The sequence below is a fragment of the Dermacentor andersoni genome, chromosome 6 (genome assembly GCF_023375885.2).
Source record: "Dermacentor andersoni chromosome 6, qqDerAnde1_hic_scaffold, whole genome shotgun sequence".
NCBI classification, from domain to species: domain Eukaryota; kingdom Metazoa; phylum Arthropoda; class Arachnida; order Ixodida; family Ixodidae; genus Dermacentor; species Dermacentor andersoni.
Genome location: NC_092819.1, coordinates 69847438 through 69908385, shown reverse-complemented (window position 1 = coordinate 69908385; position 60948 = coordinate 69847438). Strand labels below are relative to the sequence as shown.

General features: G+C 45.5%; 2 protein-coding genes across 2 annotated transcripts; both read left to right on the top strand.

The window, feature by feature from the left end:
• Positions 1-518: 518 nt before the first annotated feature.
• On the top strand, positions 519-12657 carry mRpL21 (mitochondrial ribosomal protein L21). The gene is made up of 2 exons (XM_050171109.3): positions 519-986; positions 10501-12657. Exons 1-2 carry the CDS (start codon positions 603-605, stop codon positions 10765-10767), a joined length of 651 nt encoding a protein of 216 aa, XP_050027066.2. The 5' UTR covers positions 519-602; the 3' UTR covers positions 10768-12657.
• Positions 12658-19222: 6565 nt separating this feature from the next.
• Positions 19223-49296, top strand: LOC126522948 (derlin-1-like). Its single transcript, XM_072288937.1, has 6 exons — positions 19223-19589; positions 23166-23265; positions 29571-29713; positions 37296-37391; positions 42549-42601; positions 48839-49296. The coding sequence occupies exons 1-6, from the start codon at positions 19428-19430 to the stop codon at positions 48897-48899; spliced, it is 615 nt and encodes a 204-aa protein (XP_072145038.1). The 5' UTR covers positions 19223-19427; the 3' UTR covers positions 48900-49296.
• Positions 49297-60948: the final 11652 nt, after the last annotated feature.

The following is a 60948-nucleotide window of genomic DNA, read 5'->3' as shown; positions in this document are numbered from 1 at the left end:
ACACGTACCCGGCGCTTATGATTTGTATCTGGCTCCCAGATAGAAAACGTTTTATTGTGCAAAATAGTCTTCAGGCTGATCGAGGCCCCTATTCTAGGGCTCCCCTGGCGTGAACTCTTCTGCGCGCCTTGCAGTACGGCAGCTGCCTCCTACGGGCGGGAGAGCAAGGCCTCCCATCCTTCTCGCGTTGTAGTATAAGGAATGTTTTCTTGAGGCGCCTCGGCCAATTCCCACAGTCGTTTCCATAACATGCAAACAGCAAAAACATAACGTTTGATTCGCATATTTAATTCACAGGGCGTGACTACTAGAGCATGAGATTGAACACAACTCATGCATAAAACTGTATAAAACCATACGCTTCAAGCACTTCAAGATGTTTTCGGCTCTGCAATATTGCAGACACAGTCGCCAAACTTATGTTTAATATTTTTTTGCTTTCTCCATATCATAGTCAAGGCCTTCGAGGTAATCTCGGAGGCTATGTTTTGATGTAAATGAAGGTCCGGTGGTGCGCTCTACCATTTTAACACAAGGACATGTATCCGCGCAATGTGGGCTCATCGCTCTTCACCTGCCAAGCAACACGAATATGATTCAAAATGGCGCTGTCCTGTGGCAGGAGTGTTTGCATGTCTCTGCTGCGGACTCTTCGCATGTTCGGCGGCGTCACTTCGTGGTCAGCGACTCGCGGTTTGCGTTCAGATGCGATGCGCCTGAAACCTGTGGCTAGCGTCGCCGCAACGTCGCCCGAGCCCGCGCACCGTTTGCCCGTCGTCGAAGGTAGCGTGGTCTCGTCGGACGATATTGAAGAGACGCGGCGCGTGCTGGAGAGCGTCAACGCGCAGATCGCCGGCAACACGACGGGCCGCCTGTTTGCCATCGTCTTCATCCACGGCAAGCAGTTCAAGGTGACTGCGGAAGACCTGGTGCTCGTTCACGCAGACATGCCGGTCGACATCGGGGACTCGCTGCGCCTCGAGAAGGTATACATCCCCGAGCAACAAAATGCATATTCATACAAAGGAGGTCAAATAGGGCAGCGTGAAATGAGATTGAACGAAAAACGGACCGTAAATAGCAGAAGGGCCCAAAGGCAGAAAGCTTTAATTTTTCCGGAGAAAAAGGGGTGGGGGGGGGGGAGCTTTATATAGACACACACACTCATTATATATATATCTGTGTGTGTGTGTGTGTGTGTGTGTGGTGTTTGTATGTTTCTAAGAAGCCAACAGACAAGGACAACATAGGGGAAATCGTACTTAATCATTGAATTAAATAAATGATAAATGAAATGAAAGTGGATGAAAGAGCATCTGGCTGCAGGTGGGATACAAACCCACGTCTTCGCATTAGACATGCAATATATTGTTACGTCCAAGCGCGTAAAAGGGACGCGGGGATCTAGAAGAGAGGAGAAGAAAAAAAAACGAGGACTGTGCAGCGGCCATTCCTGTTGTTCGTAGCCTGCCGTTCCAGCTCTCGCACACCTAAATAAACCCCTTTTCCCCGTGCTTGTAACAAATTGGTGGACGGTGCGGGGTACACCTCGTAACCACGGAGCCTACGCTGCTACAACTTCGCCGAAGCCGTCGACATGCCGGACTTCCGCCACCATCACCTGACATGACTGAATACGCCTGCCAGATTCCCGAAGGTTCTGACGCGGCTTCAAGGCCGGCACCTGGCGTTCCGTGGCAATACTACCGGGTGCCACTCACTTTCGGAGGAAAAGCCGGAGAGGATGTCGACGAGTGGCTCACAAACTACCGAAGGGTGAGCCGATCTAACGGTTGGAACTCGACCGCACAGTTGTCAAATGTGGTGTTTTCCCTTACCGACACAGCGCTCGTCTGGTATGAGAATCACGAAGACACGCTCACTTCATGGGAGCTTTTCGTAGAGGAGCTCAGAGCGTGTTTTGGAGACTCTAGCGCAAAAAAAGAAACGCGCTGAACAGACGCTTTCGCAAACAGCTCAGATTCCCGGCGAGACCTGTACGACTTATATCGAAGAAGTGTTGAAACTGTGTAAAATAGTGAACTCTCAAATGTCTGAAGAGGACAAAGTTGGACATTTGTTGAAAGGGATAGCCGAAGACGTCTACAATTTTTTGATCGGCAAAGAAAGCTTGGATTCTGTGTCTGACGTCATTCGCCACTGCAGGACCTTTGAGACGCTGAAGATGCGATGGATAATACCGAAGTTTGGTCGCCTGGCTAATGTCACAACGGTGGCGAGTGTAGACCCGAGTTCGTGTGTTGACCTTCCATCAACAATACGGCAGATTGTTCGTGAAGAGTTGCTCCATCGGGAAGAGATGTACCGTTGCACACCTGGCATCGATGGTGCGTACTTACCACACGAGATGCGAAACACGGCCGTTTCGACCGCATGGCAACCCACGGTTCACACAGCAACCGTCGATTATAGGTCTACCCCACAAAGGAGAGGGACCATAAGCTATCAAGATCATGACTACGACCAACGCCCTCACCGCACGCACGACTCCCGGCGGCCGATGCCTAGCCATGATGAATGGGACCCACCTGCTGGCTATGCAGTCGACAGCAACATGCGTGACTACGTGCAAGAACATCAAAATTTGCGGCCTCTGCGGGTGTGTTTCCAATGCGGTGTCACGGGCCACATAGCGAGATTTTGCAATCGTCGCCCAACAACGTGGAATCGTCGATCGGGGTCTTCAACGAGAACCACACCTCCTACGAGGACAACTCAACAGCCATACGCCACCTCTTGGTCAGCTGGCGTCCCTCCTGGCAACGATTACTGGCAGAGAAGCTTCCGGAGCCGCTCGCCGGCATCTGACAGGAGTTTGACGCCACCGCCAACTTCTCGTGCACCGCGTTTACGTCAATCTCCATCGCCAGTGCGCCGCTCCGCCTCGCCTTCACAACCGGAAAACTAGCTAGCGCGGCCGATGGGGGTGAGGTCGCTCGACACGTGCTATCGACAGAAATGCCCCCTGCAGTTGCTATGATTAAGAACAAAGTGCATGTACTTGTTGATGGTGTTCCTACAATGGCTTTAGTGGATACCGGGGCAACTGTATCCGTAATGAGTCTCGGCTTTAAAGGTCGGTTGGGGCGCAAAGTTGTATTTCCGTGGGACCAGGCTGCAACGTATTGTGGAGTGAGCGGCGAGTCGTTGCGCCCTGTTTGTGTGTGCACTGCTGAAGTATCCTTGGCTGGTGGAGTTTTCGCGACGGAGTTTGTAGTTATTTCCCGATCGACGCACGAAGTGATTTTGGGCATCGACTTTTTGCGGCAGTGTGGTGCGACCGTTGATTGTCGCACGGGGGAAGTTTGCGTCGATGGCCAAGTTTCGTCCGGGCTCTTAGAGGAGACTTGCAGTCAAGGTGAACTTTGTGTGTCTGCAGATACTGTTGTGTCTGCGTCCACCTCTGTGTGCGTGCCGGTTGTATGTCGCGGTGAAGTGCCAGATAGTTTCGATGCTTCCGTAGAGCCAATGCATCTAAATTGTGCGAAGAAGAACGTTGTTGTCCCTCATTGTGTGGTATCCATCGGCAACGGGCGTACTGGCTTGTGGACGGCCAACTGCTCGGCAGAACCCGTCCTGCTTCCAGACGGCTTGAAACTCGCCTACTTTACAGAATACACGTCTTCGTCCGTAGCCGTACTAACAGACCCGCCGTGTGAACCTGCTGACCTTCACCACGTCTCAGACAAAAAGCTTCTGTCTATGATAAACAAGTCGCTCAGCACAAGGGAGCGCCATACCTTGATGGATACGCTTTCTAAGCATCTGTCAGTGTTTGACTTTGCGCAGCCGGACAAAGCGTTCTCGATTCCCGAGTCACGAACGCGCCATACTATCGATACGGGATCTGCGCGCCCGATCAGGCAAAAGCCTTATCGCGTGTCGCCTAACGAGCGCAAGATAATCGGGGAACAAGTGAGTGACATGATGAAAAATGGGATAATACAAGAGTCCTCGAGTCCTTGGGCAGCTCCGGTCATACTCGTCAGAAAGAATAACTGGAGATTTTGCGTCGATTATCGAAGATTAAACGTCGTGACTAAGAAGGATGTCTACCTGCTGCCCCGGATTGATGATGCAATTGATTGCCTTCATTCGGCCTCTTATTTTTCTTCAGTGGACCTGCGCTCAGGATATTGGAAAATCCCGGTACACCCGACAGACAAGGAGAAAACAGCCTTCATAACCCCGGATGGATTATTCGAATTCAATGTGATGCCATTTGGTTTGTGCAACGCTCCAGCAACCTTTGAAAGGTTCATGGACACCATTCTGCGTGGGTTAAAATGGAACATCTGTATGTGCTATCTTGACGACGTTGTTATATTCGGGCGCACATTCAATGAGCACAATACGCGCCTGGATATTGTCCTCGACTGCATCAAAAACGCCGGCCTGGTTCTGAACTCCAAGAAATGTAAATTTGGTGACCGTCAAACCCTTGTGCTGGGTCATCTTGTTGACAAAGACGGTATCCAGCCTGACCCCCTCAAGACGGCAGCTGTTGAGGCATTCAGCGCACCGCAGTCAGTGAAGCAACTTTGTAGTTTTCTGGGTCTTTGCTCTTACTTTCGCAGATTTATTCCTGGTTTTGCTGACGTCGCTTATCCTATGACAAATCTGCTACATAAAGACGCACGGTTTGAGTGGACACCCGAGTGCGAGTCTGCATTTCGTCAGTTGAAGTTCCTGCTGACCTCCCGACCTATCCTTCGCCACTTCAATCCTACTGCGCCGACAGAAATCCACACAGATGCTAGTGGCGTCGGTCTGGGTGCCGTCTTAGTCCAGCGTTATGACGACCGTCAGCACGTGATTGCTTATGCAAGCCGCTCATTAAGCAAACCTGAACGAAATTACACGGTGACAGAGCAAGAATGCCTCGCTGTAATCTTTGCAGTTCAGCGATTTTGCTCGTACTTGTACGGACGCCCATTCCTAGTCGTCACAGACCACCATTCCCTGTGCTGGCTCGTGAATCTTCGCGACCCTTGTGGTCGTCTTGCGCGCTGGGCTTTGAGGTTGCAGGAATATAACTTCACTGTTGCCTACAAGAGTGGTCGAAAACATGCTGACGCAGACTGCCTTTCCCGTATGCCACTTACCACGACGGACTGCGACGCAGACGATTTTGATCATCTCGTCGCTTCTGTGACATCTGCTTTTCCAGATATCGATGTGTTCAAAGCAGAACAACGGACAGACACTAAATTGGAGCCACTTTTCACTTCTGCCCATTCAAGTGCAACAAGCAGCTACTGTCTACGTGACGGGCTCCTGTACAAAAGGAACTACTCAAGCACGGGTGCACGCTTCCTTCTAGTGGTGCCGGAGCGTCTCCGGCCAGCAATCCTTCAGGCTATGCACGATGACCCTACCTCCGGTCACTTAGGCACTGTGCGCACCCTTTATCGCATTCAAGAACGCTTTTACTGGCCCCGGATGCGACATTCGGTTGAGTTGTATGTGGCCAGCTGCATACAGTGCCAACGTCGGAAACGCCCAACCACAGCCCCATCTGGTCTCCTTCAACCTGTGCCGCCTCCCAGCTCACCCTTTCGGCAAGTTGGAATTGATCTGTTGGGCCCTTTTCCAAAGTCATCTAAGGGGAACCGCTGGATAATTGTCTGCGCCGACTATTTCACGCGCTATTGCGAGACGGCGGCTATACCATCAGCCATCGCCACCGAAGTATCGCTCTTCTTACTTCACGCTGTTGTTCTGCAACATGGACCGCCTGGTGTTATTATAAGCGACCGGGGACGTCAATTCACGGCGGATATCGTGGAAGAACTTGTGCGTTTATGTAACTTGCACCTCAGGCACTCGACGCCGTATCATCCGCAAACGAACGGCCTCACTGAGCGCACTAATCAGACAATCACAAATATGCTTTCCATGTATGTTGCGTCCGATCACAAGAATTGGGATGGAGTTCTACCATTTATTACTTACGCCTACAACACCGCCAAGCACGAGACGACCGGCTACAGCCCCTTCTTCCTTCTATATGCTCGGCCGCCCCGGTATACGCTCGACACTGTCCTCCCTTTTTACCACCACAACAATCCTACGGTCGCCGATACGCTATGCCTCGCTGAAGAGGCTCCGAGACTTGCGCGTCTGCGGACTTTGGCGTCACAAGAAAACTCCAAAGCCCGCTACGACGCACGACATCGGCCTGTTGCATATCACCCTGGTGATCTCGTTTGGCTTTGGACTCCTACAAGGAAGCGCGGTTTGTGCCAAAAGCTGCTAGCAAACTACGATGGACCGTATATTGTCATCGACAAAGTCAGCGAAGTGAACTATACTCTCGCGCGCCTCACGAAAAATGGTAGACGTTCTGCTAGGACACAAGTCGCGCATGTAGCACGGTTGAAATCATGCACGCCACGACAAGCTAGTTGACTCGCCCAGTGGGCTTTGTCTGCGAGGGGAGGTATGTTACGTCCAAGCGCGTAAGAGGGACGCGGGGATCTAGAAGAGAGGAGAAGAGAAAAAACGAGGACTGTGCAGCGGCCATTCCTGTTGTTCGTAGCCTGCCGTTCCAGCTCTCGCACACCTAAATAAACCCCTTTCCCCCGTGCTTGTGACAATATATATCTGTACATATCTTTAATAGCAGTTATACTTGAAGGAACTTCGAGTGGCCTCGCAGAATTTTTCACTGAAGTGGTGGCCTTATATGAGTATTTACAAGATCTCGTTTCATAGCCTGAGACCCCTCGCACCACCAGGAAACTGGCGGTGGGAGGAAGCGCAAACAGGTAGCTGCCGTAACTATGGTTTATTCAGGCCGGCCAGCCGTGGTGCCGTGGGATCTCGGGAGCGGCAGTGGCCGCTCAGGTTGAGTGCGCTAGTGTGTTCATTTCTTGCACTACCCATACGTGAGTAGTCTTATTCATCGGCTGTGGAGGTGATAGTCATGCTGCTACAGGGCCCCCCTCGTAGTGCGAAGCGCGATTCCGCTTAACAGATTGGTGTATGTTAAGGAGTCGAGGTAAAATGTGCAGACGGTGCTGTAGGAAAACCAAACGTGGACACAGGGCACATTGTCTTGTGTATTGAGGACGTCGTTGGTAGTGCCGGGTTCACACGATCCAAGAGAGATGTATCGGGCAGCACCGGCAGTGTAGGTTGTGAGGGAGGTGCAGCCACAGCGTTGCTGTAGTGCAAAGTCACGACCTGCCACAGATTCTCGTAGATGCCGAGGCCTGGTAGAAGTAAGAGCTCCGAAAGAAGACCGTCTGGCAGTTTGCGACTTGCGTGGTGATAGCACAAGCATTGGTCACTCGCATTGTTGATGTAGAAGTGATGGCGAGCTGAAGAAACCAGATGGCAGGGCTTCTCCTGCAAAACTTCGGTAGGCCATGCATTCGCGGGAGGTGCGACCACAGAACATCGGAAGGCTCGCCTCCTGCTGCTTGCGGCAAAATCTCGAATGCTGATAGCATCAGGGTTGCGGTGGTCGCTGAAGACATCGCGAAGGTTGTGCTTTTGGCGTCGCCGGGCCTGCGAGAGTAAAATTTACACCTATTGGAGCCGGTGGGAGAGCCTCTGAATAGGTCATGAGCGAGGTGCCCCTGAACGGAAAGCGGGCAGCTTGTGGAAATGTCCAAGCAAGGAGAGCGGCAGGTCGCAGAATAGCCAAAAGCACTTATGACTCTTTCCAAGTGAATTCCTTGGAAAGAGTCATCACACAGCTGCTTTTGAGCTGGGGAGGAGGCTCACAGACTGAGTAAAGGTTTGATGCTGGGGCCGGCACATGCTGACGGGTGGACGCAGGCAATGTGGGATGACAAGACACGGAATAATGCGATGGCTCAGATGGCGAGAGCTGTTGTGACGGAGTGTCCGCTGGAGGAGGCTGAGGGCTTGAGGTGGCATAGTGAGCAAGGATGGTTGCCCACAAGCACTTGTAGTAGAAGTCAGGGGCAAGAGGTAGCAACCGGTACCTGGAACATAGCCAGAGCCTGAAACCTTGTTGATACAGAAGTGGCTGTCCAGCTGGATGAATCAGATGTCCGGCATGTTGATGTAAACTTCTTGTGCACCCTACAACTGTGGTACATCTGCTGGTCTGTGTGATGCCGTGTCACTCACACCTTGATTGAGTCGGTGCATTGACACTGGCATGGCTGGGCTCTGTCGTTCGGGAACACCAATTTATCGGAGGCAGTGCAAAAAGGTATCTGCCATAACCACGCTTCATTTAGGCCAACCAGCCATGCTGCCGCACGATCTCGGGAGTGGTAGCTACCGTGGCTGCTCAGGGCGAGCACACTAGCGTGTTCTTTTCTTGTACTACCTGCACTTGGGCAGTGTTCTTCACCAGCTCTGGAAGCGATAGTCTCGCCGCTACATGGTGTGGCTTGATGACTCGTGTGACAAACAGATTCAGTTAAGCTTGTTAGGAGATATATGTGTTTTGCACATTTTAAGTTGCACAAATATACAAGAATCAGCAAAGCCATGTAACGCCTTGTGAAACTTTTAATACTGAAAGTTATACTCAAAAAATGCTTTCCTGATGAAAGGTCAGTTGGGAAGATAAGACATAACATATATAAAAATGACAAAATATATAACAATTTATGAATCCAATCTATGACTACAATTATCAGCATAAAGCAATGCGATTCCAAAAGCAATAGTTTACTTACTTATCGAAGCATTCCTTATGCCATTGGTTTCATTCTTATTTCCCAGTGGAGGAATAAAGGATTATAGAGTAATAAATTATCAGGCTCACCAATAAACAATACCTGTGTACCACTTTGGTAGACGGGCAAACTGTTGGTAGATAAGTCGGCTTTTTGTGAGTTCCAGGCTGCGGCACTATTTGATAACTGCATCCACCATCACCATGTTGTTCAAGGCGGGCAAGTTGAGCGCGGCATCAGCAATACCTTTGAGAATGTAGGAAACCTTGTCTGGCTGAGTCATGTGTGTGCCAACTTTGCACTATAGAGCCAAGACGTCTCGAATGTACAGGACATAGGGCTCTGTTGACGTCTGCATGTGGCTTGCCTTTTTCGCAGCAAGTTGGTGACCTTAGGGGTCTCCGAACAAGTCTCGCAGCTTTTTGAAGTGTATCCCAATCGGTGAGCTCATCTTCGTGTGTCTGAAACCAGACTCAAGGTGTGCCACCGAGGTAAAAGACTACGTTGGCAAGCACAGTATGGTCCCACCGGTGCTGATGGTGGGACCCATTGGTGCTGATGCGTTTGTACAGGCTGATCCATTCCATGACATCTTTTCCAGAGAATATGCTAGGATCACAGGGAGCGGAGACTGCGATGTAGGTCATTGGAGTAGCAGCAGGTGTCCGACCTGGTTGGGTCGAACTATCATCTCCGGGAGCCATGATTGAAGGCTCGACGTACCATTCACTACGAAGCTCCATGACGAGGACATGGAACGTCTACCTCCATCAAATATGTTACTTGGGAAGACGCAGACAATAGGCTATATACAAGTACATTTACAAAATTAGTACGCTGCACTTGGCCAAAAAGCAACAGCCCGCACCAGCTTCCAATTGCCATTGCCGTCTTGAGTGCTCACCTCTTGGTCAACATAAGTACTGGTCTGTAGTAGTATTAACAAATAAATGAATAAACAAGAGACAGCGATACCTCAAAAGTTCAAAGGGACAAAAGAGCAATTAGGAATAGCATGGATTGCATTATTGAGCAGCGAATACAGCCTATGATGAATAAAAATTTATAAGGAAAATGCGCAACATAGATGTGCAGTCTTACAAATAGTGCAACCAGGTGTTTTTACATACCCAAACAGTAAGAATCTTCCTTCGTGTAACTGAATTATACTTCACTATCACTAATACTGATTCGCCTGTTAGGCAAAACTTGAGCCTCTTCTTTCTTTTTTCTTTTTTTGTTTTATTTTTTGTGAGTCCAAGTATAAGTGCTGCTGTGCATGTCTACTATAGATTTTGATTTCAAGTGAATTCGTCTTGGCCTCATTTTAGTTATTGAGTGAATTACGTATATTTATGACCTTTACTTGCAAGTGGTGATCTTTCCATTCCTTATAAATGTTGTAAATTATTAGGGGAGTTCTTTTTTTTTTTTCATGAGTCCTTAGCATTGTCTAATGGAAAGAGAACCAATACTGGGACATATCATTCACATGCATTTCATACGCTGTTGATAAAAGACCCTTAAGTCCGCAGGTTGTTATCAGGGTCAGAAAGACATGCAAAGGAATTAGAAGCGAGGTGAACATACAGCAACATATTCATTCTCTAGGCGTAGGTTATTCATACCATTAGAAGTAATTGTTAGTTGGCTACCTCCTCCTCTTTAAAAACATAATTAACTTAGTCCTGTGTAATTTAAATATGCTGTCTGTGCATGGTGTTCACAGTTGAAATAGGGGCCATATTCGGCACCCATGGAAGTCCCAATTCTTATTACACCTGTTCACAACTACAATTTGGTAACTTTCTAGGTGCTGATGGTCGGTGCCCGCGACTTCACACTACTGGGCCGGCCTCTACTTGACCGTGGCCTGGTCCGTGTCGACGCCACTGTCGTAGAGAAGACGCTGTCCCAAACCAAGCGAAACTTCATCTGCATAAGGCGGAGCCGTTACGAAAGGCACTACTTCTACCGGTTCTCGTACACCATACTGCGCATCAACTCTATTGAGCTGCTGCGGGATGTCAATGCGCCAGCAAAGGGCCAGGACAGCTCCCGATCGCGCCTAGCATACTGAACAGGGCATATCCTTAGACTGACACCCGCGCGCTGAACGCATTGAAGCACCATGTGAGAAAAGGCATTAGCGAATAAAAAAAGTTAGTCAGGTCCCTTCCCCGCAAATGCCTTGGTGCTAAAAAAAATATGAGCAAAATATTACAGAAGAATTTGTCACTTGTTTGACTTCTTTATTTCAATAAACTCTTCAAGCCCAGTGTCACGATTTCATTAGATGCAAATTCTGGGCATCTAAACGAGAAGGCACTGTTTAAGCGAGAGAAAGTCAGATTCTCGTAGTGTCACCATCTCTTGTTGAGGAAATAAAGCTTCATGGAAGGAGTTTTACAAGGTATCCATGCAGGATTGTGAACTGTAATATTCACTTCACCTTCATGTGACCCACAGAAAAGAATTGTTAGATTTTACGGGAAATGTTAGAACATGTTATAAAGGTAGGGTGCCTGCTGCTGAGCATCAGATATAGGGTTCGAGTCCCTGTTTCATTTTCTGAATTTCGATGGGAGCAGCATGAAAAAAATTCTATTCTACTGTGCTTTGCGTGTATGTAACAAAAAACCCAGTTAGTCAAAATTAATCTAGAGTTCTCCACTCCAGTATTTCTTAGTTCATTGAGAATCTTCAGAACATTAAACCACACACTTATTTTTTAAAGTAGTGTGTGGGTGAATGCGCAAGGATAAAAATTCAGGCAAATTCATTGCACAAGTATGGAATGCATGATGCGAAGCTTCTACAATTTTTATACGGCATTGCATGAGTGTTGACAGGGGCTAGGGATCATGTCTGGCTGATATGCTGTCTTTAGTCCCAAAGTCCTGGACAGTGGCTTTCCTAAATAAATCAAAATTATGAAAAAGAACTACTGCAGCAAAAAAAGGAAGGATAAGAATTAGCAGATAAGGGCTTGCGCTGATTTAATTTCACTCCTTGCTTGACCTCACATGACGAATGCAATTGCACAACTATTGTGCAGGTCGGTGTGCATCTAAAAGGACGTCTGATACTTTGCATCAATTTTTTTTCCTAGTGCATCCTGCCCCTTTCAATCTCTTCACTTACATTGGCATACAGCGGTCCTTGAAAAGCTTTTGAATATCAACATGGCATTTTCAAGGCCTTCAAAGCTCTTAAACGTTAGCGTAGTGTTTGAAATTTTTCATTTTTACTAAGCTTACGAGATTTTCTTTCGATGTACTGAAACAAAAAGTATGTGCAACCTGATATTGAGACCAACCAATGCTGGTTAACATCCTTGCAGTGGCATTTTGTGGCTTTTTTGAGTATACCCGTCCAATCTGTGTACAATAAAAAGACTTCTCATTGACTAATAGCCCATGTATTGATTCGAAACTTAAGTATCCATGAACATTCTTTGTCACAGCTTGGAAGCTCTTAAATATCCTTGTATTTTCTCCATAAACTGCTGCAAACCCTTGTCAGCTGTTGCTTGTTCAGTGTCCTCTTGTCACAGCTTCTGTAAAAAAGAGCAAGTGGCTTATCTGTTAATTTCATCCACAGTAAGCCTTGAGATAAGTTGCGAAAGGTATTTGCAGAGATTCTTGCTACATACCACTGCCCAATCTTCCCTCTTCTTAGTTGCATGTTAAAGTTGAATTGGCTGCTGCAATCAAAAAATAAAGAAAACCATTCTCATAGTTGAAAAAAAAATGTCAACCTGTGCATCTTCGTATTGCTGAAATGTGTGTGCATTGTGTCATTCAAGAATTGCAAGCAAAGCACAGAATGTGTTGCGCACATTACAGGATGTTTCGAAAGTGTCAGGAATCACTGATGTTCACTACCAAGCAAGTGTGCATGTTTTTGTGTGTTGTACTTGTAGATGATGTAAGTATTGGTGTTTGATTAAACTATAAACCTAACCTGCTTCTGTTTGTTGGTTTCATTTTCATCCTTGTGTGGTATTTCTGTTGTCAGCATCACCTGTTGGCGTCACCACACTGCTGTCATTCTGTTGTCAGACCTTCATAGTTGTCAGACCTGCCATCGCTATTGACATTATCGTCATGCCATTGTGGGTGAGGAAAAACCAGACAGACTATGCTGCGTGGTGTCCGCGAATTATATTTTAATAGGGCCCGCTCAATCAGGTGGGAGCTGGACCAAGCACCGCTGCCCTTCGATCTTGCAACTGCCGATTCCGCTGCTCGCGCACCATCAGCGTGTTGGGCGTGTCGTCTTTTTGGCCGGATTACTGTGGCACGTAGTAGCGCGCTACACTAGCCGCCCTAGTTACGCCATCGTAGTAACCATCGACTCGTCGCTTTCGTCATGGCTCATTTCCGCCGTCATTGTGCTGCCATCGAGGCTGATGGGACTGCTGTTTCAACATTGACTGTTCATACATTTCATTAATTTCTACAGCCAAGCTGTTAAGGGCTAGTTCCTCCAGGATCGTTCCGTGTGTTAACACAAAACTATCATCATCACGATTGGCTCCATTGTCGTCTTCCACACCTGTCTCGTTGGCGCCCCTTGGCGCGAACGCGCTCGTGCCACTGCTCCCGCGTTCGTCGTCGTAAATAATTAAGAAACACAAAGGCGTAACCAATTTTACAGCGAAGCTGTTAAGGGCTAGTTCTCCCAGGATCGTGTCCGTATGTAGACGCAATACCCATACGTAGGGTGATACCGAAGATAGTGCAATACCGGGCTGACCCGCGGCGAAGGTGAAGCAGGCGCTAAGCACTCTCCATACGTGGGTCGATCCTGAAGACAGTGAAATACCGGGCCGGCTCGCGGTGGAGAAGCAGGCGCTAAGCACTCTCCATACCTGGGCCGATAGCGAAGGTAGTGCAATACCGTGCTGGCCCGCGGCGGAGGCGATGCAGGCGTTAAGCATATTCTATACATGGGCCAATAGCCAAATGCTGGGTAGACCGGCGGCGTAGGTGAAGCAGGCATGAAGCACTCCCCATAAGTTGACCGAGCCCGAAGACAGTGCAATACCGGGCCGACCCGCGGAGGAGGTGAAGCAGGCGTTAAGCACATCTCCATACCTGGGCCGATCCTGAAGACAGTGAAATACTGGGCCGATTAGCGGCGGAGGTGAAACAGAGGTGCTAAACACTCCCCATACGTGGGCCCATACCGAAGATCGTGCAATACAGGGCCGACCCGCGGCAGAAGTGAAGCAGGCGTGGACCGATCCCGAAGGTAGTGAAATACCGGGCCGACCAGCGGCGGAGGCGAAGCAGGCGCTAAGCACTTTCCATACGTGGGCCGATAGCGAAATGCTCGGTAGACCCGCGGCGTAGGTGAAGCAGACATGAAGCACTCCCCATAAGTGGACCGATCCCGAAAATAGTGCAATGCCGGGCCGACCCGCGGAGGAGGTGAAGCAGGCGTTAAGCACTCTCCATACGCGTGCTGATACCAAAGTTAGTGCGATGCCGGGCCGACCCGCGGCGGTGGTGCAGTTCGCAATTAAGGGGCCCACATCACAGCTTCACTGGTGATCCGTCAAGAGCGGAAGGGCACTGAAAATTTTTTACATCTGTGTTTGCTAGGACATCATGAATAAGATCTTTTTGCATTGTACTGTGGCCTTTACCGTAATTTCCTGCATTAATGGGTAGCTAAAGGCAGACAATAAAGGGGTTAGGACTAATTAATTGTTATTTAAAATCGCTATTTTCATTGTGTTGGTCGACAAAGAAACGTAGGTTATCACTGGGAGCAATGATGGCCAGACTTGCATGTTTTACATTTTCGCATGGAAACTTCGGCGCCGGTGCGTTAAGGTGCCGTCACGAATTTCGAAGTATATTATTTGGGCTGTTGATCCCAGGAAGAATTTCCGAAACTTGAGAGAGTTTTCGGTTGCTTTAAAAAAGCAACGTATAGATCTTTAGCAATAGCAGTTCTGTAGGCCCGACCAGATGCTCTCAGTATGCGCGATGGGAGGACGAGCACCAGTGTGGAGGCATCGTCATTCATTTTAACGCGACAGCGTTAAGGAGCTCGTGTCGCAGAAAAGCCGGTGTCGTCGGCGTCAGCGGCGTTGGCTGGGAGCGATAAATCCCAGAAGGCACTTCATAAATAAAAAAAGCACCTTGCAAGATGGGCTGGTGGGAATCGAACCAGGGTCTCCGGAGTGTGAGACGGAGACGCTACCACTCAGCCACGAGTTTTTTTTTCTTCTTTATTGCCGGCTTTGACATACGCAAACAATACAGAAAAAGGAAAAACATGTCAACAAGGATTTTGCTGGCACGACATATCAAAATTTTTTTCAATGCTGCAAGTTTATCTAGCATGTCAATCCATGTTGGTTGTTCAGGGAGTGCCCGATGGACATCCCTGAACCGTACTACAGATTCAATGAAGTGATCACGTGTAGGTCGCGAATTGACATCAGCATTATTGAACTGCGTTCTAGCTTTCCACAAACTGTGGAGGCCCAGGAGCATTATAGCGTCATACGGAAAAGCCTCCGTTTCTACCGGTAATAATCTTATTCCATGTGGGTCTAGAGGTAACTCTTTCTTTAAAGTCCTTTGTAGCACATCCAAGAAAAATATGGGATCCCAGCAATCTAGAAAAGTATGCTTTATCGTTTCAGGTTTCTTGCATAAGAAGCAGTTAATGGACCACGGGACGAAAATACCCCTGTTATGCATAATGTGTTAGTGTGTAGTTTAAAGAAAAAAGTTTTTACCGAAGGGTGTACTGGCATTCTTTTAACCCTTTTGAGGACATCTCCTGGGCCTCCACGGTTTGATATACGGTAAATCGGTACAGGGAGCATAGTGTCAATTAGGTCCTTATACAGTTTTTTCCTAGTAATATTGGCGAGATACTGCACAGAAAACCGCACATGCAACATTATCTACGCAAGCACGACTTCTCGCAGGTAACCTTTAACGGAACCATGCATTGCTTCACACGAGCATACAACAAATCCTGGAAGGTGACGACATAAAAGCACTTGCATGACTGTGCGAAGGAACACATCATTCTGATCGCGAAGGTACATAAAGCGCGACACAACTTGTCGCACAACTAAATGTGCCAACCCAAGGCCCCCTTTCTTTACTGGCAAGAACAAGTTTGTGCGGCTGGTCCTTTCCCAAGTCGATGCCCATATGAAAACGGCGAAGATACGGTGGATTTTTTGGATGTTGATCCGCGAAGCACACAGCACATTCATGACATACCATATCTTGGACGTAAGAAATAGGTTACAGACCGTGGCGCGCGAGAACATTGACAGCTGTCGCCCCTGCCACGCGTTAGTCTTTTCCTTTGCTCTCGCCACTTGTTCATTCCAGTACGGCTCAGGGTCGCGATAAGAGTCGAGAGGCACGCCTAGGTAGGTTGTTGCAGTGGTTGACCACCGAAGTCGAACGAAGCAGTCTGACGTTTCTTCCCATTCACCCATGCCAAAACCCATAACTCTTCTCCCAGTTTATTTGCGCCCCGGTGCATTTGCAGAAGGATTCAACTACCGCCACGGCCTCACAAATACTATTTCTATTTGAACAGAATATGGCGATGTCATCGGCATACGCCAATATTTTCACTTGTGTGGACTGTAACCTGAAGCCAGTTATCCGTTCATTGTTTTGGATGGCCTTGCACAAAGGCTCAAGGTAAGCCGCGAATAGCAGGGGCGACAGCGGACATCCCTGCCTCACAGAAGACAGCACTTGCACGCTGTCTGTCAGGTCCCCGTTTACAATGACCCGAGTTGAGCAGCCACGAGTTCGTTCCTTCAAAACGGGACAAAATCGCCTCTAGTGAATGCGGTGTTGCCTTAGAAACGTGCCGTAGAAAGTTATACTGAGGTGTATATCGGTAATTATGACCATGTAACTTGCAGAAGTCGCAGTTTCACGAGTAGCGAAGTACGTTTCCACTAAATTTCTTCTGCGCTCTGCGCACACGCAGGGCCATCTTGCGGCAAACACAGAAGACCCCCTCCTCGCAATGTACGTCGCTGCCCCGACACGTGGTGCGCCACTCGCCCCATGACTACGTCCGCCTTCATGGCGCGTCGGGGCCCGGCTATCTCTGCCGATCGCGACGTTTGGCTGGCGTAGCGCGTTTGAGTAGGCGGTGCGAACGGGGTGCGATAACGATATCGCGTTCCACTCTTGAAGGCGAAGCTTAAGCGTCCTCCAATTTTTTCCTGCTTCCTGGTTTAAAAAGTAATGGCAAGGACATTTCTGGGCTGACATCCCTCGCGTTAAATGCAGGTACGATTCCTCTATATTCCTGAAAAAGAAATACTGGCAAGTGGCAGCATGCCTTGAATAACTTTTTGTAATATTTGTTTTTACGAATTAAATTGAACCTTGATATGACGAACACGGATATAACATTATCGCGTATAACGAAGTAAATAAAAAATCCCCGCTACGACAGTGTAACAGATATAACAGAGTATCGGGTGTAACGGAGCTATTTTTGTGTCGGGTGCGACTTGGTTATAACGAGGTTCGACTAATTATTCTATTGATGAACTTCACATGCGGTAGTGTACACGGACGCCTCGTAGAAAGATGAGAGATCGACAATTGTAATTTGCCCTGAATCGCTATCGTGGAGCTGTGCTTTGCGTTTTCCGGATTACAATTTTCGTGGCCAGGTTCTTACCTATTTGCTTGGTCCTATACAACATTTTTAGCAATGTGTCACCTGTAATCGTGCTCACATGCTGTCTCTCAATTTTTATGTCGCTAGAAAGTAAAAATATTTCACTACTGCACCAGTCGATCTACACATTTACTTCTCCTCATGTCGGAGAAAATTTGCTTCTCTGGTTATTTGAACACTGTGGACTTGCACACTATGACATTTAGGCAGTTTGGCAAAGGCAGCGCTTAGTGGGCCCGTCTGTTCTTTTTATGCCGAACTTTACCCTCATGACTATCACAAGATTCCGACAATTTTTGGCCGCAAAAATGAGCTCCCCCTTGCTGCTCCGGAATACAGACGTTTAGCGTTTCCTTGAAATGTGCGTTCGTGTCCCTCGCAGTAACGTGAAGTATATATGGATTACTCTTCTGGGGTATCAAATGCCGCAATTAAACCTTTACATGAGGAGGTGTGGGTTCGTACCATCAAATCTTTGGCGTGATGTGGGGATGTAATATCACTAACATTTAGCCTTCTTCTGCCGTAGGTATAAATTTGAAACTACTTAGAACAACCTTCATTGCCTACTGATCTTCGAGTTTCAGAACTTAGTATTTTATCATTTGGTGCGAGCACCTTTGGTCGTGCCTAAAAGGCACGTCAGAAAGTGCATGAGCACATGATTGCTACAGATAGGCTGACATGCTAAACACCATTTCCCTAATCATTAAAGGGACACTAAAAGCAAATATTTAGTAAGCATGGACTGTTATAATTGCATTCCAGATACCTTGCAGCGCTTATACAATGCAAAGAAAACAGGAGAAAATTGCGTCTGAAGTGAGAGAGAGAGAGAAAACTAGCTAATCTTCTAAGAACTCAGGGCGAACCCTCTAGTCCGGGGCTACCGTTGGCTTTCCCGAAGCTCTGATGGCCCGAAGTGTCCGTATACCTTTAACGCGATTCAAGTATACCGCCTCAGAGCGGGAAGCGGTGACGTTGCATACGCCATCACTGTCTTTTACTGCCGTGGGTGAATAATACAAAAAGCAAAAGCACAGCCATGGATAAACCGAGTCAAGACCCAGCATCAGATTCGCCGCTGCAACTTACCTCGGTCAAGTGGCGTGGACGGTTCGGGAAACCCGCGACGTCACATCGCCGGCGCACTCTCTGCTACTTGTGGTTTGTGTGAGTTTTTTGAGAGTCCCCAAAACCAGCGCAGCGCTGCGTGATAACGAAACTATAGTGAAAGGCGAAAGCGTGGCGCAAAGTTGAGGAGGAACAAAACATATTTGAACCACCCGCTTCTTTGTCGAGGGTAACGTCAATGGGCTTTGTCGTAAAAAAAATTGAATTCGACAAGTAGCATTTTCTTCCGTAATATAATAATGCAATGCAATGATCTTTTTAGTAAAAGTGGCTGAGTACTAGTGACAGAACTATAATGAGCACCTATGCCATCGGGCTAGTACTTGAACGTCCCGGTGGAGACTAATTGAGTCCTGCATTTACCTCAATTCTTCTATCATTAAAACCTTGCTCGCGATATTTATGCCTTAGACGACCTCGAGCGCTACTCTATCACTTTAGCTTGATTTATTATTTGTTTTTGGGGTCCTTCTAACATTTAATTTGCATTTTTGATACTCTTGTAGTTTCATAAAAAAATTGGCATGAATACATTTAAACAATCTTTTAGTACTTATAAATAATATACTATAAATCAATGTAATACAGACCATTAAATAAGCAGGAACGAATTAATATTTTTAATGTTCCCATTGTGAACCTTGACTAATTGCCGCTCGTGGGTATGTGTCTTGTGTAAAAGGCAGCAACAACAACACGGTAGGGTCCTATACAAATGTACCCGCGGTTCTAGCACCGGGTTCTGCAAAATTTGAGATGTGTTGAGGGCGAAGTGCCGTCTCCGACCCCGCCGGATACGACAGCAATCACGGAGATCGCCGACTAGTTCGGCATGTCCGTGCTGTCCCCCACTAAAAATTCGGGTTGCGCTGAGCGTGGAGTCCGGATCCGAACCCACCAGCGATGACTGTATTGACGGATATCACCGACTGGTTACACAGTTTGCCCGTCTTCACACGCTGCTGGTTCGGGTTGTCCGTGCTGTTCCCCATTCTCAGCCGCTTCGGGCTGGTGGACCCTCAGTATTTAGTACTCAGTTACGTCGACTTCCTCAAAGGCCTTCAGGTGAGTAGCCCCCGACACGAAATTAAGCGAGTCGCTGAGCATGCTTCCTTCCCCTTCCAAACAACCTCCATACTACGTCTCGATCGAGTCAGTAATGTTTATGTCATCGCGCGATCGTACGTTATCGTGACGCACGAATACGTCGCATCAGGGCCCGGGCTGGTGTGTCAGAGGGTCAAAAACCAGAGGTTGCAAATGGCAACACACAAATGCTGCGTGGAGTTTCGTGGGCTGACGTGTGCGGAACGTCGTAAGTACCGGAGGCATCAGCGAAAGGATGGATGTAAAAGGAGTAACGGGTGCGGTGTCCGTGTAACCGAAATCTTGGTGTGCGAGATAGTACGAAAGAGGCTTTACGAGGACGTTGTTGTTTCCGCCAACATTGGCGCTGAAGATACCGTTCTTCATGAATGAGCCCACTTTTCTGCCACAATACCGGCTGGCTCTTCGTTGGTCGTGCATTGCCCTGCGATCTAGGCTAATGAACTATATCTTAATTAACTGTGCCTTAATTAACTTCGTCTCAATTAGCACCGGATGACGTGGGTTCGACTCCCACCGAAGGTCGAGAGCTCGCAGCATTTTCGTATCATCGTGAGGTCACGCCGCCAACGCCGGATTTTCCGCCTCATGAGCCGTTTAATGCTTTTGCGTTTAATGTTGCTCCGACGGTTGGTTTCGAACCCGGTTTCCTCAGCACAGCAACCAGGCACTCTATCCTTTAGACCGTGTACTACCCAGTGCTCAAAGTTAGTGTGAAATGAAAATGGTTCGATTCAAATATAGATAAGTCGATAGATACTGGAAAGTGCGTGAAGTATCCTACGAATGCTGCCAGCCTTATAAGCTGACTTAATTTATTAGGATTTGTGTTAGTAGATGTTGCCATGTCTTGGCGATCGCTGTTGTATGAATAATAGCCTTGGATAGCGGAATGAAATATAGGTAGATGAACAACAAATACCTCATTGATACTTGGTGTGCAGCTGAATAATGACAAATCGTAAATACAAGAACAACCTCATGTTTCACTTTGGCGTTTGAACGCTTTCAAGAGGAGGAGGAGTAGATTTTAATGAAGAGAAAGGAGGAGAGGTCGGCCTGGAGAGCGTGTCTCTAGCCTGCTACTCCTCACTGGGGAAAGGGGAAGGGGGACATACAGGGAAAGGTAGGTGGCGGGTGATTATGTTATGGTACAATGACATACTATATACACGTTGTCCAATATGCGGATGCGCACTGAAGACGCAATACACGTAAGAGTAATCTTGTCCATACAAAAAGTAATCTTGTCACAAAAAGTTATTGCGCAAACACATTTCGCACTGACTGCATGTTTCACAGCTTCTAGAGGCGATTGTATAAACCAGTCTCACTTAAAAAGTTCGAAAGTGATCTTATGGCACGTTGGGCACAGTCAACACTCCTCCACGCGCCCACAAGCTTTTCTTCTGAAAAGGGGCGGGAGTCCAAGCAGTCAACAGTAGATTTGAGTGTTCTTCGTTCGGCCGCATATTGAGGGCACACGCAAAGTACGTGAGCTATTGTCTCGAGAGTGTGACAGACGCTACATTCAGGGTCCCGTGCTTGTCCAATCTTGTGAAGGTATCGGTGAGTGTATGCCACACCCAGCCGTAATCGATGAATGAGTGTTTCCTGGCTTCTCCGCAACCGAAGTGGAAGCCGCAATTGTAATCCAGCGTCAAGTCTATGAAGGCGCTCTTGTCGATGTTCGGGGTTGTCCCAATGTCGCGCCGTAGAAGTTTTAATAGAGGTATGGAGCAAGGCGTTAATGTCATACCGGGAGAAATGAATTTTTATGATGGTTCCGTCAGTGTGCGCCTTTTTTGCTTCCGCGTCAGCCTGTTCGTTTCCAGCTATTCCGCAATGGCCAGGAATCCACTGCAGCACGATGGTATGCCCGGAATGAGACGCCTCAGCAAGCAGAGACATGATGTCATAAACCAGAGGCCTATATGCGGTTCTATCATTCATATAATTGCTAATGAGTTGCAGTGCTGGTTTTGAGTCACAGAACACTGTCCACTTCTCGAGACTCTGTTCAGAGTCAAGTTCAGAGAGTTGCGCGTCAAGAAATTGCAACATGTATATACAAGGTGACTTAGTTTACCAGGAAAATAGCTTGGCCCGTTGATCTTTATATGTAAACTGTTAGAAATCTCTGCTAGATGCGCAAATAGCGCATTACCAGAATTGAGTATGTTAATGCTAACGTGTTTGATGCCTCTTTTTTTAATTGTAGCTTTTAATGGCGCTATAGAAACAGTGGTCATAGAGCGCCAAACCTACGGAATTTGTATAATTCCCCCGTTGCTCATACAGTATCAGTACCCATTGAAATAATTGAAAACTCAAGGCTTTATGCCACGTCCCACTGCCTTACGGCGCACTTCACTGACCACTGAGAAATATGCCAGTATTTTGGAGGATGCTTATGCACGGGGGATACGGAAAACTGCAAAAAATATTAAACTGAGAAGAAAATGATTGGTATTTGTTGCGATCATAATAAATAGAATTAAGCTGTTGTTACCGCTATTTACGGGTTTTCATTTCTCTGTATTTACTAGGCACCGCGAAGTTAAGGCGGCATCAAACAACGCACCTTATGCTCTTGGACTTTCTGGGTCTAGTCCACCACCGTTATCGTGTTAAGGGCTGATAACCTTCGCAGTGACCAGGCGAATCAAGGTGCTGTGTTTGCACTTTTTAGCTGCAGATTTATTGCAACAGATGAGCAAAATTAGTTGTCGGTGCAAAAGCTGCACCACCATGATGTGCATAAAATGTGCCAACACACGCACGCCAACGGCGAAACGAAAGGAAGCCTAAAGCAGACTCGTTCACATCTGGCAACGCGCACAGCTGCTACTTCTTACAGGAAGGAAAATGCTATCTTTGAACAGTCTACTACAAAACATCTTTTACAATATAAGAGAGACCATTATTTTATAATTTAGAAATTGGAACTGTATTTGTTGCAGTTATGATTGTGACAGTACTTTGAACCACTTTTTTCAATCCAGCGGGCCCGGGCAGCGGTGTAAAGGCTATGTCTCACGGCACATAATGCCCTGGTGGCCTGAGCCCGGGCTGGCAACCTCGCAGGTGCTTCTCTCAATAAAGTTTTTTTCCGTCCATCCGCTCTTGATAGTCTCGCAAACTGGCACAACCGGTTGGTAACAGAAAATGAACATGTGGCACTGTTCGAACCCTGCTGAGTTCAAAGACCATCGGTTCAAGGACCATTGAAACAGCAAAGCAATTCACAAACGTTTACGGGCACAGGCGCCATGAGAAAGGTAGATTTAGGATTCCTTAAGACATGACACTTCTAATTTAATCAATCACTGAGTAGATCGCAAGAACTACTACATACTGATACTTTGAATCTGTGTTCATCTGGCCACTTCGCAAAAATTACATTTTTTTCACAAATCCCATGTTTTGTAAACTTTATAGGCTTAGTGCGTATGGGTTATCAAACACGGCTGTTGCTTATAACTGAGACTATCGAGAACAATGGGTAACTATGGGCTTGATTTGTCCCTGTAGATATGGCGGCCAGTCACAGCCATGTTCGTCTACCCAATGAATTTCCACTACCTGGAGAATCTTTACATCCTGTGCACATACTCCACACGCCTGGAAACAGGTGAGTGGTCCCAATTTTATTATGTGAATTACACGAACACTGCAGGCGTATTTTCGCCGTATTTGTCGGCCTCACCGTGAGGTTAAGCATAAAGTCCAAGTTCGATAAGGTCCTATCGCGGCTCGCCCACCGCATCCTGTGGATGTGGGGGGAAGCGTGCAATACAAAGATGAGCCGAGAAGGATGATGGCTTTGTGTGTCCAATGCTGGGGGTCACGTGATATAATGCTCGATGAGAGAAGGGGGGGGGGGCAGATGAGCGTGCGTATTCTACTATAGCACCTCTGTGGGCTGCCCGTACCGTACCTTGAAGTTAATCTCCGGTGGGAGCAGAGGCTGGGGAGGCAGAGATGGCTGGTGACGGCATGTGCGCTGCCGTCGCACATGCCTATTCCTGGAGGTCGCGTTGTCAAGTTGTGGAGACACGTTGACAGGAAAGGCAACATAAGCGTTCGCCCCTCTTTGTTTGCACTCTTCATCACGCCAGCGTTGACTGCGAGTGTTCCCTGTCATAGAGTCGGATCTGTTCATGTTTGCCTGTGCGGCGCGGGACATAATGCTTGCCAATTTAATTAGTAAGCGAATGTTTACTGCAGTTTATACGGCCGATAGAACTACAAACCTTACTTCGTGTAGTTGTGTAACGCTTTGCTATCGCTATAAATGGTTCGCCTTTCGGTGATACTGCGCAATTTTGAAGTTCTCTCTGTTACATATCGAACTATTTCTGCAAACAGGTTCGTTATGAAAGCCTATTCCCACAGAATATACTTTCACTGCACACTTGTTGTCAAACCATTTATTTTATTACTGCTGCCTTTAGAATTTCAGACCGCGACTGTCTGAGATTGTCTACTGGCACGTGCTACTTCATGAAAAAAAAAATGAATGCAGCAAAGAAGTAGATAGGACTGAGCATTTAAAACTTGAATTTGTGTTTTTTTGAAATGAATGCGTTTAGGCCAACGCTTTGATTACTCAAACACCCGTTTGAAGTTTAGTGCTCAATCCTGTTCAGTTCTCCTTTACATTGGTGCGGTTGCCATGCCGGCCATACCACATGCACTTTCCACCTCGCAATATTCATGCATGTCATTCAGTTGTTTTATTAAAGAAAAGTTAAAAGCACTTACAGAGTGCAGGAATTGCACATTATAAAGCAAAGTAACGTCCTCATTTCAGTATTCTAGACCACGATCTATTTCTAAGAGGAACACGGAAAAGAGATGCACGATACTTACCTGCGTTGACAGCTCACTCTGCCGTTGGGCTGCTGAGCACGAAATCACTGGTTGTATCCCGGCCACAGCGGCCGCATTTTGATGGGAGGGAAATGCAAGATCACTCGTGTACTTAGATCTAAGTGCACGTTAAAGAATCTCAGGTAGTCAAAGCTAACCTGGAGTCACGCATTGTGGCTTGCCGTAGAATTAGGTGGTTGTCTTGGCCCATAATATCCCAGAATTAAATTTTAACACATGATCGGAGAAAGCGGAACATCCGCTAACTATTGTGGCAGCACTACAGATGACGCCGAAAATACCGGCAGAGACAATGTTACGATGACTGTTGACGCTATGGCGGTTAGCATTCAAGCAATGTAGTGACACACCGCATTGCTCGACATCCTCATTTAGAATCTGTAGTGAGTACTCCGAGATTTCCTTTGCTTGAGCTAAATGCGAAATCAACTGTATCGGGCGATCTGTCCACTTTGCTGTGAAACTCGCTTGCCAGGGTCTACATGACTGTGACGGCATGACGACAACACAGTAGGACGATGTAATGACGCAGAAGTGACGTTGATGGAACGGCGAAGCGGGCGTGATGACGACGGTATGACGGCAACGGGATGATTATGAAATGGTGACAATGGCATAAAGTCGACAGCGCGATGACGATTGAATGACGACGCCACGACAGCAGTTTGACGATAAAGGGATGACGAAGTTGGAAGGACTATGACGGCATCACGACCACGGCATGACAGGAAATGCGTGAGGATGACTGTATGACCACGACGCCATAACAAAGGCGCCATAATCATGAATGAAAGACGGCTACATGATTACGATGGAATGAAGCAGAAGGAATGACGTCGATTGAACGGCGAAGGCTGAATGCCGATGACGGCATGACGACAACGGGAATGCATGGTGTTTTTTAAATGGAGACGAGGGCATGGTGATAGCTTGATGAGGACGGCATGAAGACAATGGCGTGACAATGATAGTATGACGAACGAAAGTTGGATGGCGAAGATGCAATGACGAGGACGGAAGGACAACGGTGGCATCGCGACCAGAAGCACATACCTGGTGGCCTAAGCCACCAGACAGCTCAGATAACTGGGTCCGCCTAAGAAGCAGATATGCGATACACACACACACACACACACATATATATATATATATATATATATATATATATATATATATATATTATATATATATATATATATATATATATATATATATATATATATAGAGAGAGAGAGAGAGAGACACCCGAGTGACGAAATTTTACATGCAGATCAAGAAAATGCATACATTAGACCACTGAGGCTATCTTATCACGATAAAAAAGTTTTATTGATGTACGATTTTTGGTTCGCTTACCAAAGCATGTGCAATATATTGCGCATTGAGATTCAGTGGAGGAAAAAAACAATATGGCGAGAGAAAATGGGTAATGAGCTTAGAAGGCTTTTCTTGTGCCCTGCAGTGTTATTTCTAGGTATGAAACTGTTTAAAACAGTTTCTTGAAGAAGTTATACAAAGAAAAATGTCACAGCGAGTGCAACGAAACTTCATGCGTTCACTACAGAAGGGGTTACGGCATCTCGATGCGGACTTTTGTAATGAAAGTTCAGGCATGTGTGTTGCTCCGGCTGTCCGGAAAGAGACGGGAGGCAATGGTGTTGTCTTACTGGCAGGGCGCTTCGGTGGCGGCTCATCATCGTCGTCGCCCACATCTAATTCTGCTCTCAGCAAATGATGAGCAATTAGCAGTTTGAAGTCGAGTAGACTAAGAGTGTTCTTGCTTGCAACTCGCAGGAGTTGACAGTCTTCTTTATACTGCAACCATGCATTAACTACGGCCACGTCCGCAAGAAAAGAAAGAGCACGATCAGCCCAGCGCGTTGTCCTTGCCTTGCTTGGGTAGGGACTCCGCATTCTATCGCAGAGGTCAACGCCTTATAGACTCTGTCCTTCTTGCACCATCTTTTGCATTCTCCTACTGGCTGCTCACCAATGTGTGAAGAAGCGAATGTAATGGTCTTGTTGTCAACCCACTTAACGAGGCAAATGCCATCAGCCACATTTACGGTTTGGCATAAAGATCCTCGGCCTTTCTTCACCAAAGCTTTGTCATCAAGGAGCTTGGAATCCTTTGGTATGCGATTCTTCATTATTGTGCCAGTTCCACGCAGGCCTTGGCTCGAGAGTTGCCGAAGCAGCGGTGCAGTAGTGAAGTAGCGGTCAAAAAATAAAGAACTGCCTGTTGGCATGGACTTTGACAATCGAAGCACAGCACAAGCACCTACACCCGGCTCAGATGTGTTGGCTGCGAGCGCAGACTTTCCCTGATATATTTCGAAGTTCAGAACCATTCCGCTTGGGCTGGAGAGCACAAATTTCTTCAGTCCTGTTGGATGAGGCTTACCAGGGACGTATTGCTTCAGTGTCGTTCTGCCTGTAAATGATATTATTTGTTCGTCTATGCTTGCTGACGGGCTTCTTGGCAGCTTGAGGCAAGTCGTCCTCATCATTTCAATGAACGGTCTCAATCTCCACAGCCGGTCGGCTTTCTTTTTCTCGTCACTGATTTCCAAGTCATTGCAGCAACTCGTGTTTGCCTAGCCCAATAAAGACGGATCTGTGGATATTCCAAGCAACTTATCATAAACGTTGCCCCTATGAAATTTTTCATCTCGGCAGAGTCCCTTTGCTTTGATGATAGCCCACCTCAGCCATTTCATGCATGTTTCTGTAAAACTCTGCTGAAAAATACTGCTTGAAATAGTCCAGAGCATTCCAATTGGTTCTAGAATCGGACTCAGTATCCGGCGTATCCAGAATATCAGGCAGTGACGACACAAACGGAGCATGCCTCCAAGGAGGGAATTTCCCCATACTTGTTGATGGCTTGCTGTCGGAATCTTGCTCGTCCGAGTCGTCTTAAAAAAAGAAAAGAAAATCGGCCTTAGGTCCCGAATCTTGTAATAATATTGTAAAGGCTTGTATTATGAAACTCACCTGAAGAGGAAACATCTGGTTGCGGTGCTTGTATAGATGTTTCGTTCAACTCATCATCAGACAAGTCGAGATCCGAGCTGTCCTGGGAGGCAATGGCCTCCAAAATCACTTCTGCCTTGCTCAGACTCAACCCTGGCACGGGCCAAGGAAAGCCGAAATTACAAACATTGCTTACATATCAACTGGAAATAACTTTTTGAGCAAAATTGAACATCAACATAACATCCTCCCGCGCAGAAAAGCACCTACGGTGAACAGAATGAAAACAGCCCCACGTGTTGTAGGTCAGTCCCAATGTGCAATACAATGCACACAAACAAATTCAGCGTGGCCACGGACAAAATGCGCGCTTGCCTCAAGAGAAACCATGCTCAAAATGATCCCTGCACATTCCTGAACTTCTTCATCGCAAATTTCAGAACATTTAGCAACGTGGTAAGTAAATATGGGCAGCTTACTTGGGCGCGTCGAATAAAACGTCTTCGTTGGGTTGGACGCCATTTTCAAACGCGCCCAGCGAGTGCTCCGCGCAATTGACTTCTCTCATTCTTGGCCAGATGGCCGCACATGTCTGTGCAATACATTGCACAGGAGGATTTTGCGTTTACCGCAGTTGCAGCAGGGCCCTGCCGCTGAGACCGAGTGTGCAATAAATTGTGTGTGTTTGCGTGTATATATATATATATATATATATATATATATATATATATATATATATATCTCGAATATAACGTCACGCACTTTTTTGAAATGGTCATGACCACGAGTCTCGCGAAATGAACCTGTTGCATTTTTCATTAAGTTTAGCATTTTACCTAAACGGAAACTTGCTAAGTCATAAGGTACTCATCACCATGTCTCGCCTTATAAATCATGGATTGTGGATGTCCAGTTTTACTGATAATAGTCCTGTGAGTACGGTGACTGCAGGCTAGAACTTTAGGCAGAACGCGTATCTTATTTACGTGTTTATCGTTCCTATTTAAAGTATAAGCACAATCTATGGCTCTAGAAACATTTTAGTGACATTTTATTGTGCCTATAAGTATTCGATTTCCAGAGCCTAAAAATACACTTTTCCGTGCTCTGTCCTAGCCTCGTTTTGTTTTAATGTGATAACCCACTGGAGAACTAGGCTTAAGACAATCCATTATCACCACAAACACTTCGCCGGTGTAAATTCTGTTAACAGTTCATTAGACTAGAGCATCGCTGTGAGAATTACTCTAACTGCGCTACGACAGGATACATTCCAGAGTGACCTAGCTTACTTGTGCACCCACTTCACGCTTTTAGCAGACGTCATGAAGAAACTTGAATGCTCGGGATGAACCCATACACAGGATGCGAGGCTTATTTTGGACGTTCTGGAAGGGTTCGCCACTATCTCCAATGAACCGGTTGCTGAGTTACATCGAAACTTCAATCTGCCTAGTAGAAAATTTGGCGCTTTCGCTACCGAAAGGACTCAGAGGTTCCGAGTAGCTAACATTCTACATTTATATCTGGCATTGAATCATCGAACGTTTCGAACGGCAAATATGCGCCATTAACTTCGGTGGATCTTAAGCGTTCATTTTCTACACACGAAACGATACTCAGTAAAAGAAAGTAACCGATGTAAGTTCCTTCATTACGTGTTTTGCGTTCTTTAGGAAATCATAATTTATCCTCCGATGCATAGCGGGAGTACATAATAATTGATCCTACACATGACGGAAGTATAGTATATTATAAATAATAATAATAATATTAATAATAATAATTTTAATAATAATAATTGTAACAACACTGTTACACTTGGTCGTGCTTGTAATGAAAATATAGCGCCAGCAAAGAATAAGGTACAAATTAATACTCGCTTTTTGATAAGGCTGAAGCTAGTTACAACAATTACCTGGTCAATAGCTATTTGTAAGAATAAATGAAACGCTGGCTATATAAGTTTTCATCTCAGCACCCTCGTTAATGATGCCTGAGCTCTCCCTAGTTTACATATTGCTACAGCGCATGCCTCCTGCTTTCCTTTTTTTTCTTTTTTTCCAGGTCACTTTGATGGGAACCCGGCGCATTACCTCTTCATGCTACTTTTCAACTGGATCTGCATAGTTGTATCCTTATATGTTGGCAGTTGGCTGAGTTCAGCCTCTCGGACGAGAGTAATAAACGAGTGCCGTCATCCGAGAAGAGCACAATTACTGCAGTGAACTTCTGTATTGTAGTTTGTTGGCACATATTTTTTACTATTTAAGCAATGCAAAAACGGTACAGGGATTGGACAGGCCGCAGTGTGGACTACCAGAAAAAAAAGATGTGCAACAGCAGCGTGTAAAAAAGCATGGAAAAGCGTGTATACCAGAATATGTACTGGCTGTCGTGTGTAAAGGTATCCACGCATATACAACTATTTTATCTAAACCGCGGGCTCATTCACGTTCACATTTCCCAAATAGGTAAAATTGTGCACTGCATGCGTTCATTGTAACGGTTAGTTGCAACGCTCAATTTTCTCTTCTATCAAGGGAAAATAGAAGTATGCGTCATCTGCAGCGTTGCTATGCGTTTGGAAAAGCTTTCATCGGTGTACTCGGTGAAACATAAGAATTCAATAAGAGCTCTACCCAGAAAAACGCAATGCACCTCCCCATCAGCTTTAAAGAGAGCCGAGCCAGCTGGAGCCCGCTCAGGGCTTAATGACCTTGCTCTGCTAGTGTTAATGCTAGGCTAACTGGAAAATGAAAGCGCGTTGCTTTAATGTAAAATATTACCTTTGGCTGAGCACTAGTCATGGTGTAGCATCACCCGCAAAATTTACCCAGAGTTTTCAGGTTTATTTCTAAGACCAGTGACACAAAGGCAGATCTGAACGAAGAAAACAACCGTTTTGAACACGCGATACCGTTTGACGTCAGAGAAATAAGTGAGCCCAATTGGCGGACGCAAATCTTTTCAAATAATTTAAAACAGAGAACGTAAAAACGTGAACTGCGCAAGACCGAGACGTTCGATCGCGCTACAGCATTCATAAACTATGTTAAAAGAACGCGAGCATTTAATGTACCGTTGTAGTTCAATAATATACCAGAACTTTCGAACGTATCGTCTTTCCGAAAAACAAAAGATTTTGTACACTGCATGGTTCTGACAAACGACGGGGCATAATCAGAGAAACCGATGTAACGGGAGTTTTTCAAATGATGTTTCGCTAACTGTTCTATAAAATAGATTAGAAGATCGTGTTTTTTTTATTTGTCTTGAATGACTCATTTTTTCCAAACATTTGACTAGTGTATATGATGAACTAGAGGGTTGTGTTGTACATATAACATTTTGTCTGCTTAAATATGTAATTACTACTGCTTGTACAGGAACATTTAGAAACGAGTCAAGCGACGGAGAAAAATAGAAAGGGAAGAATGGAGAAAAAGTAATATTGTGCTTTTACTGTGCCATGCTCAGGGAAAGTATACAGTGGTCCGCATAAAAGCACCGATGTTTTCGTGGACTTCAGGTTACATGTTAGTGGCATATAGAGAAATTAAGATATTGCATTGCACTTATTTTCCCTATTGTCTCCTGTGTTTGTAAAACACAAAACTACGTCATTCAGGCCAGCGCACTGTCCACACCAGCTCAAAAATATCATTGCTTTGGCGGGCTGACAAGATATTCTATTTATATATATTATGTTCTAATAAATAGAGAGACAGAAAGAAAGATGGATCAAATTGTGTTTGAGTTGAACAGCCTAAATATAGCCTTTTATTCATTGGTTGTCACAGAATATAGGGACACGTAAAATAATTATATCGTTACGCAGAATAGCTTTGGTCACTCACTGCTAATGCATGGCCATCTTATTTTGAAAGTGCAAATATACCCCCCTGAATATTTTACCCCTTTTCAAATTCTATTGTCACGCCAAGACACAGACAGCAAACTACGGGAAAACTTTCGAGATATTTAGCAAGATTTATTTATGTTTGTTGACTTTTAACCACTTGTCTTTATGGAATCATTTGCAGCCTTTCAGAGTTGATTGGTTATCTATGTAGCATTTGTGCCATATCTAAGCTCAAAACAGGGAAAACAACCTGCGAATGGACGTGAAACTAGCATCAATAGCCTTTCTTTTGGCACTGAGCGGCCTTAGTTGCTGTGGTGCAAATAAATTCTAATTACGCTCATAAACTAACCAGCCCTGTGCAACGCCCTGAACGTCCTTTTTGTGGAACGCAAGTTCTTACATCTTTTTGAATTCACCTTCTCGCAAGAGGAATGGGATACACAATCAATGTGATACACACACAATCTGCACCTCCCCGAATAGGAGGTGCAGATTGTGTACCGCATGATACAATACTAAAGTCAGCTGAGATGATTGATACGAAGCTGCTCATATATCTAGCACTTGAGAGGATTCGCACTGCGAGTCCTTTAAATGTTTGCATACAGCTATTGATACAAGCATAGCATCTACAATATGCATTGCCTGCAAAGCAATAAAACAAAGTTGCAATGTGTTTCAGGGCAGACATTATTTATCGGTCACGTATTAGCGTGCGTTTGAGGTGGAACCATGGAGAACACATTTCCGAAAGGTATTCAGCATGGTGGGCTAGCCGCATTAACCCAGCGTCTCCGTGGTGGCATCAACAAAATGCGAAGCTGGGTCACGCTTTGTTGATGTCGAATTCTGCCCAAGCCAGATTACAGTGCCGATGCCAGTAGGGTATCAAGAAATATGAAGAAAGCAAACAGCTCGGACCATGACTTCCCAAACAGCACAGCACGCTGCGTAGCAGTGTGATTGGTCTCAGAGGCCATTCACGGACCGCGACCTCTTGATTTACGCGCCTTTCTCTTTTAACCGATCATGGCGAAAAGCGGAATGTTTTATAGTACAACATGTTACAATGTGTTCATTTCCTGATTAGAAGGCCAACACAAAGGCCGCAAAGACATTTTGTAAAATATAAACAACTGTGTCGCGAATAGTTTGTGCAAGAGCCTCCCGCGTGGTTCGGAACATTTCGGGCGGGTGGATTTAGCTGCACTGCGCAACGTTTATTTCACGCCAAAACATTATTATGCTCAAGATGTCAACAAAATTCGTGGGGCGTCAACGCAGACTGACGCCCATGTTGAAAATTCGTCGGAAACATGGAGCTTCTGGTTCGGCCTTTAGTGTTTGAGGCGTGACAGTTCTTTTGAATGTTAGTGGAAGCGCCATGTTAGTGACGTGTGTGTTCTACTTGTACATTTGACAAACAGAGCTCAGTAGTTCGGTGGAGTGGTGCACGCAGTAATGCTCAGGACAGGGTCTACAAAGCGCTATCATAATTAATTAAAACGCGATAAGTGATGAGAACGTCTGCACACTTAAAAAAAGTTTCTGCCTTTCGAGACTGATTTTGTCTCCAAACAATAACCATCCTCTCTCTTATGTGCCTTCCCTTCTGTTAGCGCCTCACGCCCGGTATTCCAGGTTGTGGACACGCTCGTTATCAGCATGACATAGCATTCTTGACAGGAAACTAGTAAGCGGAAATTTTTTAGGACAGCAAACGCAAGCAAGACAGATGACGAATATTGGTCTAGGGAAAGATACCCCCAAAGGAAGTATACTTATTTTAGAATGTACAACAATTTATTACATCGGAGTGCGACTGCTTCTGAGCATGGCTAAACGGAAATGTACGCTTGTGATAGCTGAACCAGGTTACTTTTAGAAATAGAGGTCAAATTGGAACTATAGCAATGCATTCTAGTCATGTTGAAACGATCGCAATTGAATTTGTGCTGATTGCAGATTAAAAATTGCAGTTTATTTTTATATGCGTGTATATTTTACCTTCTATTTTTTAATGCTTGAGCTATATCTATTGTATCCTGTTAAACTTTGTTTTGCTATAATTCTGAATTATTGTTGTAATAATTATCCGATCTCATGTTTGATATCTTATGTATACTATTAAATGTCACTGCTTTGCTGCCGTTTTGTAGGAAGTGGGAGCTAGTCAAGCTGCTTTTGTGCAGCTTTTGCTCCCGCCATCCTTTATGTACAGCACATGATAATAAAGATTCACTTCAATTCAATATAAAGTCCCAGTGTCAGTGTGCGCTCGACCTTTCTTTGCAACGCGCGCATGCCGCTTAAATTGAGCGTGTGCGCTGTTCCCTTGTTGAGATGCCGCGCTGGCACTCAGTGCAACTGAGAGGAAATGTCGATGTCACTGCCTGGAGTGTTTCTATGATCGCTATCGCAATACGGGCAATTCTGGGTGTACGGGCAAAAAAAAAAATACAACAAAATAACCCATATGATTATGAGGAACGCCGTAGCGCGGAGCTCCGAAATAATTTTGTCCACCTGAGAATCTCTAACGTGCACCTCAACCCAATTACACGGGCGGTTGCGCCATGTTTATGTGGGCGGGTCGGGCTACGTCTTGCTTCACGCCATATCACGACAGCTGAATGCAAAGACGAAAGCAAGCGCCGATACCAGCTGGTGAAACTGCTTTGAAACTGGCGGCTTTGGTGAGTCGGTTTTGAAACTGGCTCACATAATGATGAACATATCTATATAACTCGTAAATATCGAAGTACAAGGCGTTTGCAGCACATGCGCGCTTCATCGTTTCTCTAGCTTTACCGCAGCAAGCAAATGATTCTTCTTCTTACTTATATCTCGCTTTTTAAGTACGTACTTGGCAGAAAAGAAACTTGGGTATTTGAGAAAATAGCCTCCAGCATGCACTTTGCCCCTCGTACACCTTGGCCGTCATTTCCAAATCAGTAAAAGATCATGAAGCAGCGCAGCAGCGTTCTTTTCTCGCCTCATCCAAGCTGAGGCAACAGTACAAGAGCGCCCAAAAGCCTCTCAGACGACGCATGAATAGGATAGATGGATGGATGCTATGAGCGTACCCTTTGGAATGGGGGGGGTGGGTTGCACCACCAAGCTCTTGCTACTATACTGGCTAGGGCCCTAGCTATGTTAAAGAAAAAAACGAAAAAAACCCGATGAATTCCCATAACCAAACTTTTCTTTCGCAAGTCTCCGTTGTTTGTCGTTTCCCTACTTTTCTTTCACCAATCTTCCAATCGCGGCTCACTAATCCCTACTGCGGACATGTTTACCTTCCTCCTGCTCTCGCTGAGCCCAAGGGCTTCAAGGAGGACAGAGATGCCTAAATCAACCGCTGGGCAGATATCTTCACATTCTAATAAAACACGCTCCATCATTTCCCTAGCTTTACCGCAGCAAGCACATGCTTTTTCTTCCTTCTTATATCTCGCTTTACAAGTGCGTGTTCTACGGAATCCCCGATCTCGCTTAGAAAAGTAACGAGCTTCCCTTTGAGTTTTCATAAATTGTTTCTTTCCTGATTTTGTTTTTTGCTCTTAAGTAGTTACTCATAGCAGGTTTCTTTTCCATTGCCGCCACTCATGAGATTATTTCAGCCTCTCTGACATTCCGCTTGATGTTTTTTGTTGCCATGTTGCCCACCATACAGGTCGCATACATGCTGGTAAGCTTCCTAGATATTTTCCTCCACTGTGAATCAATGTTTTCCCTGTACAAATACCTGAAAGCTCTCCCAGCCCATTTATCGTTTTCCATATTCCTCAGTCGCTGTTCATAATCAATTTTACTGTGAGCTTCTCTCACTTCAAAGCTTGTCCAGCCCATATAACCCTGCACAGCTTCATTTGTAGTCTTCCCGTGAGCGCCAAATGCGGGGCGTCCCACTGACCTTTGGTTGCCATCGAGTCCTGATTGTACCACTGATTTCAAGTAAACAACCGCATTTCCGAATGTAAGTCTTGAAACCATTACACCCTTCCACATATTCCGGAGCACCTCGTACCTATTGTACCCCCATAGCGCTCTGTGTTTCCCAATGGTTGTGATCGGGATCCATCGGTTGCGAGCGTGGCGGCGCGGAGAAGAAGCCAGCCACGCTCACCCCTGAAATTAGCGCTCTCTCCGTGCGATTGGGACAGCCGGACGAAAACCAGCCGGCGCGCGCAAATCTCGGAGGACATGAGCTACCATTACAAGTTGTCCACATGATCGCACGTCGAGCCTCACGCGTATATACGAGATGCTTCTGCGAGGCTATAAGGACAGGAGATAATCACGCAACTGGAGGCACGTTGCCGTTATTGGTTGCTTTCTGGTTATACTCTTCACTGGAACTATGCGGAAGCTGTCACACCTTTCAGAAATATCTTAACCAAAGATGTTCTAGGACACATCTACGTTGTAGCCGGCCTCAACAGTTGTCCCTCGTTAGGCCGCAGTCTGCGAGGCCTGCAAGTGTCTACAAAGCTGAGTTGACGCCCCACATACGGTCTTCGTAGACATAGTGGAGCAGAAGGAAATGCAAGCTTTATAAAAGTAGCTTATTTCTGTGGGCTTCCATAATTGAGACAAATGCCCTTAGCTTTAGGAATCACTGCAGGATTACTGGTGGTAAAAGTCCATTCATGAACCATTTGAAGAAGGCGTCATCAAGGGTGCGATCTTGTACGCGTTCCAAAATCGAACGGAGGCGGTCAGTTCCTTACGTCACGAAATAGGCGGCCCGTTCCGTTGCGTTCGTCCGACAGCAGACAACACGGAATGTTTGAAAGCAGATATCACGTCACAATTGACGTCATGGCGTTCGTCACGGTTCAAATTGACGAATCGTATGCGGCTCGGTGGAACGGACCGCCCCCGTTCTATTTTGGAACGCGTACAAGATCGCGCCACAAATTTACGGGGCCTGAGTTTAACGACTTCCTAAGCTTTGCATCTGCTGTTTAGGCTCTGCGTAGTACTTCCGTTTCTCCTTCAATATAGTTTATTTTGTTTGACATTACTGCGTGCAACACGGCCGGGATTGTCTTCGTGATGTAATTGCGGAGCCAGCGCATCCACGCGTAAGAAATGGCAACAAAAAGCTGAACATTAAAATGCGCTGATTTACTGTCTCGGGTGGCTTGCGCGGTGCAGCCATATGCCTTCCGTCGGCTCACCGACACAATGACGCATCGTGGTTCATTCTGTTCGCTAAAACCGAACTGAGCAGGGCACCTTGTCGTTATGAGCGAGTGGCTCTCTCACTGACTTCTCGCGAAACTTTTTGGATGCTGATGAACTTTTCGTAGTAACTGAAAATTTGATTTAGATGGGAACGTTAGGCGTGGGCTCGAGTTAAATAGCATTGCTTTTTTTGCAAGTACCAGTTGATTCATAGTGGAGGGTTCACAAATTTGCCGCCATCCTAGAAGGTCACTTGGTGCAGCGCCTTATGTAATGCGCTATATTGTAAAATGCGTGGAAGACCTTGACTTCTGAATTCAGATTGTCGCCCTCCTATCAGACCTGCTTGTAAGTGCATTGCGTTATGTATGTCTCTGTGTGTTTTGGAGCTTTTCATCGACGGTACAAAACTGAGAAAAATCCACGTAGTGGGAAGTAGGATAAAAACAATAATGGGAAAGAGGGAGCAAAAATACGTTGCTGCAGACAACCATGGTCATTCACCAATATTTAAGAGGGGGACATGAAGCTAGCTGCATTCAGGCACAGGATATCACAGAAAGTTTAAGGCCAGCTACCCATTCATGTTGCTTTCCTGTTTCACAAGGTTCCAGTAATCGCAAATTGGTGGGAATTAACAGAACTTTAAATGTGTTTTGCACCGTATCACTTGGACAGCCTGTCGCCGAGAACTTTTGTTCTCAAGTTGTCTCACCGTCGCTGCTCGACAGCTCCTCATGGACCCCATGGTGCTGAGTGTCCTTTACGTCTGGTGTCAGCTCCACGAGAACGTCATCGTCAACTTCTGGTTTGGCACTCAATTCAGGGTGAGTGCATAGGATCACATTACATTTCAAAGTAGGCAAAAAACGAAATTATTTGCTTTGCAAAGCTGAAACTGCTTTGCAAGTGCCTATGTACGCGAACCCGCAAAAAATCAGCGACATTATGCTTATACTTAGTAGACATAATGCTTGGAAAACTGGCCGCTTTTTATACGAAGTGTCTGTCGACTGCAAGGGTCCCAGAAAACTTGAGGAATGCAAACATTATACTTATCCAGAAAAAGGGAGACGTTAAACAATCGAAAAATTATAGACCAATTAGCTTACTCACAGTATTGTATAAAATATTTACCAAAATATTCTCCAATAGAATAAGGGCAATACTGGACTTTAGTCAACCAAGGGAACAAGCTGGCTTCAGGAAGGGATATTCTGCAATGGATCACATCCATGTAATTAATCAGGTTATCGAGAAATCCGCCGAGTATTATAAGCCTCTCGATATGGCTTTCATAGATTACGAAAAGGCGTTTGATTCAGCAGAGATACAACAGTCATAGCGGCATTACGTAATCAAGGAGTACAGAACGCTGGGAGCTTACCGTTATCATTGAAAAGGAAGGTGTACAATCAGTGCATTTTAGCAGTGCTGACATATGGAGCTGAGACTTGGAAACTGACAGAGAAGCTTGAGAACAAGTTAAGAACCGCGCAGAAAGCGATGGAACGAAGATTGCTAGGCATAACGTTAAGAGACAGAAAGAGAGCGGTTTGGATCGGAGAGCAAACGGGCATAGGCGATATTCTACTTGACATCAAGAGAAAAAGATGGAGCTGGGCAGGTCATGTAATGCGCTGGTTAGACAACCGTTGGACTATTAGGGTTACAGAATGGGTACCACGAAAAGGGAAACACAATTCAGGACGACAGAAGACTAGGGGGAGCGATGAAATTAGGAAATTCGCGGGCGCTAGTTGGAATCGGTTGGCGCAGAACAGGGGTAATTGGAGATCGCAGGGAGAGGCCTACGTCCTGCAGTGAACGTAAAACAGGCTGATGAGGATGATAGTACTTATATCGCTGGCAACACAGGTCATGAACCTGATAATAGAGGAAGTGTTCGGCATCACTTGCTAAAACACCGGAATTTTTTACTTTCGTACGTTCACATAGAGCCAGCACACTTATTCTCAATCCCCGTCACCATTTGACTGTACAGCTTGGGCAGGGGCTGGGGGTTTGCAAAAAGGCAACTGAAGAAAATGCCTAGACGAGGGAACGCTGGCAGCACGCGTCCAATAATAATAGGCCGATCACTATCATGGCCATTCGCTCCGCCATTCCTCGCAGCGCATACAAAAGCAAGGCTGCCACCTACAGGTGCTGCATGCTCTGGTCTATATCACTAAATGTATGGAAATTGAGCTTTTAAGAAAATGGTCTACCAGTATAAATTGTTGTAATGTTGCTGTCTGGTATCCTATATCAGCAATAGCAGACTGATTTGGGCGCACGCACGCAATGACTTTACAGCTGAAAGGAAAGCTTGCCCATGTAGGGGTCGTCCAATTTTTGACGGGCGCACATCTGACCAAAGGGCAAGGGGAGTACAGACGCAAATAACCACTCCTCTTCTCTTTTCCTTTGTCTTCTTTTATTATATGACCATTCCGCCGCCTTGTATGTTAAATGCACAATTCTTGCATTTTGAACGCGTTAACAAGAGACAGAGAGAGAGAAAAAAAAAGACACGCTACTTTGTAAAGAGGGGAGTGCACACGCAATAGACTTTTCCTTGAATTTTCGATCCGACTATTCCACTAATTTGAACGGTACGTTGAGCATTTGTACATTTTGGGCGCATCATCCAAGGAAACGCGAGCCAGTGACGCCGCCCGCCGCTATCGCCAAACGGCGCCAGGTTAAATAAATGCGTGCATTGCCGCTGTCAAAAATGGACACGAAACACATGCCAGCGATTGAGATCAGCGTGAGCTAATAAGAGTGCTTTGTTCCACATGTGGCAGCAGCATTGAATCGCGATTCCAGTTTTTTACTCTCGTTGCTTGCTTTTTTTTCCTTTGAGATTAACACACCGAAATGTAGAGCCATAGCTATCTGAACCTCTGATCTCTGCTGTTTACGACATTGCCAAGCTCATGGCGTTGCGACAACGGAGAGTCGCGTCATCTGCGGTGCCATGGAACCTCCCACAGGCCGAATTTTCATTCGATTTTTGTCGCGAGCACACTAGAGAACTGCGATTTCTTTCAACGTTTACTTGAAGTTTTTTTATATTTTCGTGCGTGATCAAATCTTTTTACCTAGTCGACCATTCTGCCTGTCCAGTCGCCCCTCAAGGGGTGGGTGGGCACCGGCACCAGGGGCGATGCGCGGCATTTCCTCCGATGCTCACTGTAGGGAGAACCGTGTATTGAAAAAAAGGAAAATAATGATTGTAAGCTTAACTTTCCGGCGTGCCGTGGTGTGCTCGTAGTGCAGTAACACCTGCTTCACCTCCGCCGCGGGTCGGCCCGGTATTGCGCAATCTTCGGTACCCACCCACCTCTTGGGGACTGCTTAAAGCCTGTTTCATCTCCGCCACGGGTCGGCTCGGCATTGCGCTATCTTCGGGATCGGCCCATGTATGGGGAATGCTTAACGCCTGTTACACCTCCGCCGCGGGTCGGCCCGGCATTGCGCCAGCTTCAGTTCGACCCATTTATGGGGAGTGCATAACGCCTGTTTCACCTCCGCCGCGGGTGGGCCGGTATTGCGCAATCTTCGGTACCCACCCACCTCTTGGGGACTGCTTAAAGCCTGTTTCATCTCCGCCACGGGTCGGCTCGGCATTGCGCTATCTTCGGGATCGGCCCATGTATGGGGAATGCTTAACGCCTGTTACACCTCCGCCGCGGGTCGGCCCGGCATTGCGCCAGCTTCAGTTCGACCCATTTATGGGGAGTGCATAACGCCTGTTTCACCTCCGCCGCGGGTGGGCCGGTATTGCGCTATCTTCGGGATCAGCCCACTTATGGGGAGTGCCTAACGCTTATTTCACCTCCACCGTGTGTGGGCCGGTATTGCGCCATTTTCAGTATCGGTCCAAGTATGGGAAGTGCTTAACGCCTGTTTCGCCTCCGCCGAGGGTCGGGCCGGTATTGCACTAACTTCGGGATCGGTCCTCCTATGGGGAGTGCTTAACGCCTGTTTCACCTCCGCCACGTGTTGGCCCGGCATTGCGCTATATTCGGTATTGGTCCACTTATGGAGAGTGCTTAACGCCTGTTTCCTCTCCGCCGCGGGTCGGGCAGTTATTGCACCATCTTCGGGATCGGCCCACTTATGGGCAGTGCTTAACACCTGCTTCAGCTCCGTCACGGGTCGGGTCGGTATTGCACTAGCTTCAGGATCGGTCCACTTATGTGCTTAATGCCTGTTTCCTCTCCGCCGCGGGTCGGGCAGTTATTGCACTATCTTCGGGATCGGCCCACTTATGGGCAGTGCTTAACACCTGCTTCAGCTCCGTCACGGGTCGGGTCGGCATTGCACTATCTTCGGGATTGGCCCACATATGGAGAGTTTTTTGCTTACCGCGCCAACAACGAATTCGAATAATGAAGTTGCACGTACCAAACCACTTTCTGATTAAGAGGCACGCCGTAGTGGAGGACTCCGGAAATTTCGGCCACCAGGGGTTCTTTAACGTGCACCTAAACCTAAGTACACGGCTGTTTTCGCATTTCGCCCCCATCGAAATGCGGCCGCCGTGGCCGAGATTCGATGCCGCGACCTCGTGCTCAGCAGCCCAACATCCTAGCCACTCAGGCCAACAATGACACGAAAATTTCCTTGGACTGTTGAGGTATACATCTTCGCTGTATTAAACCGTACCTATTTAATCCCAAAACGTGACTAGTGTAGGATAACAACGGCGTGAAGACGAATGTATGACAAAGCCGAAATGATGGCACTGAAACAATTATGACGGCATGAACACAACGGCATGGCCATGGCGGCTTGACAAGAAAAGGATGACGTTTCCTATGACAGCGGCGCAATGATGATTCTGAAGTGATGGCGATGGCACAACGACGACAACGTCACGACAACGGCATGAGGGTAACAGGACGAAGACGAGTGTATCACGTCGATGGCGTGACGACGGACGCATGTCGACAATGGTGCGAGATAGTGTGACGACGACAGCGTTAAGAGAATCAGATGAGAAAGCTGGAATGACGGGGATGGAATGACCACGATGGCATCACGACGACGGTACAGCAACTAATGCATGGCGATGACCGTACAACGACGACAAGATGACGACGATGGTATGACAGCTGTGTCATAACAATAATTGTATAATGACAGAATGATTATGACAAAGGGATGAACAAATGACGTCGATGGAATGCCGAAATCATGGAGACAATGGCATGACAACAGCACGCCGCCTCATGCACCGTCATCATTAGCCGTCGTGATTCGATCATAACTGGCGCCGTCGTCATGCTGTCGTGTCGTTTTATCGACGTCATTTCTTTTTATTCCATAGTACACATGTTGTCTCTGATGGAAGTGCACGTGGTGTCGCGTGGACTTCCACCTATGGAAGCACGTTCCGGCGTGCCTCTCGACTTTCTCACCTCTTCATTCACTTCTCTCTCTCTGTGGCGAGAGAGGTCAATGTGGCGAGAGAGGTGCAAACTTAGTAACGAGCTAAGAAAAGCTGGAACTTTAAACATAATGAATTAGGATTTCAGTGTTGACTGCTTCTATCTTGATAAGTGCAAAAACTTTTCTTAGTGTGGCTTGCACAGTGATGACACACAAGAGGGTTGGTGTAGACTGAAAAATTGTTGTCAGAAGCCTGGGCTATGTGACGACTACTGTTGTTGCAGACAATCATCAGCTTTACTGGACCACGGGAAAACATTAATGCCGCTGGTACTGCACCTAATAAGAAAAGAAAACGAAACAGAAATAATATACCATTACTTGTACGTTGGTAAGAAGAAACTTAAGCTCGAATTGAGGTGTTCCCATTTCCTCGATTTCTTATGTGTGTCTATTTAGTTGCGTTATTTTGTCTAAGTTTGGGCCCCAAACAATGAAAACAGCACCAAAATGATACCCAATATGTTTACATTGCGATTTTTGATTAACACACGACTTCTCCTTTAACTGTATTGCAGGCCATCTACATTCCTTGGGTCTTGTTTGTGCTTAACTTGATGATCAGTGGCGGGTAAGTTATCCACCAATGTCGTTCCTCTTTCTAATGAAACTTCCGTGTAGCTCTAGGGTCTGAACGTGTGAAATTGCACAGCAAGAATATCCAGACAGCTTAACGGAGGAGTGCAGACAAATGTACAGTCGACAAGAAAGGCTTACAGACCTCTCGAGTGCCTGCCAAACATCATCTCCGCGACATTTTCGAAACTTCAAATACCACCAAGAGCAGCCTGGGGCCAGGGATGTGTATTCTTGTTGTTCGCCAACGTCTCAATTTTCTGGCTTGGCCGGAGGATTTTTATTTTTTGCTTTCTCATACAACGCGCTTTTCGGCGGTCATGGCAACGCAGTTCGCTCTCGATTGCAGCATCATCACAACTGGTATCAGCCGCGTACCACTGTTCTGAGACCAGTGCGTGCCTCTGAGATGGATGCTTTGCGTGAGAACAATGAAGTAGAAAAATGCTACATAAATTCTGAGAATTGTCTAGTGATGCGTGAGCATTGTTTGGCTCGGGTGTTACTTCGCTTTCGCTTACTTGCTTTTCCTGGCTTATGCACATCTACCAATTGCTTTTCCGGTACCAAATAATGCTTACGCACTAGTAGACACTTCTAAGAATACCTGTAGCATTTTTATTGCTTATCGTGCCTATCCTACTTAAACCATATAATAAGGCTTCGATTGCAATTCCATTCCGTACAATCACATGGTTACAATCTGCTTTGACTGCTGCGTTCTGCAAAATTAAATTTTGGATAACCTTATTCATTTTATTTTATTTCCTTTTTTGTTACGACCTGGGCGTGGCGACCTAACCAGTCTTTCTTTTTTTAAGGCTACCGATCATCTAGTGCAACAGTATTATCACATCGACCAATTAGCTACTCTATCATTTTTTTCATACTCCGTCGTTTTAAAGCAGGCTTCTTTGCACGCGTGTCGGTAATGCGAGAGAGCAAGCTTTCAGCAAAAGTAACCTTTCAAAGGGGCATTAGGAGAACGGTTCTCTCTTTCCTATTTTTTTTTCCATTTTCCATTCCTTCCTTATCAATTGAAAATCTGCCAATCATCTTTATTTATACCATTATAACGATTAAATGCCTTAACTTCGCTAATTATGCCTTTATTTTGCAGATAAAGGGGGTGAGACTTTTCGCGTTACGGACAGATTTTGCTGGGGTACTGACGAGAGAATGCTTACGCATTAAAAGCGTCACACTTTACTGGACACGCTGGCGAACATCAAGAGGACACATTTCTGGCCTAATGCTGCTCTCGACGGCGAGCGTCGTACCAGTGGATGGCGCGGAGAGGGAGCTTGGCACGTGCTCACATGGTTCGCACACTCGTGTTATAGATTGTATTTTCGCGCGGTAACGATGAAAACAGACGAAGCGCATCGCCCATATGTGTCTTTCTGTGTCCATCATTTGAAGAGATTAGCCGTTTTTAATGGTACTTATGTTCTTTAATGCAGTAGAACTCTTGTTGTTGAGAGTGCTCGATTCTACAGCGATAACGAGATAAGCGTCGGGGAGCATTTTTACAATGTCTTGACCTTTAGTAGTGATCGTGTTCGCGCCCATATGGTGGAAAAAGCAGCATTTAGCACGATAGCAGCCGCACATGGGTTGTGCCGTTTTATTCGTTGCCGGTACAGCAGCGCCATTTGCAGACGTAAAATTTTTTTATAGTTTAATACGCGTGTAAAAGAAGTGTAAACGCCAAGCAGAAATACAGAATGCATGTTTAAGCCCAACGTATGTTCCACTTAATACATATTGACTTATCCCCTTTTGTGCCATGCTAATCACCTCAATTCTCACCGAAACTGGTCAAATAATTTCAAAGGACCCCAGTTGCCAACATGCTTTCCCTCTTCAGAAAGGAAAATTCACACGGAAACTTCTCTGGTAGTTGTCTAAGTACGCGTAAGCATTGTGCCACTTGCTCATCTTCGCACAGCCCAGTGTCATTATCAATGTTACGGAACTTGATACGACCAGTATAAGCCCTTATGAACCCTCATCGATCGCTCGCTTATCGTGTTTGATAGCGCACATGATAAGGCAGGTTTAAGTAAGATGGAGTTCAGTAGGCCACCTGCATTGAATTGAACGCACGTATATTTGTTTTAATTAAGGCAAAGTTATTTAGCCACATTTAATTAAGACAGAGTTAATTAAGGCACTCGTACCCTCGAATATTGGTGGGAGTCAAGTTCCCGACCTATGGTGCTAATTAAGGCGAATTAGGGTTAATTTAGCGAAGCTGTTGCAAAACCACCGCTACATTTTCCGAGGGGTACATGTAATATTTTATTGATGGTTCGGATGCTTGTTCTTTCTTGAAACGTATGGTGTTCTGTCTGCTGCATGAGTGATCTCAATGAATGTATGCACTGCTCGCTTCACTTTGCTGAGCGCTTGTAGCATTTGCCTCACGCGGCTATGACCAATTGTATTTTTTTTTGCTTGCTTACGGGTGTATGAGCAATTGCGTGAGGCGGTATGAGCCATTAGTTGTCTTACGTGATGGACAATTTTCTCGTTGGGTAGGCATAGAAATGTTTTATGCATTTATTAAATTTATTTTGTTGTGCTGTGTCATGCATTTTATGCTGCCATGTACCAAAAAGACGACTAAGCACTGAGACAAAACTAGGCCCGTCCATGGCATCGCTAGAAAATGCAAAGCAGCATTGAGGAGCTGGTCTGATCCTTGTCCGATGTTACCTGAAACGCGTGGATATATCTGTCTCGCCCGCCTTATTAACTATATAAATCTGTTAAGACATGGTGGTGCTCCAAAGCTAGAGCGACGTTTCAAATTAGAGTGTTGCAGGATCGAGTTTTTCGTTACTCTGTTCCTGTCAACGAATGTAATGCCTAATTTAACCATAAATATACTGTTCGATTCTATCAATATAACCATGTTCTTTTCATTTCCCCAAAGATCTGACGATATGTAATGGTGTATTTTAGGCCCGTTTAAACGTTTAGTTTATCATCGTTTATCGTGGTGTATCAAAGCAGATAAAATAAAAGTATGCTCTCTTAAGACATGTCACTACCTGTCCCAAAAGGTTTTAGAATTTCAGTCTGAGAATGAAAATTTCAGTTTCCTCTTTATAGTTGACGCGGTAAATATGTTTTGACTATGAAACCAGCAAAGACATGTTTTTCACGAATAAAAATGTGCTAAGCTATGGCCGCCACGCGAGGAGTCGTTGCTGCAAACTGAAAGATGCAGAGGAAAGATGGTTTGGCAGGTAGGTATGTGGCGATGTCATCGGGTTGTGCAATAAACCACCACTATTCCCAAATATTTCGGCCGAAGCGCGTCCTCTCTAAAAAACCCTAAAGAATAAAAAAATTATTTTGTTCAAACATTTCTCCGAACAACTGCCCATATAGTCTAACTCTATCGCACGTTTCAGATTATTTCGATGTATTGCACAGGTTTTTCTATAAAGAAGCAGTGCACAAAATTTCATGCATAAATCTACAATACAAGAATTGTTATTAGTTTTCGCGTATTAAGCAAATACCGAACATGAAGTGCTGACATAAATGAGATCGCAGTTTTGAAACCAATGTTTCATACCTGCAAGTTTGGACTTATCTTAAAATTTTGCGAACATTGCATAAATTTTATGACAAACAAATTATGTTCTCAATACAATGCTAAAGGTGAGGAAAGGTTGTATGGCGCAAGTTTGTGAGAAATGCTTACGAAAAAGAATACCTGTCCCATGCTCTTTGGAAGCGCAAGGTGCAATAAGCTAGAGGAGTGTTTGTTTCAAGCATGTTTATTGAGACAAGATCCTCAAGAAGGCAAACTCATCAACAGGAAATACTCTGGAATATCATTGCGATTGAAAACCTAAGTGTGCTGCTTGTCAATAATGTCTGTTACAAGTTTGCTGCTTTGTACTGATGTGCTGCACCGAAAGGCAAATCAGCATTAATGAAGTACTTATTTATCTCACAATTATGTGTGTGCTTCTAGCAAACATTGAACGAAATTTCCCGTGATCGCCCGGCCACTTGCCCCTCCTCCTTGTGACTGCGGCATTTTACAAACTTTGATGCTCACATCTTGACAGGTATTCAGCGTCCGTGCACCAAGGCAAGATACGATATGCGAAGAATTCGCCATGCCGTTAATTGTTAAGAAATTGATATGCGAAGAATTCGTCAGCTTGGGCTTCCATTGGATGCGAGTTCGTCTCCCTTTGCATGGGCTACAACTCGTCTTGATGTAGAGGATGAAATGCTTTTAGCTCCCGTTGTCGGCGACCTTTAAATGATCTTGAGTCAAAAGCCAGAGTCACTACCCGGGCACTCAGGCGAGAGCATCCGGGCACCGTTGCGAGAACAAAACGAGATCACCCGTCCAACCAGTCAAAACTTAAGAAAATGCGGTCTCTGGCCCCCAAGCCTTCGTACAGGACCGCTTTACATTTGCTAGTTACTGTCCAAACAGGTTACAAAAAATATTGCCTCGGAGTTCTTTCTAACGTTTGTTCACAATATCACTCAAGCTGTAGCTTCTATCTAGTACGCTGAAGTTTTATTTGTAATTTTCAATAGCGACAGTGCACCATATACTTGATTGCCTTCTTTTGGTGCAGAGACAGGGTAGCCTGTGCAGGGTAGCCATTTACAGAAAATGCTTTTTCAGAGATAGCGACCTACCCTAAATATAAGCAAGCAACAATGCAAAACAAGAAAAACCGTGGCACTACAGTCGCACGCAAAATAAAATAAAGAAACATTGCCCAGCTCTGTTACAGAAATTTCATGCAAGGGCAAGGTTAATCGGCGAGGACTGTTGCCCATATTGGCTGAAAGCGAAGAAGGAAAGTCTGTGTGGTATGCATGGTCATGATTATTTCTTTTACTGAAATGTATCTTGTTTACAGAGGAGAACTAGTCGGCATGTGTGTGTGAGAAAGTGCGTAACTTAGCGCGATGTACAAGTGTTGCGCGTGTAGTTATGCAACCTTGCGAAAATGGTTGGCAGACAAGTTTTGTGTTGTGGTGTTTTATCGACATTGTTTTGCATCTTGTGCAGTGACTGTCGTGTAGTGTAGGTACCAGTTTGTGTAGGGAATAAAAGAGCACTTATTTACTGTTTCGACAGAAGGAATGGTACATTTATGATAAATAACATGTAAGAGTAAATGTCATTGCATCGTCCCCTAGGCGAATTACATGAACCGTTGGCATTTGCGGCTGTTTTCAGGTTTCAAGCACTCACTTTTACTACTCTGTTATGATTTGTGTTCCGACATGTAATCTAGAATGCATTGAAACATGTGGTCTGCAATGCCATCTTCTGGCTGGCTTAATAACTTAGATTTATTTTCACATGCGTGGAGACTATGCAAGCACAGCGTCAAGAACGCAACTTTGAGCACTTGTCAATCCTTGCTTCAAATCACAAACTGTTATGCAAGGCCACCAGGATATTGTAAACTGTACCTCTGCCTCGACGCCCTAAAAGGTCGTTCATACCTACAAGGGTGTCAAAACCAGTGCGCTTGTCATGGGCTTCACCAGCACAACCTTACTAAGGTGCACGCTCAGTGGTTTTTCCCTCTTACTAATGCCTTAACGAAAGCACATGCTTAGAGGAAATACGAAACCTTCTAATTTTAGTAGCCATACCATTCTTTGAATAGTGCCTGTACTTCGTCTCGCCAACTTTGTGCAGCGTTTAAAAAGCTAAGCGTCTCGTCAGCCGGCCACAAGAGAACAAGAAGAAGGGCTCCTCCGTTATCCGCCTCTGATTGCCGTCCGCAAGGCACCAACGGAAGGGCAGCTTCGCCGAATGTTTAGTAGCGTACAATGGACGAGATCCCGTGCCTTCTCCGGAGCACGCAGCCGGCTCTTGTTACTGAATCAGTGACACGACCCCCAGCCTTCGCAGCACTGCATGAAATGGGTGAGGCGGAGCGCGGGCATCATAGGGCTGTACTAGTAGGTCTCACAAAACCTACGAATAATGCCTGTAGGAGCCTTTGACTGCGTAGTTTCCTGCTTGGAGAACGCTGATGTGTAAGTACTAATGAAACAGCTCCGCCTGAACACAATAGGTAGTAAAGAAACAGCGGAATAAATAGAGCTCTCTTGACCTGTGTCCTTGTCAATCTGTGTAGCTACGAACAAAGTGCTGCAGTGCTCGCTAAAATTGAGGACGTATTCACTTCGTGTCGTTTCTCCCGTCGTTTCTCTATAGGGGCCTGTATGAGCTCATCGGCATCCTGGTGGGACACCTCTCATATCTCCTGTTCACGTAACTGCAACTCTCGGTGCTACAGATGTCGCGCCATGCGCATGTGAAGGGATTGTTTACGTGATTGAAAAGATGGCGGCTTCAGCTATTTCACCCTGCTAAAGCGAAAGGTAGTCTTTTCGAAACAAGGAATACAAAAAAATTGAAACACTGAATAACTTTTTGAGATAAACATATTGGGCTTGTTAACCAGCATAACATTGTTGGATAATCTTTCTTGTTGAAGTGGGTATGCTTATTGTAATAATATTCGGAGTAAGTTTTCTGCCCTGCATGAGGTGCTGGCGCGCTCTTGAGCTCTCATGCCGGTAATAACCAAGCCGCCAATTTATCACGCACTGTTTACCTCGCAATTTAACTATTGTAGTTTAGTTCGGCAGACCACATGACAAACATGAATAAAATACAAATGGTGCTCCCCTGTCACATTGCAAATATATCGACGAGAAAAGCTTGGTCGCAAAAATACCAAGTTGTATAGATAGATATCAGGAATACCGCGTTCTCTAGCTATCTTGTTTTGCAAGAAAAAAAAAAAAAGGTTGAGGTATATTCTTACATCAGTAACGACCCTGCAACTTCATGGAATACTGGTACACCTCGGAGACCCTGATCCTTGTTTTTAACTACGCTTTTGCACGGAGTATAAATTATAGACCAATAAACACAATTTGCCAAAAGTCCGTAATAAAGACATTCACATCACTAATATCACTGGCAAAGAATTGAAGATCTATTCCCTTACCTTTTAAATGACGAGTACTGTGTGATCATGCTTTATTTTCGTGTGATCATCTTGTATCAGACACGTTGAAATGCTATCTGTCGGATGTGAGGTATCCCGTCACTGGTGTGCTACATGGTCGTGTAGAAATTAAAGCTTTTGTATTTCTTTTTGTTGTTTCGTACGTTTCCAATTGCCTGCTTTTGTTAGTATTGGTAATTATGTGCCGTTCGATAGTACAAACCGTGCTTCTGATTCCGTGGTGTGCCTTGCTTTATGACTGCGCGTTCTAAGGCATCATGTTATCTCTTCGAAAAGTAAAGAACTTCAATTTGAATGACCAGATGGTGATGATATTTCGGCATGCCCTTTCAAACGGGGCGGCGACAAACAGTGTCAGAGCCCTCGGTTAGCAGGGCCACCACAGGGCAGCCGAGCGTGGGTGCGGGATTACATTGTCTTGCTGGAAAGCACGCTGAATGGAACTGCCCGAGGAAAACGTGCCAGCGCGCGCAGCCTTAAAAGCCATCATTACATGGTAAATGGGGAGTGCACAATAATGTTGTTTTAAACTGCGTTTTCATAACGGATGACTATGTATGATCTGAAAAGCCCAGAATGCAAACTGCGTATTTGTTTTTAATGCTCTTTATGTGCATTTAATAAACCATGCTTCATATACATAACTTGCACGCACGTCACTTCCGGCAGCTTCCGTGACCGCGTCCGCCATTGCCGAGTACCAACCGAACCGGCAGCCGTACGGAGGACTGTGTTTGCGTCTTTCCGTAGTCCTTGCTTTATTCGAAATAATGCCTATATGCGCAATATATGGTTGCCGAAGCAGAAGCAAGAGTGCTAAGAGGCCCAGCTGCACTGGCTCGAGCGTAGGATTACACAGTTTGCCTAAAATAATAACTCGGCAGTGTGAGAGAACGAGGATTCTCTCCGAAAGGCGCAGGAGCCTCTGGCTTGCTCGTATTAATAGGAGCGATTTGAAGAACCTTGAAAACGTCCGTGTCTGCGGTCGCCACTTCATCACAGGTAAGGAAAAGGCACACCCGCATGCATTTACGCACCGATATCGGCAAGCCATGTCGCTGATTGCGATGCACGCACGCAGTAGATCTCGTCCACTGTTTACGTACGCGGATCTTTCTCTCGCTTCTGTTACTGTACGCTGCACGCCAGGAATTCCTGATTGCTGTTTACGTACGAATTTCGCTTTTTTCGCTGCACGCCAGCAGTTCTTGAGTGCCGTTTACGTACGCTGCTCACTTTTTCTGCTCATTCTTAAAACGCTGCCTGTACAACGTCGTGATGTGCCGTCTAAAAACATGGGTGCTTTCGTGTCGGTAGCTCGAAGTCTCGCCACCCTATGTGATCATTACATTGGGAGGCTTCGCGATGGCTCTAAATATTTGCAGGCAAGCCTTCCAAGTTGATGGATGAGGCAAACCCTGACTGGGCACCAATGCAGCATCTGGGTTACGGAAGTGAAAGACCTTTGACCAACGAATCGAGGTTCCAGCGATCGAAGAAGCGCAGCCAAAAAAAGAAAGAAAAGGATGCTGTCGAAGCCAGCGTAGCAGCGCAACAGTCTCCCGCGGGTATCGAGTTTCCCGAAAGCGGTGCAAGCTCGGAAAATGAGGCAGAATGTCAAATGGAGCTTCCAGTTTCTACTGTGGACTCAGAACCACGCAGACGTAAGTTTGCAACAAAATTTTGTAATACTGCCTACTGTGAATCACTTGAAATTTGGTTTACATTTTTTTTCTTCTTTTGCAGGTGATATTGGTGTGCAGACAGATTTAACGGGGCACAACATCCAAGCACTTAAGGCAGACAACAAGAGACTTACTTCTGAATTGTGCACCTTAAAAAAGCAAAAAGAATTGCTTGAAGTTACAGAAGAATCTCTGCGTCAAGATGACGCCAAAGTTGCCTTTTACTCGGGAATGATAAACTATTCGGTCTTGCATGCTATATTCAAACTGGTCGAGTCGGGTGTAAAACATACACCGCAAAATGGGTTGCCAAAGTTTCAAGAGTTCATTATTTTCTTAATGAAACTTAAGTTCAACTTTCCGCACCAGGATCTTGCCTACAGGTTTCACATTTCATGTGCTACCGTCAGCAGAATTTTTGAGAAGTGGCTGGATGCTGCCTTTTCAAGGCTGAGGTCACAAATTGTGTGGCCGTCATGAAATGATATACAAAGGACAATGCCACAAGCATTTTTTGAATCATTTGGCTCAAAAGTGGCAGTCATAATTGACTGCTTTGAGATCAGAATTGAAAGACCATCATCCTTGCAGCCAAGAAGCGAGACATGGTCAAACTATAAGAACAGCAACACTGCCAAGTTTTTAATTGGCATCTGTCCACAAGGTGTAATTACATACATTTCTGAAGGTTGGGGAGGCAGAGCTAGTGATAGGCACATAACCGAACATTGTGGCATTTTGGAATATTTGTCACAAGGGGATGTTGTTTTAGCTGACAGAGGTTTTGACATTGCAGACACTTTAGGGTTGTACTGTGCTAAACTCCATATCCCTGCTTTCACTAGAGGCCAGAAACAACTTACTGCGCTGGATGTAGAAAACACAAGAAAACTGGCCAATGTTCGCATTCATGTAGAACGGGTGATAGGGCTTGTGCGGAACAAATATTTGATAATGAAAGCAGTCCAGCCAATTCACTACGTGGCTAGCAAGGCAGGACACGCATTTACACCACTTGATAAGATTGTAACAGTTTGCTGTGCCCTCATCAACCTTTGTCCATCGGTAGTTCCTGCAAATCCAAAACTGCCCTCGTGAACAGCCTTGCGGACATTCTTGCTGTTTACAAGTATGGTTGTATGGGCTTGGGCTAGTTGGTTACATACAGCAATGGGGGTCATAGCACAAAGAATGTGGTGCATCGCCTTGCCATATCGTGTGGGAAGGTTTACATTGGGCAGTCGGAGAGATGCCTGAATGATAAGTTAAAATAACATAGCCAAAAATTGAACCGATGTAGGGATGGTCATGTGTCTGTGCATTGCGGTGATTGTGGGTGTAAACCCTTGTTTAAGAGTGCTCTGTTTTGTATAGGAATGTAGATGAAGTTATATGAGATGTGTTGAAGCTGCATTGATAGCGAGGGCCACTGATACCTGCATCAGTTCCCCTTCGGTTGCTCTGACGACAAGCAAATTTGCGTTCCTGGAAGCGGCTGGTTTTCATGTGTGGTGATTGGGCCGTATCGGTGTGCGGACCTACAAATACATGTTTTTCTGGGAATAAATACCCAGTTGAAAGTTAGCGCTCATCCTTGTTGTCTCGCTCCCATCCGTGTCTTCTGACCCCCATTGCCATTCTTTGCTGATTGCGCATTTTCATTTGTGATTTCACTGAGTGATTGCTTCCATTGTTCTCCCATTGCATTGTAAATAATTCCATGTTGCACAGTAGACAGTTTGCAAAGTTTTACTCAAGGCATTCTTTTACAAGTATGAACTTTTCACAAGTGCTTTTACATTCGCACAAGTATTCACTCAAGCACTTGGTGTGTGCCTACACACATGCATCTTCAAACAAACATGTGCTTGTAGATATGTGCTGAATCTGATCTGCAGTGTGTGGTCGCAACATGTGCATATTCTCCCTGTAGTTTACTTGTGACACAGCTTCTCTTTTCATAGTCCATTTTCTGATTCCTGTACGTTGACAATAAAGTCTGCACTTTTGCTGCTTGCTTATCAATGAACATTTTGTCGTTTGAATGATCTTTATGTGTGTGTACTTGTTCGTCCACTTAGTTGCAAGTGCCTTCGCACCCCAAATAAGTTTTGACTGCGTTCTTGAGTACAATTAGTCTTTTTACTCTCTGCAATACCATATTGATTGTTTTAGTATTAACCACTCCTGTCCTGACTGCAAAATGGTAGCTTGCAGTATTGTGTAAATAATAACAGTAAGTTTATAAATAACTTCTTATTCTGAAACTTTTTCAATTTCAGCAAAAGAAAGCTAACATTATGGGTATTGGACATAAATATGGCATACCAGTTCATATTGGTGCATTTACACACTTAAAGCTATTCTTCATTTAGCAATAGTTGTTTACGTGGATCTAGCTGTACATGCAAAATTCAGTGTGTAGTCTTGATGTTGCTGTATACATAACGGGCAACAAGGCTTCACTTCACTAAGCTATCCTGTGTTTACACTTGTCGCTGTACTGGCCGCTTCAGGTGTAGTCTTGACAACGTTTGACAAGCAGCTGAATGGTGCTGCAGCTCTGTTGGGGTTTGTAGCTTTCTGTTGGCTATTTTCAGTGGCACAGTCCTCACAAAACCACTGTTTCTGTTTTGGAGCCCTCTTAATACCAAGACAAACATAATGAAACCAGCCATACTTGCAATTTTGGCCTTCGCATGCCAGCATTTTGCCAGATTCAGGCCCTCTGCAGAAACAGTACGAGGCTTCCTCTTTGCTATTTTGGCTGCTTTCTGTACTTTTCCTGGTGAAATACTGTGCAAGCAGTTCTGGCATGATCACTTGTGTAAAAAATTTCTTTGTAGAGGACAGCATGGAGCTCAAAAAGGTATTGTCCTTGGCCACCCTTTCTATGTACACTGACAATGGGGTCCAAACAACAAAATCGCAATATGTTGTCTCGCATACCGCCATTTGTGTTTGCACTTGAAAGTAGTATGGATGCGTTCGTTTCAATGTCAGCTTTCCATTCACATTCTCTAGACAAAAATTTGGGTCATTGCTCGCCTCTTGTATTCCTCTCCTGGCCAGTGTGTACGGGCATTTAACCTCAACAACGCCTTTGCCGCAGCATGTGCAACTGATAAAAGCATCTGGTGTCGCTGCAAGGTATGGGTGCTGTGTGCTCAAGTAAACTCCCGGCTTTAAGAGTTCAAAATCACCATGATGCCGCTTCATTTCAGACATGTAGCTCGTGATTGCGTCACACTCGTGCTCCAATCCCCATGTTGTTGATGTGCAGGTGAACTGCTGCTGCTCAGGATAACATATTTTTTTCAAGAGACTTATAGAAGGCTTTTTCAAGCTCGTTGAGCATACACTTTTTGTCACAGAAGCAGTGATTCTGCCAGCACGGTACACAAACCACTTTGGACAACTTGACTGTCCTCTTGTGGCACTTTCGACGTGGTCCACCATTTCTTGACTGATGTGAAGCTCACTAAGGAAGTCCTCACCCCGTTTAATCAGTGTTTCAAAGTCCTCGGACCGAGCTTCTGCAAATGAGAGATCACGCAGAACACGTGGTTCTAGCATTCTTGGTTTCCCAAACATAGCGCTGTACCTTGGGTGGACCATGAAGACAGCTGGTGTAGCTCCCGCATCAGCAAGACGTGAATGGAACAGTTGTATTGACTCTTCAGTAGGAGCCAGTGGCAGGGCTTGTGGGAGGCACGTTGATGTGATTTCAACACCTTGCTGCAGGTGAATCGAGTCCATTTTTCTCTTCCTCATCTTGGATGACGAGAAATCTATGTCTCTTAGGCGCTTGGGCTGTGTGCCAGAGCAATTGGCTGGGAGCCAGGCATTTTTTCTTCCTGTGCATGTTCTCGTTTCTCTTAAGCGCACTGATGTCTCTACAGCAAATAGCACAGCACCAATGTGTGAGCATGCTTCCCCTGCACCTGCCATGCAGGTGCAGTGCGCTGTTATGATGCTGCCATCTGTGTTTGCTAAGCACCACACTTTCAGGTCTGGCTCCCGAAGCCGCTGAGAATGGCTGACCTGAAAAAAAAGATGTTGCTTAGAATTAGTTTTCGAAAGTTTTGTTTGGTTAATGACCCTATCGCGAAGCTTTATATTGGCGCGTACGACGGTTGCGGCATCTAAACATGCAACCTGAACTTTACTCTTGGGCACCTAAGAAAAGCTGCACCACGTTTACATTTAACTGCTCTGTGCACAAAGACTGAACAGAAATAGCTAGTGCGGCAATCGGCTGCGTCTGAATGGAATCGTAGAATAAAAACGAGATATTTCGCTGTCGTCTGCGCTTCCTCGTGCACAAAAATGTGTTTTCATTCGCTGTTGCCTTACCTCGCCGAGTACGATGACGCGCTCCGACTGGAGCCGCATTGCTGCAATGTTCCGCACCCAGCCGCTGGTGAAGTAGTTGTGTGCATCCAGCGATTTATACACCTTCATCTGCTGCAAGGTGACGTAGCTGGTTGACAAAACCAGGTAATTGATTATGTCCACCTGCGTTGTAGCTGGCAGCAGCTCCACATCTGCAGTCGCATCCGCGCCGACTCTCAGTGTGTAAGGGTCCACGCCGTCGCAGAGTTTTGTCTTCGTCTCGTATCGTGCCCGCGTAGCGCCGACAAGACCTTCGTAGTACGCAGGGCAAAACTCCGAACACTTTCCTCTTAGCACCGCCACGCTTCAACCGTCGTACACGCCTGTCACAGACTCGTTGTACTTCACAGGCAAAGAGCAAGCGATCCAAACGTGGTACCGAGCAATGGCGGGCGGTCGGTGCAGACGACGGAGGTGACGTCACGTGAAAGTTATGTATTGTACAGCGATATGACCGAAATTTACTAAGAAAGCTTTGTTAGGCAAATAAGTGCTTGGCATTACCAAGTTGTTTTATTTTTTGTAGTTAGGCGTTTATGTGCGCCTGCGCGTCTGTTGCTTGCCACAAATTATCGCGCCCGTTTTGCCATGGCATCAAAACTCGCCAACGTTGTGAATATAGGACGTGAACATCGTTTTATATTATTTATTCGCGGAAACAGCTGTCCTTTATTTGAAGGCTATTCGATAATTATTTGATATTCGAGTGGATTAGTTTCTGGCGCCCTTCGATTCTAATTCAATTTTGTCACAAAATGGCTGTTCACACGCCCCTAATGTATTCCGTGTTGGGAATGCATGCTTATGAACTGCAAGTGATATCAGTATTAATGCTCAGCTATATGTCTAAGAAATTTGCTGATCGCGGTGCGGACGAGGCCTTGGTCACATAACTGGCAGAAACCTCTCATGGAGCGGCGTTTTAAGGTACGTTGCTCAAAGTATACAGCGTTTACAGACGCGTACAAATGCAAGTACAGGTAGCCTACAAGTACCGCAGCGTTTCACACTGCCGTGCGTTCGCCGTGTTGGACAGCGTGCAGGCAATACTTAATTGCTGGAGTAAGCTGACGAATGAACGACTATGCAGTTCTGTCTGAGATGAAAGTTAGCACTTTCCGGCGTTGCATGCTATGTCGGTACCTTGTAATATCAGAGCGGTTGACCTATTTCATACCTTTGTATATCTTTCTGTTATTTGACGCATTGATTTTACAAGCGCAATGATAACGAGCTTGTTTTTCCATGGCTCGCCTTCCAGCGAAAATGCAACCAAATTGTACACTAATACTTCCATATCAATTACCTGCATGGTATTCTTAACTTTGAATGTTACTGGGCACATTTAAGCTTTGTGCTGTCGTCGAGCCTTCAGACACGGCTAGAAATATGGCGTCCAAACATCATCATCATCATCATCGTCATCATCAGCCTAGTTACGCCCACTGCAGGGCAAAGGCCTCTCCCATACTTCTCCAACTACCCCGGTCATGTACTAATTGTGGCCATGTTGTCTCTGCAAACGTCTTAATGTCATCCGCCCACCTAACTTTCTGCCGCCCCCTGCTACGCTTCCCTTCCCTTGGAATCCAGTCCGTAACTCTTAGTGACCATCGGTTATCTTCCCTCCTCATTACATGTCCGGCCCATGCCCATTTCTTTTTCTTGATTTCAACTAAGATGTCGTTTACCCGCGTTTGTTGCCGAAACCAATCTGCTCTTTTCTTATCCCTTAACGTTACACCCATCATTCTTCTTTCCATAGCTCGTTGCGTCGTCCTCAATTTCAGCAGAACCCTTTTCGTCAGCCTCCAGGTTTCTGCCCCATATGTGAGTACTGGTAACACACAGCTGTTGTACACTTTCCTTTTGAGGGATAGTGGCAACCTGCTGTTCATGATTTGAGAATGCCTGCCAAACGCACCCCAACCCATTCTTATTCTTCTGGTTATTTCAGTCTCATGATCCGGATCCGTGGTCACTACCTGCCCTAAGTAGATGTATTCCCTTACTACTTCCAGTGCTTCGCTACCTATCGTAAACTGCTGTTCTCTTCCGAGACTGTTAAACAATACTTTAGTTTTCTGCAGATTAATTTTCAGACCCACCCTTCTGCTTTGCCTCTCCAGGTCAGTGAGCATGCATTGCAATTGGTCTCCTGAGTTACTAAGCAAGGCAATATCATCAGCGAATCGCAAGTTGCTAAGGTATTCTCCATCAACTTTTATCCCCAATTCTTCCCACTCCAGGCCTTTGAATACCTCCTGTAAACATGCTGTGAATAGCATTGGAGATATCGTATCTCCCTGTCTGACGCCTTTCTTTATAGGGATTTTGTTGCTTTCTTTGTGGAGGACTACGGTGGCTGTGGAGCCGCTATAGATATCTTCCAGTATTTTTACATATGGCTCATATACACCCTGATTCCGTAATGCCTCCATGACTGCTGAGGTTTCGACTGAATCAAACGCTTTCTCGTAATCAATGAAAGCTATATATAAGGGTTGGTTATATTCTGCACATTTCTCTATCACTTGATTGATAGTGTGAATATGGTCTATTGTTGAGTAGCCTTTACGGAATCCTGCCTGGTCCTTTGGTTGACAGAAGTCTAAGGTGTTCCTGATTCTATTTGCGATTACCTTAGTAAATACTTTGTAGGCAACGGACAGTAAGCTGATCGGTCTATAATTTTTCAAGTCCTTGGCGTCCCCTTTCTTATGGATTAGGATTATGTTAGCGTTCTTCCAAGATTCCGGTACGCTCGAGGTTATGAGGCATCGCGTATACAGGGTGGCCAGTTTCTCTAGAACAATCTGACCACCATCCTTCAACAAATCTGCTGTTACCTGATCCTCCCCAGCTGCCTTCCTCCTTTGCATAGCTCCTAAGGCTTTCTTTACTTCTTCTGGCGTTACCTGTGGGATTTCGAATTCCTCTAGGCTATTCTCTCTTCCACTATCGTCGTGGGTGCCACTGGTACTGTATAAATCTCTATAGAACTCCTCAGCCACTTGAACTATCTCATCCATATTAGTAACGATATTGCCGGCTTTGTCTCTTAACGCACACATCTGATTCTTGCCTATTCCTAGTTTCTTCTTCACTGTTTTTAGGCTTCCTCCGTTCCTGAGAGCCTGTTCAATTCTATCCATATTATAGTTCCTGATGTCCGCTGTCTTACGCTTGTTGATTAACTTAGAAAGTTCTGCCAGTTCTATTCTAGCTGTAGGATTAGAGGCTTTCATACATTGGCGTTTCTTGATCAGATCTTTCGTCTCCTGCGATAGCTTACTGGTTTCCTGTCTAACGGCGTTACCACCGACTTCTATTGCGCACTCCTTAATGATGCCCATGAGATTGTCGTTCATTGCTTCAACGCTAAGGTCCTCTTCCTGAGTTAAAGCCGAATACCTGTTCTGTAGTTTGATCCGGAATTCCTCTAGTTTCCCTCTTACCGCTAACTCATTGATTGGCTTCTTGTGTATCAGTTTCTTTCGTTCCCTCCTCAAGTCTAGGCTAATTCGAGTTCTTACCATCCTGTGGTCACTGCAGCGTACCTTGCCGAGCGCGTCCAAACGAGTGGCCTCAAATAAATATTATGCCAAAGTACGTGTATGCCCACTGCGGAGGTTCCACGACGATTGGTGTTTCCGCTTTCTCACGGATACCGATATGCCCGCTGCTTGTGTTTCCAGTTGCTGTCACAACTGTCTGGGTATCAAGGAGTAAAGCTATATCTGGCATGAAGTTACAACACTTCTTTATGATCTGCCATCAGGATGCTTTTGTTCGTAAGGAAATAACATGCTGCAAACACAAACAAAAACAATAGTACAAAGACTTGCGGGTCACCGTTATTGTTTTGTCCATGCTATTCTTTAAGTACAACAAATTCCAATCACAGCCAAGGCTCTTCTATTACATCAAGTTTTTGTGCAAGCGCAACGCCTCTCAATCTTACGATATAATGTAAGAAATATGAAAAAAAACTAAACCTTTTCTTTCTGGCACCTCGTTCACTGTCAGCAATATGTCAAACATCTCTGCAGCAAGCTTAGTGGGTATGCTGGAACGATGACGCGAGTTGAATTCGTGGCCACCCCGACCAATCGGGAATTTCAAGGACGCTCGCGTACTTAGATTTCCGTGCGTGCAAGGAAACCAAGCTGTCCAATGTATGCTCGGAGCTCTTCGCTTCAGTGTCTCTCTATTAAGGTGCATTCTCGTACCCGATATTGATGTGCAGAATTTTAACATCCTCGATGGCTGGTCGCAAGTATAAAAAATATATTGTATTCGTGTGTTGCTCCTAACCACATGTGGCTAATATTCAATCAATCAATATTTATTTTTGACGAAATCAAATACAAGATGGGTATAAGTACATATTCGGAGGTCCCCAAGTAAGAGCTGTCGGGGGACCTCCTAACAAGACATGAAACGGGGATAGCAGGATCGTGGCAAACAGTGAGTCATGTCATATATAATGCAATTTCTACATCATCATCGCAAATAAACGGTAAGAGAGAAAAAAAATCTATTAAAAATATCACAATTATAATCACACAGTTAAAAAGAAGAAAATTAATTGAAAAAATCTTAACAATGACTTGCAGAAATTCAAACGAGGATAACTGGCACGTAAATCTAACAACGAGAAGTATAAATTATAGGCAAAATTCAGTAACTCGGTAATTGAACACTACATTGCATAATGGTAAAGCAGAAAATCGAATTAATTTCAGGTTCGTTAAATTATACTATGCGTCAGATAAAGTGTGCATGAAATTCTCCTTCATTCTACGCTTGAATGATAATAATGAAGATGTCTTTAAATCAGATGGTTTTGAATTCCAAAGAGAAATGCCTGAAAACGCGACGGTAAATTTCCCATACTTAGTTCTTGCTTTTAAAAGGAGAAGATTGAGTTGCGCTGAAAATCTTGTATTGTTATAATTGATGAGGCTAGAGCGAGTTAAACGGTAATATTAAACTCGGTATTTTTAAGACGAAACATAAGTAGTGACAGCTTATGATTGAATAACATGCGTGAAGATAAAACATTTAGGGAACGGAATATGGGAGCAGAGGGAGATGCATGCGATTGGAATGCAATTAATCATAATGCCTGCTTTTGCAAAACTTCTAGCTGATGAAGATGTGTCGCATATGTACTACCCCAAGGTGTCAGGCAGTATGAGAGA

Excerpts from the sequence above, each read along its gene's own strand:
- LOC126522948 (XM_072288937.1), top strand. The coding sequence starts at position 19,428 with ATGACTGTATTGACGGATATCACCGACTGGTTACACAGTTTGCCCGTC. Across the intron at positions 23,266-29,570 it reads CTCCACACGCCTGGAAACAG|GTCACTTTGATGGGAACCCG; the intron begins GTGAGTGGTCCC and ends CTTTTTTTCCAG. Across the intron at positions 42,602-48,838 it reads AACTTGATGATCAGTGGCGG|GGGCCTGTATGAGCTCATCG; the intron begins GTAAGTTATCCA and ends GTTTCTCTATAG.
- mRpL21 (XM_050171109.3), top strand. The coding sequence starts at position 603 with ATGGCGCTGTCCTGTGGCAGGAGTGTTTGCATGTCTCTGCTGCGGACT. Across the intron at positions 987-10,500 it reads ACTCGCTGCGCCTCGAGAAG|GTGCTGATGGTCGGTGCCCG; the intron begins GTATACATCCCC and ends GTAACTTTCTAG.